General features: G+C 34.8%; 1 protein-coding gene and 1 long non-coding RNA gene across 2 annotated transcripts; both read right to left on the bottom strand.

Moving 5' to 3' along the window:
- Nucleotides 1–15,342: 15,342 nt before the first annotated feature.
- LOC107499727 (olfactory receptor 6P1) lies at nt 15,343–16,305 on the bottom strand. The gene has a single exon (XM_016124197.2). It carries the CDS (start codon nt 16,303–16,305, stop codon nt 15,343–15,345), a length of 963 nt encoding a protein of 320 aa, XP_015979683.1.
- A 495-nt stretch (nt 16,306–16,800) lies between these two features.
- Nucleotides 16,801–29,216, bottom strand: LOC118612960. Its single transcript, XR_004955313.1, has 5 exons — nt 29,053–29,216; nt 24,142–24,421; nt 21,755–21,948; nt 19,760–19,805; nt 16,801–17,536 (listed from the first exon to the last, which is right to left on the bottom strand). It is a non-coding gene; the product is annotated as an uncharacterized LOC118612960 (long non-coding RNA).
- Nucleotides 29,217–72,089: the final 42,873 nt, after the last annotated feature.

Here is a 72,089-nt window from a genome sequence, read left to right as displayed (position 1 = left end):
TTTAATACAATGTGACTTGGTGAAGGCATGTTTGCGATGGAGATAATTGGGTGTTCTGTTGACTTCTTGAATTCCAAGCTCCGGCTCATTGCTTACGTTTGGGAAATTCTTTTCAACTATTTGTCTAAAAATGCATTCTAATCCCTGCTCCTTTTCTTTGCCTTCAATAATGCCCATTAATCTTATGTTTTCTCTCTTGATGATGTCAGCTAGTTCTTGTATTTGTCTTTCATTATTTTTCATTCTTTGGTTTCTCTCTTCTTCCTTCTGATTTATTTCTAGCTTTCTGTCTTCGGTATCACTGATCCTTTCCCCCATTTGGTCGACTCTATTTCCCAAGCTTGCTATTTCATTTTTCAACTCTTGCAGTGTGTTTATAATCTCTATAAGTTTTATTCTGTTCTTTTTGAGGGTTTCAATCTCCTTGGCTAAACACCTCATTCTGCTCATCTTGTTTTTTCAATTCTTGAAATGGTTGATATGACTTGTTTTGGGTCTTACTGAGTTTTTTCAGAAGTGTCTCCTGAATTCCTTGTCATTTATATCACGTATTTCTGTCTGTCGCTTATTTTATGGAGATCTCTCTCTCTCTCTGTCTCTCTCTCTGTCTCTGTCTCTCTCTCCCTATCCCTCTGTCTTTGTCTCCTTTCTCTTTTAAGATGTTTTGTCACTCTGGTTTTCCATGGTGTTTAATGAACTGTTCCTCTGCTTGGGCATTAATGGAATTGTATTCTGCTTCCCCCCCCTCCCCCCAGGAAGATTTGTTATATAAAGGTCTTTCTTTAGCTTGTTGCAAAAAAGGTGTTTTTCTTTTGATTTCCAGTGGGTGGTGTCTAAGCCTCTTGTTTTCCTGCTTTATATAAGGCCTTAATAATTTCTTTATTTCCTTATAGATGTGTAAATCATGCTCACTACCCTCAATAACAGTCCCTGTCAGCATTACTGATAGTTTCAGTAGTGTTTGCTCAAATTCCCCTGGTGCTCTACAGTGTTTAGTCTTGGAGGATATGGGGAGAGTAGTCCACTGGGTTGCAGGATGGGAGCTGAGGCTCAGCCTCAGTTTTGCAACCATGGCTGGTAAAAATCAATTGTTGTTTCTCTGCCTTCCTGCTTCTCTGCTTTCTGTCCTTATGACTGGGCCCTGCCACCAGGCTATGGAGCTCACAACTCTCCCAGGCAGTGCTGTTCAGTGAACTCTCTGCACTCTCTCTCCTCCCCCTCCTCTTATAAAGAGCTACAGCTGTGAGAGGCAGCTTCTTTGTTTCCCCTAGTTCACTGCCTGATACCCAGGGTTCTAACCTGTGGTAGCACTTATGCACAGATATCATGCTTAGATGTACTGGTGGGCAGTTTAGTTGTTTTTTGTTGAGCTTTAGATGTTCAGCTTATTTTTCTTTCAAGGGGAGAGATCTGAGAACATCTCTCACTCTGCCATATTTCTCCCTTGTGTATTTTAATTAAAAAATTGATTTCCAGTTTCATATCATCGTGATCAGAGAAGATGCTTGATAAAAATTCAATCTTAAATTTGTTAAGATGTATTTTTTGTCCTGACATGTAGTTTATCTTGGGAAATATTCTATATTTGTACTGCAAAAAATGTACATTCTGTTGCTTTGAGGTGAAACACTCTAAAAATATTAACTAAATCCATGTGGTCTAATATGTCACATAAGGCTGCTGTTTCCTTGTTGATTTTCTGTCTGGAATATCTCTCCATTGGTGTCAATGAGGTGTCAAAATTTCCTACTATGAGTGTTTGCAGTTGATCTCTCCATTCACTTTATATATTTAGGTGTTTTTATGTTGGTCTGTAAATGTATACAATATAATGGAAGTGTATTCTGCTTTCGTTATGTCCTCTTGTTAGATTGATTTATCTTTTATTATGCAATGCTCTTTTTGTCCCTTATTATGTCTCTGCTTTAAAGTCTATTTTGTCTGATATAAGTATTGCTACTTTAGCAGTGCTTTTCATTCCTATTTGCATGAAATATGTTTTCCTATTCTTTTACTTTCTGTCAGAATTTGTCTTTTGATCAGAACTGAGTCTCTTGTAGACAGCATATAAATGGTTTTATTTTTTAATCCATTCAGCTACCCTATGTATTTTGAATAGAGCTTTTAGTTCATTGTTATATAAAGTGATTTTTGATAAATATACATTTATTGCCTTTTTATTATTCATATTTATGATTTTCCCTCTTTTTCTAAAGTCCCCTTAACATTTTTATAATAGTAGTTTGTTGGTGATGAATTCTTTTAGTTTTTTCTTGTCTGCGAAGTTCTTTATGTTACCTTCAATTTAAATTGATACCCTTGCTAGATAAAGTAGTATTGGTTGTATGTCTTTGCTTTTCACCATCAAATGCACTAACATCTATAACACAGAAGAACCAGAAGAAGAAAAGAAAGAGTAAGAGATTAAGAACCTATTTGGAGAAATAATGACTGAAAGCTTTCCTAATCTGGTGAAGGAAATAGACATAAAAGATCAGGAAGTATGGAGAGTCTCAAACAAGATAACTCAAAGAGGCCAACACCAAGATGCAAGACACAATATAATTAAAATGTCAAAAAAAAGACAAAGCAAGAATCTTAAAAGTAGCAAAAGAAAGGCAGCTAATTACTTACAAGGAATCTCTCATGAGACTGTCAGCTGATTTTTCAACAGAAAGATTGCAGCCTCCAGATCCAGCACAGGCAGCAACTATCCATGGATCACTTTGTATCTCCTACCAGGTAACCCTGAGCAATCAGAGGCAATGGCTGATGTTGTCCTACATGGGAACTCCTCCTAAGGGGCCACAAAACCAACACACTCAGAAGTTAGTGTAAGACCACAAGAGAAAATCACCTGACTAGACCCATAAGCAGCACACCCAAAGGGTGGTCTCAGAAGGTACATGAGCTTGCTGGAACAAATACCATTTTGAGGGGTCAGCTCCCATACAGCAGCTCATACATTGTGAATGTGAAAAGTCCTCCAAGTCAGTCAATCTGAGGGTCAATCCCACCTACTCACATGCTAACAGAAATTAGGGCTTAGCTACAACAGGAGTGGACACACATTTCATACAAGGAACACACCCAGAACCCCCAGCACAGGTGATAAGGGGAACTGCACAAGTGGTCAGTGGGACTGCACAGGGGATAAGGGGGACTGCACCACTGGGCCACACAAGATGTCTACTGTATAGAGCCACCTGGTCAAGGTTGAGAGATGTAACAAATCTTTCTAATACATAGAGAAATAAAACATAGAAAGGCAACTGAAATAAGAAAACAAGGAAGCATGCCACAATAAAACAACAGAAGAAACCTCTAGAAAAAAAAAACTAAACAAAACAGAGGAAAGCAACAAATTGGAGATAGAGGTCAAAACACTGGTTATAAAGATGCCCAATGAACTTGGGGAGAGAATATATAATCTCAGTGAAAACTTCAACAGGAAGATAGTAAGCATAAGAAAGAATCAGTCAGAAATAAAGCATATAATAACCGAAATAAATATTAATATAGTAGAGGGAATCAACAGTAAATTAGATGAAAGAGAGGATTGAACAAGTAATTTAGAATAAAGGTAGCAGAATATATCCAATCAGAACAGAAGAAAGAAAAAAAAAATAAGGATAGTTTAATGTGCTTCTGGAACATCATCAAATGTACCAAGATTTGCATAATAGAGATCCCAAAAGGAGAAGAGAGAAAGCAAGAAATTGAAAATTTATCTGAAGAAATAATGACAGAAAACTCCTCTAACTTGGCAAAGGAAATAGACATACAAGCCCGGGAAGCACAGAGAGTTTCAAACAAGATAAACCTTAAAAGACCCACACCTAGACATGTCCTACTTAAAATGCCAAAGGTTAAAGACAAAGAGAGAATCTTGAAAGCAGCAAGAATCAGTTACCTACAAGTGAACTTCCACTAGACTGTTAGCTGATTTTTCAACAGAAACTTTGCAGGCTAGAGGACTGGCATAAAATGTTCAAGCTGATGAAAAAAAAAGGCCTACAACCAAGATTACTCTACCCAGCAAGGTTATGAATTTGAATTGAAGGTGAGATAAAGAGCTTCTCACAGGAAAAAGCTAAAGAAGTTCATCATCAACAAGCCAGTATTACCAGAAATATTAAGGAAACTTCTGTAAAAAAAAGGAGGAGGGCCAACCCATAAATATGAATAATAAAATGGCAAAAGCTATACACCTATTGATAATCACTTTAACATAAATGGATTAAATGTTCCAGTCAAATAACATAAGGCAGTTAAATGGATAAGAAAACAAGACCAATTTATATGCTGTGTACATGAGACATACTTCAGATCAAATGACACACATGAACTGAAAGTTAAAAAATGGAAAAAAGATATTTCACACAAATGGAAATTTTTTTAAAAGCTTGGGTAGCAATATTTATATCAGACAAAATAGACTTTAAAAGAAAGGCTATAATAAAACACAAAGGAGGGTATTTTTAATGGCAGATGGATCAATCCAACAAGAGGACATAACCTTAGTAAGCATTGTCACATCCAACATAAGAGCACCTACCTATACGAAGCAAATATTGACTAACATAAAGAGAGAAAGCGACAGTAATACAGTTATAGTAGAGAACTTTAACATCCCATTGACACCAGTGGAATGGACCTTTCAGACAGAAAATCGAAAAGGAAACAGTGGCCTTAAAAAACACACCACACAACGTGGATTTAATTAATATTTTCAGAGTGTTTCACCTGGAAGCAATAGAATATATATTACTTTCAAGTGCACATGGAACATTTCTCAGGATAGACCTTATGTTAGGTCACAAAACAAATCTCAATAACCTTAAGAAGATTAAAATTATATCACGTGTCTCCTCTGACCACAAAGGTATGAAACTAGAAAGCAACTACAAAATGTAAACTGCAAAATCCACAAACACATGGAGGCTAAATAACATGCTACTAAATTATGAATGGGTTAACAATGAGATCAATGAAGAAATAAAAGATACCTAGAGATGAATAAAAATTAAAACACAATGGCTCAAAATCTATGGGACACAGTGAAAGCAGTCTTAAGGAGAAAAATCATACCATTACAGGCCTACCTCAAGAAACATGAAAGATATCAAATACATGATCTAAATTTATACTTTAAAAAACTAGAAAAAGAAGAGCAAGCAAAACCTAAAATGAGTATAGGCAAGGAAATAGTAAATATCAGAGTGGAAATAAAAAAAATAAAATCTAGAAATACAATACAAAAGATCAAGGAAACCAAGAGCTGTTTTTTAAAAGCTAAACAAAATTGATAAATCCTCAATTAGACTCATAAGGATAAAAAAAGATCGAACCCATATAAATAAAATCAGAAGTGAAATAGAAGTAACTACAGATACCACAGAAATACAATTGATTATTTAAAAAAAATACTATTAGCTATTATATGCCAATAAATTAGATATCTAGAGAAATGGATACATTTCTAGAAAAATACAATCTCCTTAGACTGAGTCAAGAAAACAGAAATCTGAACTGACCAATTACCACCAACTAAATGTACTCAGTAATCAAAAAACTTCCAAAAAACAAGAATTTAGACTGGATAGCATCATAAATGAATTTTATCAAACATTAAAAGAAAAATTAATACTTATATTTTTGAAACTATTTCAAAAAGTTCAAGAAAGGAAAGGCTCCCTACTTTTTTATGAGGCCACCACTACCCTGATTCCAAAAACAGAAATATATTACCAAAAAAAGAAAAATGTAGGCCAATATCCTTGATAAACGTTGATGTAGAGATCCTGAACATAGTATTAGCAAACCAAATCAGCAATACATTAAAAATATCTATACCATGATCAAGTTGGATATATTCCTGGGATGCAAAATTGGTTAATATTAGCAAATCAATTAGTGTGATATACCATATTGATAAGTTGAAAGATAAAAATCATGTGATCATATAAATAGATACAGAAAAAGCATCTGACAAAGTCCAGCACTGATTTATGATAAAAACTCTCAATAAAGTGGGAATACAGAGAACAAATCTTAACATAATAAAGGCCATATATGACTAGCCAACAGTGAACTCATACTCAATGGGAAAAAGCTAAATGCATTTTCCTTAAGATCAGGAACAAGATAAGGATGTGTACTTCTGCCACTTCTATAAAACATAGTATTGGAAATCCTAGCTACAGCAATAAGACAAGAAAGAGAAATAAAAGGCATCCAAATTGGAAAGGAAAAAGTAAAACTGTTATTATTTGCTGATGGCATAATACTATATACAGAGAACCCTAAAGATTCCACCAAAAAATATATATATATATATAACTGATCAATGAATTCAGTAAAGTATTAGGACACAAAGTTAGCATTTAGAAGTCAGTTGCATTTTTATACACCAATGATGAACTTTCAGAAAGAGAAATTAAGAAAATAATCTCATTTTCAATCGTATCAAAACAATAATATATCTAGGAATATAATTAAAAATAGAGGTAAAAGACTTATTTTCAGAAAATTATGTCATTGAAAAAAGACATTGAAGAAGATACAAATAAATGGAAGTATATACTGTGCTCATGGGTAGAAAAAAAATCAACATTGTTAAAACGACCATACTATCTAAAGCAATCTATAGATTCAATGTGATTCTTATCAAAATACCAATGGCATTTTTCAGAGAACTAGAACAAATAATCCTAAAATTTATATGGAACCATAAAAGCTACTACAATCCTAAGAAAGAACAAAGTTGAAGGTATCACACTGCTTGATATAAACTACACTACAAGGCTATAGAAATCAAAACAGCATGGCACTAGCATGAAAGCAGATACATTGATCAATGAAACAGAATGGAGAGTATAGAAATAAATCCACATACATGTAATCGTTTCATCTATGACAAAGGAGGCAAGAATATACAAAGGCGTAAAGACGATCTCTTCAACAAATGGTGTTGGGAAAACTGGATGGATACACGCAAAAAAAAAAAAATGAAACTGAACCACCTTCTTATATCTCATAAAAAAATAGATTCAAATTAATTAAAGACTTAAATGTAAAACCCCAAACCATAAAGCAAAGCAAACAAAGGCAATAAATTCTCTTATATTGCTATTAGTGTGTGTGTGTGTGTGTGTGTGTGTGTGTATAGAGAGAGAGAGAGAGAGAGAGAGTGTGTGTGTGTGTATATATATTAGAATAGTATATATATTAGTATAGTATATGTATATTAGTGTATATATATTAGTGTGTGTATATATATACACATATATATGTATATATATACGTGTGTGTGTGTGTGTGTGTGTGTGTGTGTGTATCCATCCTCAGGCAAGGGAAACAAGAGAATAAATAAAGAAACAAGACTACATCAAGCTAAAAAGTTTTTGCATGGCAAGGAAAACCAGCAACCAAATGAAAATACAACTTATTGCTTGGGAGAAGATATTTGCTTATCATGTATCTCATGATAGTTTAATATCCAAAATTATAAAGAACTTATACAACTCTACAACAAAGGCAAACTATTTAATTTAAAAATTGGTAGAAGACCTGAATAGATATTTCTCCAAAAAGGAGATAAAGGTGGCCAACAGACAAATGAAAAGACGCTCAAGATATCTAATCATCCAAGAAATGCAATTAAAATCACAGTGAGATATTACCTCATACCTGTCAGAATGGCCATCATCAGTACATCGAAAAACAGCAAGTGTTGGTGAGGATGTGGAAAAAAAGGAACCCTCATGCACTGTTAATGTGATTGCAAATTGATATAGCCATTATGGAAGAGAGTTTGGAGATTCATCAAAAAATTAAAAATAATACTACCTTTTGGCATAGTAATTCCACTTCTGAGTATTTACCCAAATAAACCCAAAACATTCATAAAAATATATGCACCCCTATGTTCAAAGCAATGCTATTCAAAATAACCAAGATATGAAAACAACTACATACTCATTACTAGATGATTAGATAAAGAATTTACAATACATATATAAAGTGGAATATTACTCAGCCTTAAAAAATGAAATCCTACCTTTTGCAACCACATGGGTGGACCTAAAGGGTTTTATGCTGAGTGAAATAAGTCGGACAGAGAAAGATATATACCATATTTCACTCATATGCAGAATCTAAGGATAAAAAGGAAGAAACTAATTGAAAAAAAGGGGTGAAGAAGTACAAATTAGTAGTTACAATACAGTCAAGGGGATATAAAGTATAGCATAGGGAATTTAGTCAATATTGTTGTAATGGCTATAAAAAGAGCCACATGGGTGTTAGAGCAATAGGGGGAAATCAATTTATAAATTATATAAATGTCTAAACATTTTAATGCATACCTAAAAGTAATATGAAATAAAACAAAACAAAGTAAAACAAAATAAAATAAAACAAAAAATTCAAATTTCCTTTCTTGTCCACAATCTAAATTTGCCAATTTAAAATGCATATTGTAGTTTCTTCTTTCACATTGGAACATTTGTGTTCATGATTTATATACTTTTGATTGTTATGAAAAATTGAAGATGCTTAATAAAATGTGTGACACCATAAAACCTTATTTTTAAACTTTAAACTAAAAACCTTGTGAAAAATTCTGAAGGAATATAAGGCAAAAATTAGATAAATACATTATATCAGGTATATTAGGCTAAAAAATGAAAGCACAAATTACAGTGACTTTTATAAATAAATGTTAATTTTTCTTATTTAAAAAAATGGATGTTGATATTTGCTATTGTTTCAACTTCTCAATCACACTATCACCAATTCATGCTTCTTATATTTTTGCATTTCAGTCTCAGTATGTACATCTTTCTTTTTTTATATTTGTCACTTCATAGATAGCTGTTGGAGCTCCAGGCATCTTATCCAAAAAACAAAAGGAAAGAAGAAGTACCAGTGTCAACTACATCTTTCTGTTAAATAAAACTTAAAATTCCCCTTACATTTATTAGGCAAAAATGAGATATATGACTACCCTTAGCTACCAAAAAAAAAATTGATAAATCAAATACATGACAAAAAAAATGCAGATACATTTCTTCGGCTGGGCTTGTTTTCAGCTTGAAATAAAATTGGGTTATCATAGCAAAGAAAAATGAGTTCACTATTGAGCAGGCCACTAGAAAAATGCCCATTCTTTTTCTTAATTGGGGCTGAGTGGCATATCAGAACCATTTTTAAAGCACATTTGATTTATAAAGCATTTTTGGTAAATGAAAATAAAATATATATATAAAAAAACATCAATTTTCTTTGGTCAAAATAGCAGAGTGTAAATGCTATGCTTACCTCCTATCATGACCACCTCAAAATTACAACTAAACTACAAAGCAACTATCATTGAAAATTGCATGAAGTCTAACTGAACGGAAGTCTCACAACTGAAGACACAGAAGAGGTCACCTCGAGACTGATAGGAAGGGTAGAGATGCAGAACAAGTTGGTCCCAAACCCACTTGTGGTTAAAAATTGGGAGAAGTATTTCAGCTGTAGATGTTCACCCTGAGAAGCAAGGGGTCCCGGCTTCACACTAGGTCCCAGTTCAGGGTTCCCGTGCGGGGAAGAAAGTCCCCACGAATTTTGGCTATGAGCCAGCAGAGATTGTGGCTGAATGAGACAAAGGGTGGCTGGAATTCCTTTAAAAGGGCCTGTACATAGATTAATTTTCTGAGGGACCCCAATTGCTCTGAGCTGAGGTGGCTGCTCAAAAAGCTCCAGGGATATACAGAGAGGAACTGAGTTGTCTGGCTTTAGGGAGAGGGCTGGAGAGGCAGCTTTATCCCAGACAGAAGTGCTGATAGAATCTATTGTTTGTTTTTTTTTTTTATTTAGTCCTCCCCCATTCCCAGGGTGCAGATGCAGGGCAGTCACCATATCTGAGTCTCCATCAACCTGGCTAACAATGATCACCAGTTAGCTCCTTGATGATACCTCAACTCACCCCATTCAACTTGCAGACCCATCCAAGCTGCATCGAGGGACTTTTCCATACAAATGACCTTTCTTGGCTTATACTGCAAAATTTCCTAAAATCTCTCAAAGGTTTGCAAAACCCAAACAAGCTATATCTGGCCTCAGCATGCCCCATACCTCCCACTGAGTAGCCCCAAGCCTGTCACCAGAAGCAGCCAGGCTTAGTTCATGCCTTGGCCTCCCTCTAAGTTCAGTGTGAGTGGTGATGGCCATCTGCATATTACTTGGTGAGTTATTTCACATGGCCCTAAGCAGGACACAGTTTGCAGCTAAACTTGGCCTGTGGTGGAGCTCCTCCCTAAAAGCCCCAAAGCCAGCATGTCTGGTGGTCAGCTTCAGACTCAGCTGGAGCACCATCTGTGGCTGCATATGAGGACAACACACATGAAGTACTGACTGGGCAGGCACCAGAGCCCTGGTAAAGTATATCCTGCTCCATAGGGCCAGCCCCTTTCTGGTCAGTTCTCATAATCAGTCAGCCTGAGGGGCAGTCCCTCCCACTGATATGCAAACAGCAATCAAGATTCAACTACAACAGAAGAGCATGTACAAACTATACAAAGAACATACTTAGAGCACCTAGCTCAGGTGACCAGTGATGACTATGCCACAGGGCCCCAAAACTACTACATAAGACCACTCTACTAAGACCAGGAGACATAACAGCTCTACCTAATACATAGAAACAAACACAAGGAGGCAGCCAAAATTGGAAGACAAAGAAAGATGCCCCAACTGAAAGAGCAGAACAAAGCTCCAGAAAAAGAAATGAACAAAATGGAGACAAGCAATCTACCAGATTCAGAGTTCAAAACACTGGTTATAAGAATGCTCACTGAACTAAGAGGTAGAGTAGATAAACTCATGAGAACTTTAACAAAGAGATAGAAAATATTAAAATAGAGATGGAAAATATAAAAAAGAACCAGTCAGAAATGAAAAATACAGTAACCGAAATGATGAATACCTTAGGAGAAATCAATAGTAGATTAGATGATGCAGAGGAGCAAAGCAGCAATTTAGAAGGTAACATAGCAGAAAATGCCCTATCATAACAGTAACAAGAAAAGAATAAAATATGTGATCATACTTTAGGGCACCTCTCAGACAACATCAAGCATACCAACATTTGCATCATAAGGGTACCAGAAGAAGTAGAGAAAGAGCAAGAAATTGCAAACTTATTTGAAGAAATAATAATAGAAAACTTTCCTGACCTGGCAAAGAAAATTGACATACAAGACTAGGTAGCTTAGAGTTCCAAACAAGATGAACCCAAACAGGCCCACGCCAGGACTCATCATAATTAAAATGCCAAAGAATAAAGACAAAGTGAGATTCTTAAAAGCAGTAAGAGCAAAGCAGTTAGTTACCTACAAAGGAACTACCATCAAATTATCAGCTGATTTCTCAACAGAAATTTTGCAGGCCAGAAGGGATTGTTCAAAAATATTCAAAGTGATGAAAAGCAAGGACCTACAATCAAGGCTACTCTACCCAGCAAAGCTATCATTTAAAATTGAAAGACAGATCAAGAACTTCCCAGACAAGAAAAATCTAAAGGAATTCATCAACACAAAACCAGGATTGCAAAAAATTTTTGAGGGACTTTTTTAAGAAGAAGAAAAAAAGATACAAAATATAACTGATAAAATGGCTATCACTGCATATCTAGCAACGATATATGAAATGTAAATGGATTAAATGCTCCAATCAAAAGAGATGGTGAAAAATGGATAAGAAAATAGGACCCTTACACATGTTACCTACAAGAGACTCACTTCAGATAAAAAGACATATGCAGACTTAAAATAAAGACATGGAAAAAATTTTCATAAAAATGGAAACAAACAAACAAACAATAAAAAAACTGGAATAGCAATATTAATATCAGATAAAATAGACTTTAAAACAAAGGCTATAACAGGAGGCAAAGAAGTACCCAGTAATTTCACTTCTGGGTTTTTATTTGAATAAACTCAAAACAGTACTTCCAAGGGACTTGTTTTCACATGTTCTTCACAACATTATTTACAATAGCCAAAATATGGAGGTAACTTGGATGTCCATTAATGAATGAATGGATAAAGAAAAGGTTGTACGTACAATAGACTATTACTCAGCCATATAAAGGAATAAAATCTTACCATCTGCAACAACATGAATGGACCTCTCGGGTATTGTGCTGAGTAGAGTAAGTCACACAGAGAAAGACAAATGCCATATGAGTTCACTTACATGTGGAATCTAAATAACAAAATAAATGAACAAACAACAGCAATAAATTTTAGATACAGAGAATGTTTTGATGGTTGCCAGATGGAAGGAGGGTTGGGGAAGGCTGGCAAAAAGAGTGAAGGAATTAAGAAATACAAATCGTTAGTTACAAAATAGTCATGGGAATGTAAAACATAACGAGGAATACAGACAATAATAGTGTAATAACTACGTATGGTGTCAGATGGGTACTAAGGGTGATCACTTTGTAAGTTAAATGTCCAATTACTATATTGTACACCTGAAACTAATGTAATATATTATGTCAACTGTATTTTAAAAATTAAGTTAAAAAATAAATATATCTAAGCAAATTAACATACTGTGGAGATCTTTCACCATAGAGGAAAAACAATTCAAGAAGGCTTTCATTTGTTGCTGGAAAAGAATATGATATGACAAGGGTCACACAAATAGAATTTATATCAGTTTACATTCTCAAGGTATTCCTTTGTAGACAAATGCGTAGAAGATGAGTATCAGGCACAAAATCTAAAGCCAAAATGTCTGAAGGGAGTAATATGTTCTATATTTAATATTCTAACAAAGGTATGTTCTGATATGTTCTGATCATTTTTAAAAGGAATGTGAACCTCACTGACTCAACTTGATGATACTTTGGTGGAATTTTAGATTAGGTAATTGGAAATGCTAAACTTTCAGGCCAATTCACTACTTTCTCCATATAATTACACAAGGATACCTGAAGCTTTGCTTTCCAAATATGTCCCAGAGAACTCAGCTTATCCTACAATCTCAGCTGAGTAAGAATGAGTTTGATGCATGGCTAATACAATAGGCGTATTTGTTTAAGAAAGCATATAATCATACTGATAATGACAATGTGATAATGATGATATGGTTTAGCAATTATTGAGTGCTTGCTGTGAGCTGACTGGCCGAACAATGAAGCTCGTACAGTTCCCAAGGGCATACTTAGTACTGAATTTTCTTAGAGAACTATAGGATAAACACAACATGCCTGCAGAGCATCAGGAATTTCTGAAAGATGTGCTGAAAACAGACAACCAGTATTCTTTAGGATTTAAAGTTATATCTCAGGAGTGAGGATATGATACGCATGCAAAGGGATGCATAATCTATCTTTATTTACAATTTCTTATAAAAATTTCATGGCTATCCATAGCTTCCAGAGTTTCCTGCAAAAAACACGCCAAGTTAGAAAATTAACCTAAGGCTATGACTTACAGCCAGATATTTATAATATATTATTATTCTCCCAGTCCAGGGGAATTTTACCAACCAAGGGTCATTTATACCACAGCTATGTTATTTAGTGACTTTTATCAGGATTTCTCAACATACCAGAACTAGTAAGTTAACCCATGGTGAAAGCTTTCAGAATGTATGTATATCAAGTTATCACATTGTACACTTTAAATATCTGACAATTTTACTTGTCAACTACACATTAAAGAAGATGAGGAAAAGGATTAATCTAAGATAAAATTTATCTACAAAGAGGAAAGATTTTGTTAAACCTTTACTTGCATAAACATTATCTATTTAATATTCACAACAAGCATATGAGGTAGGTAATATTATAAAAGGGGTTTATTAGTGGTGAAATCAGGATGAAACTGGAATTTCTTCGTTCTAGGAACAGAATTAACCACAAAACTTCATGTCTTCCTTAACTCTATGAAAGGAAAACAAAATGTAATAAACGAGGGTAAACTGAGCCAATCTCAGATGAATGTTTCTTTAAAAGACTATTTAGAAATTTCAAGACAAAAGATCAATTTAAACTTCTTTAAGTGTAAGATTTATTTTTTGCAGTTTTGTAATTTTATTTTAGATGCTGGAAAACCTAAAGTGATTATTGATGAAGTAGTTTTCCTTAATGCAAAATTACTTTTTTTCAAAGCCTAGTTTAGAAAACGCAAACATGTACTGATTGATAATTTGTGTTTATCAGCAAATATGTTCTACAGCATATTTTTAATTCTTTTGCACATTCTACATCTAAAAAAAAACCATTGAATTCATTTCTAATACACTAAAGTGTGGGTGAATTAGCCTGGAGTCATGGTGTGAAAATCTCTTTAAGCAATTTAAGCAAATTTCCAAAAATCAAAAAATACTTGGAAGAATGCCTATATTTCAGGCTTTCAACATGAGGCATTTAACTCACTGCAGAGATATCTGCATTCCATCTTTCATTCCTTCAGCTTGTGTCTTAGGAAGACATTTTCCATTCTTGTGGTCATTTGTCTCAAGGAAAAATTTTAAAATATTTGACATCTGGTATAACCTAGGCACCAACTGGTTGAAACAGATGCTGGCCATATGCTGGTTCTTAGTCCAATCTATATAAAAGTTTTTTTTAAAAATTATTTCACCTCTTCCCTGATTGGCAGTCATTAGATCAACCAGCTTTATCTTTCATTGAGAGTCCAAGAGAAAACTGCAAATTAATATTTAGCCATATGCATTGGTGCACACATGGCTCAATATCAGCACTATGTTATTTTTTCCTTTTTTGATTTGCAGTGGGTATGAGCCTTGTAGAGGTAAAGAGTATTGATTAGGCAACATGAGTTTTACTTTTGGAAGTATAATTGTAATTTTGTGGTTTTTCATGGAAATCTTTGAGAATTTGGAACTTTGGAAATGCCACAATATAACATACATAATTTTTTCTTGATATACCCATCAAAAAGTACATTTTATTATATTTTTTGCACTTATAAAATACTAGGTTTAGTCTAGAGAATTTCAAACTTCTATTAAACGGGATTTCCTAGGATGTTAAAAATTATGCATGACAGGGTTGCACCCTAGACATATTCTATCAGACTTTCCATAGATTTTTCTGGGGCTCTGTGTTTTAACAAACCTCCAGGTGATTCCTATGTAGGCAGCTCAACCTAGTTTCAACATCCTTATAGAAGATCAAGGATTCATTAACTTTTGTTTACATCGGAAGGTTTCCAGAAACAGTGTACTAATTGCTATCTATGTTCTCTTTATGTCTATTTTATGATTCCTGGAAATGTCACTGTTAAGACTCCGTTTCTTCTTTCCTGTCCTACTTCAATCTAGGACAGCCCTAGGATATTGGCATCTGCCTAGCACTGCTTTTCTGAGGGCATCCTTCACCTCCTTGTTCCTCAGGCAGTAAATAGCTGGATTGAGGAATGGCACAATGACAGTGTAGAGCACAGAGATAATCTTGTTGTGGTTGAAAGTATACATGGCCCGGGGCCTTGCATAGGTGAAGAGTGTGGAGGAGTAGTAGATGATGACCACTACCAGGTGAGAGGCACAAGTAGAGAATGCTTTGTGGCGTCCCTGGGCAGTAGGAATCCTCAGGATGGCTACAATTATGGCAGCATATGATAAAACCACAGCCAATAGAGGAAGGAGAATCATGACCAAGGCCAAGAGAAAGTCAACTAGTTCCGCTTGTTCCTTGTCAGAGCAGGTGAGGTTAAGCAGTGGGGAGATATCACAGAAAAAGTGGTTGATGATGTTGGGTCCACAGTAGGACAGTCGGGAAATAAAAAGAAGCTTCATCATGGAGCTGAAGAAGCCACCACCCCAAGATGAAGCTGCAAGACGAGTGGCCAGGCTGGAAGGCATAAGACTAGGATAACGGAGGGGTTCACAAATGGCCAGGTAGCGATCATAGGCCATGATTGCCAACAGGACACACTCAGTGCAGGCTAAGGCAATGAAGAAGTAAAGTTGAGTCATACAACCTATAAAGGAGACTCTACAGTCCTGGGTAAGAAATGCTCCCAAGAGTCGGGGAACAGTAACATTAACGTACCATAGCTCCAGGAAGGAGAGATGGCCGAGGAAAAAGTACATTGGGCGATGAAGTCTTGGTGTAAGCCAGATTGTGGAAACAATGAGTGCATTTTCCAACAATGTCAACAGATACATTGCAAGGAAGAGGGCAAAGAGGAGCAGCTGGAGTGGTGGAGAGGTAGGGAAACCCACCAAAACAAACTCTTCTATGTGGCCTCCACTCAAATTTCTCATGATCTCCATCCACTTGACTACCTGAAAAAGTAACAGGAAGAACAAGATGTTGAAAGATAGATGAATCAGACTTCCAATATCCCTTCATATTACAATCTGCTGAAGAATCCCAATGATATATTATCAATTATTATTAAATCTTTTTGCTCCTTTGATGTTTTATCTCCTACCTCAGGGGAAAAGTTATCAGACTTAAAGATTGTACTCAATAACTTAACAATCTTAACTACAGTGGGTTTTTGATAAATGATTGCTGAGTGACTTTAGAATAAGTTAAATATTTTAATTCTTGTTTTCTTACCCATGAAATGCTCTTCCTTCACTTTCCACAAACCTCTAAGCCACATGGCACCATCACTTAGTATTTGTTGTGTGAACAAATAAAGGAAAAAGTGACATCAGAGTGGAGCCTGAGGATTAATATCTCAAGATAAATTGGACTAAGAGTAGGTAGTAACCCAACTATATTACTTAAATTATAATGTAAATTAACACAAGAATAGGAAGGTTTAGGAAGTGTTTATTCACAGTTGGAAGAATAATTCAGTATAGAGATGATAAAAGGAGTTTTCCAGAAAGGAGCCATTTTTACATTCATTTTATTTGTATTTTTAGTCATTCCTAGGCTAGTGTGGTAAGTTGAAACATGAACCCCAATAAATAAGGTGTCTATGTCCTAATCCCTGGAACATGTAAATGTTACATTGTATGGAGAAGATTTTGCGGGTATAATTAAATTAAGGATACTGAGATGAGAGATTATCCTGCATTATCCAGGTGAACTTTAAATGCAGTTACAAGGGTCCTTATAAGAAAGAGGCAAAGGAAATTTAAAATAGACATAGAGAGGAAAAGGCACCCGTAGGATGGAGCATAGAGAGATTTAAAGATTGGCACTGAAGATTGGGGTGATGTGGCCAGAAGCCAAAAAAAAAAAAAAAAAAAAAGCCAGCAGCCACCAGAAGCTGAAAGAGGCAAGCAATGTGTGAAGGGAGCATGGCCTTGCCAACGCTTTGAATTTGGCCAAATGATATTGATTTCACACTTCTGGCATTCAGAACTTCAAGAGAATAAATCCCTGTTTTAAGCTATTAAATTTGTGGCAGTTATAACAATCACAGAAAAATGACATAGTGAGGCATCAAAGTGAAAGAGGCCGTCATATTCCTCCCAACCATCCTTCTGTGCCTTCCCGGTCTTCTATCAATATTTCCAGTGGTCTGCCGTCTACAGAGGGCATCTGGAAAAATTAAAAATCAAATTGAGATTGAATCACATGTTAGATATTATCAAGCATTTTCATTTTTGATGAGACTAAGTATTTGTCTTCACATTTTATTTTCCTTAAGCAACTTAAAAAACAATATACCAGACTGTGTAATTAAACTTGACATCTATTTTTATCATACATTTAAATAATTACAGAGAATCTAATTTCACTGTACTGTGAGTATTGAATAAAACTATTATATCAATTTTTAGGTGTTCAGTGAAATCTATATATTGATGCTATGGTACTACTAATCGTTTTAAAAATTACATGAATGCATGTGTCTTTAACAATGGAAATTTCACATTATTTTTCTAATTGAACTCATGATTCATAGTATTATAATATATTTCTATAACTTCAGGACTTTTATTGATTTCTCTGTCTGTATACCTACTTATAAATCTTTTGTGTCTTGTACTATTGAAGCTGTTTTTAAAACTATTTTCTTCCAGATATTATTATATAATTAGCATGCATTTTACCAAAGCAAGACAAATTTTAAAAATAAGCAACATATTAGAAATGTATTAAATACAATATACAGGTGATGTATTACTGAATTGTACACTTGAAACCTATATAATTTTATTAACCAATATCACCTCAGTAACAAATAAAATAAAAAATAAATGTATTAAAATATTTTTTAATAATGTGGATTGTACATTTTTTTCAGTTCTCATGTGCATACATGAAGATTACTTATTAACATAGTAATAAAGTTTTTGGCATCAATTCCATTCTTTTCATTTTGGAGATGCAAACACCAAGGAAACTAATTCCATAAATAAATGACATTGATATACCATGGCTCAAGGAATAAAAGTTGTTTTGTTATAGTAATAAGACTAAATTATTTGAACTTTCCATTAGTTATATGCTAGAAATTACACAGTGATCTATCATCAAAATGTTTTTACTGATCTATTAGCTGACAACTCAATTAGCTTTTAATTGTATTTAAAAATTCATATTGATGTGGGGAGGTTTTGGTTAAGATGGTGGAATAGGTAAATGCTGTGCTCCCCTCCTCCCAAGACCACATCAAAATTACAACTAAACTATGGAATAACTATCACTAAGAATTGCCTGAAGACTAGCTTAACAGAAGTCCTATAACTAAGGCCATATAGAAGAACCACCTCAAGTCTGATAGAAGGTGAGGAGATTTAGAACAGGCTGATTCCATATCTACATGTTGTGGTTAAAAATCAAAAGGAATATCTCAGCTGTGGAGGTCTTCTCTGAGGAGCAAGGGGTCCAAGACCCCACTAGGCTCTTCATCCCAGAGTTCCAGTGCTGGGAAGAGAAATCTCCACAATTTTGGCTGTGAAAATCAGAGGAGATTGTGATTAAGTAAGACAGATCTACTAGAGTTTCCAGCTTTACTCTTAAAGGTCCTGGGACTAGATTTACTCACTGATGAACTCACTTGCTCTGAGTTCCAGCACTGAGGTAGGAGCTTGAAGGGTGTTAAAAACATATGAGGAAGAACTAAATTGCCTGGCTTTAAGAAAGGGCTAGAGGGGCAGATTTTTCTCAGAAGTGCTGGCAGAAACCATTGTTTCTTTATTGAACCATTCTCTCGCAAACCTATACCCACAGGTGTGTGGTATATCTGAGTCTCCATCAACATAGCCAATATCATTCACCTGTCCCTGGTGATTTGCTGAGATCTTGCCCTACCCAACTTGTCGGTGTACTCAAACCACTTCCAGTGGTGTTTCCAAACAAATATCCTGTCTTGGATCATGCTGTGCACTTTACTAAAATCTCTCAAAGAATATGCTTACCAAGAGGTACAGGATATGTCTAATCTAGGCATATCCTGTACCTCTTGGTAAGTAGCCTCAAGCCAGAAGGGATTGGCATGGAGTATTAAAAATGATTAAAAGCAAGGACCTACAAACAAGATTACTCTTTCCAGCAAAGCCATCATCTAGAATTAAAGAACAGATTAAGAACTTCTGAGACAAGAAAAAGCTATAGGAGTTCACCACCAACAACCTAGTATTATAAGAAATGTTAAAGAAACTTATTTAAGAAGAAAAAAATATATATATATGTATGTAATGTGAATAATAAAATGACAATAATTACATATCTATCAGCAAATACTTCAAATGTAAATGGATTTTATGCTTCAATCAAAAGACATAGGGTGGCTGGATAAGAAAACAAGACCCTTACATATTCCGCCTGTAAGAGACTGACGTCATAACAAGACACACTTAGCCTGAAAGTAAAAAAAAAAAAATGTTAAAAGATATTTTATGAAAATGGAAATAAAGAACCAAAAACCTGGGGTAACAATACTTATACCAGACAAAATAGACTTTAAAACAAAGGCTATAACAAAGAAAAAGAAGGACACAGTAATTTCACTTCCGTGTATTTTATCTGAAGAAACCCAAAACACTGCTTTGAAGAGACATGTGAATCCAGTACTCATCGATAGACAATTGGATAAAGAAGTGCTACATATATGCAGTGGAATATTACTCATCCATAAAAAAGAATGATATTGTGCAATCTGCAACAACATGGATAGACCTGAAGGGTATTGTGCTAAGTGAAATAAGTCAGACAGAGAAAGAAAAAAAATGTGATTTTACTTATATGCAGAATTTAAAAAACAAAACAGATGAACAAACAAAACAGAAATAAACTTATAGATACAGAAAATATTTTGATGTTTGCCAGGTTGGAGGGAAGTTTGGGGGGATGGCTGAAAAATGGGAAGGAATTAAGAAGCAAAAATTGGTGGTTACAAAATGGACATAGGTATGTAAAGTATAGCATAGAGAATACAGTTGATAATACATATGGTGTCACTTCCTAAATTATATAAATGTCCAATTACTGTGTTGTATGCCTGAAAATAATATGATGTTATATGTCAACTGTAATTGAAAAATAAAAAAGTTATTAAAAAGAATCATATTGGAAACCACTGACTTGTTAAAGAATGTGTTATCCAGTTATTAGTCATTCACTTTCTTAGCATTGACATCAGCACTGTCACTAACCTACACTCTGGGGCTCTTCCACACAGTAAGATTCAGTTATGCTTCTTTGTACACAGAGAAAAAAAGTTTGAATAAAGAAAGTGGTAAAGTAGAAGACATTCTTTTTTAAGTAGACCAATTTTAAGAACTGTTAAGGGAGTTGAAGATCAGGAAATGATTCCTTTGGAATGATTCATACCTAGATCTCAGAAAGTCTTTTTGTACAACCCAGTGCACATAAACCCAGGTTTTGAAAACTGATTTAATGTGTCAGTTATTTTTCTTGAGAGAAAGTTTGAAGAGGATATATTGGAGGTAAGTGTGAGGACAGGATAGGAAGGAAGCACGGAACACTTTGGGGCTGGGTAATAATGAGGATGGGAAAAATTAAAATGATGGCTGGAAACACCCAAGAGCCAAAGCAAGTGATTTTTAGAAGCTGAAATACACTGGATGGAAAATCTGTAAAGGGACCAGTCTTCATTCTCTATTTTTAGTATACAGAGTCTAGAACATAATGGCACTCAAAAAACAGTGGAATGAGATTCAGTTTTGATTAGTATAATTTTGAATAATTTACTTCATTCCTAAGACATTTTGTCAATTATGCAAACCAAATAAAAACTAGAGTTATTTCCAATTGTAGCACTGCATAAAATTTGGTTGAAATTCCAAATTGGCCCAGAATCATCCCTGAGGGAGAGGAGAGAGTTGTTAGAAAATTAGGTGGAGAGTGGGAATTAGCCTGGGAAGCTCACTGTCTGGGTTACATAATTTTTTTAAGTCAGTCTTGTTCTGCAACCCTCTGTGCCTTCAATTTTCTGCTGATTCAAATGCAAGATTGCAAGTAGAGTCCTTTGGACCCAGAGGTACCCATGGGCCTAACTCCTGCCCACTCATTAAAATCACTTTACATCATCATCTTCATAGGTTTCCAATGTAGTTGTTGAAAACAGAATGTTGTTTGCTATTCAGACTAGCTTGTGATTTCCAGGGATTTTCTTTTCCAGCCAGAGAAACTTTGGCCTCTAACCCCTGCCAGTTACTGTCTCTCTACATTCTGCTACAAATCTGCCCTTCTTTTCTGAGAAGGCCCTATTGGATAGACTACATCTGATTCTTGACGCTCAGATCCCTCTGGTAGCTCTGAGTATATCAGTGTACTGTGTGTACTGACCTCTTGTGTTTGTTGTTATTGTTGTTCCTTTTTGTTTATTTATTTACTCTAACTTCTGGACTTTATCTTTCCTCTCTTGTCAGTCTTGGAACAACATTCTTCCTCTTGTCAGTCTTGGAACAACATTCCTCCTCTGCAGTTTTTATGATATCAGGACAGCATTCTACTATCAGACCAGTAAGGGAAAGACGAGCCTGAAATTTCAATATTCACACAGTGATAAACTCTTTAAATGTAGACTTCTTATTTGACAAGTTAATTTTTAAAAAATAATTAATGAGAAAAATCTCGAGGATTTCTTTCATTGAATTTCCCCATGGAACCAAGAGCAGCTCTTTACCCATAGTTCTTTTCAGGACTAAATGATATTAATGATATTGTACAATTTATCTTTTTCTTGATCTTGAATGTCACCTTTAATGATCACCCTCCATTCTTCATCTACCATCTGCCATTCTTATTTTCCTACAGTCATGTAAGAGTACTTTAAGACACCACTCTGTTTTCTACCCCTGGTCTTTTGCACTAATAAGCATCATAAACATCAGTTCTTCTGTGAAAACTTTGTTCAGTAGATCCCTCACATATGCTATTGGGACTATAACTCTATTAACAAATCTACAAGGTAATTAATATTGACCTAGATTTTTTTCTCCTCAAGAGAAGAAGCTCTTACTTTTTAAAATCACATTAAATTCAATGCTTTGCACATAATAGGTACTCAGTAAATCTTTATTGAATAGGTTTATAAATAAAAAATATAATAATTTAGGATTTGGGGAAAACAATATTCTTCTATTTCATAGGTAGAAGGCTGAACCTGTATTTTTATTAAATAAGGATGTTTCTGCTGGTGCTAATATCTGTCATTTCTACTTCATTAGACTACGTGGGTATTAGAGACAATTTAAGTGAGAATGATTGCTCACAATGTGAAACATACTTATTTTAAAACACATTGGTGATTTCATAGGTCTATGGGTTTGAAACCATGCAGATGTCACTAGATCACCCCAATTGACTATTTATAGTAACATAACTGCCTATATTCCTGCCTAACCTCTTAGATGTCACATAAATAAAGCCTGACCCCCAATGTCTCTTCTCAGGAAGCCATATAAACTCTGTCCAGATATATGACAGGGCCCTTTACACAGGTATATTTCATTTTCAGGGAAAAATTAAGTTTATTTTCCTTAAATTCTTCATTTGGTTATTATAAATTGAATGAACATAATTCTCTAAGCAAATAACTTGGTAAATCAACAACTGAGGGCTATGTCATTGTGATTACTGTCTTAGTCTGCATCCATATGGCATATAAAGAAGACATAATAAAATTTATTACTATGTACAAGGCATTAAATACTTTTCACATTGTAACTTAATCCTCATAATAGCCTAAAGAGTTTAAGCACCTTTATCTCTACTTATAAATGGCACAAAGAGAGGAGTAAATTTTTTAAGGTGATACATCTAGGAAAATGTGGAGCTGAGAATAAATCCAGATAATCTGGCTATGGAGGTATTGCAGTATGGCAGCAAACAGTCATTACTCTATAAATCTTCCATGGAAATAAATAGATATTCATAGGTATAGTCAGAAGGACTCGTTCATGTGAAAACAAAGGTGTTCCTTTCTTTTTCTTTCTTTCTTTCTTTCTTTCTTTCTTTCTTTCTTTCTTTCTTTCTTTCTTTCTTTCTCTTTCTTTTTCTTTCTCTTTCTTTTCTTCCTTTTCTCTTTTCTTTCTTTTGCTCATTTGTGCATGGAAGTCAAATTTAACCTATAATTTTTAAAAATACAAATTGAATTTGGACTGTGTAGATGTGGAATGAATATGACAGATATGGCTTTGTTCCTGGCCTTAGGGCGAGGAGGATGTTACACTCCAAACAAACCAAGATTGACCTCTACTTTTCTAAATTGGCACCTGCCTTTACTCTCTGGATTCTCCTTTTCATACACAATGTTCTGTCCAATTCAACATGTTCACAGATCTCCAGCACTTCACCTCAATGGGATTTAAAAATTCACCTCACACTTGTGAACATTTCAAATGATTTGCTCACAATGTGAATTTTTTAGGCATTAACTCTATAATAAATATTTTATTTAAATATGAATAAAATAGCAGGTTACTCAATGTGAGATGTTTGGATAACTAAGCTTTTCAGATTATAAGCCAATTGAATATCTGTAGAAAATTAAGAAATTTTCAGGATTTTGAAGGATCTGGAAAACTTAGAGAATAAATGATCATTTCGAGGGTATTTAACTTGAGTAAAACCAAATTTTTTTACAGAGGTTCAGTTAGTTCTTTGTTTATCTGTCCTCTGCATTCACTCACATACCATGTATTTGGATGTTTGTCAATAGACTAAGTTACCTGTTGCTTGTGGGTGATGTGTACAGTGGCAGATACTCTTCAATAAAGCTGATACTTCAGGCTGTTATCTGAGTTACTTGTGGCATAGTAGGATGGTGGCATGGCAGATGAAGCCCTGAAGCAAATAGGAGATGCAGTAGCTGGTCCTCATCACCTCATCATCAGTGATATAGCCCCTTAGGATTCATTGTCATGGTGATCTACCTTTCCCCAACAAGACAAGTCGCCTCAGGGGCCATACATGATACAGTGAAAAAGCAAGATCTGGAGGAAAATATACCTGGAAGAAAGTAGAATAAAGTCCTTGAGTTCATTGCCTGTCATCCATGTGGTGCTTCTGCAAACCTTATTTTCAGAAGTGCTGATAAGGCTATCTCTCAGTACCAGTAAATAGATACAATGATAATCCAAGTCTACAATTCTATTGAGGAAATAAAACAATAAAATGATAGACTTATGAATAAATTTATTCAGACTGGTTCTTTAGACTATTTGTGTTTTGAAAATATATTATTTGTCAAACTCTGTCTACCTTTGCATCTCTAACACTTGTCTGTGTTTATGTGTGAGAAATAAATGTTTTATCTCATGCCTATAACCTATAAGCTCCAATGCAGGAAGCATCTTTTCCTGCTTGACCCTTTTTATACCACTTTGTGAATAGAACTAGACTAGAATGGTGCACCAGGAAGACCTCAGGATAACTAAGGATAGTCAGAGGAATAATTTCAGATTCCTGATTTCTGATCCAAATCTGAATCCATTTCCAGAAATAATGAGACTTTTTTCACTCACAATTCTGGGATTCCTGACCACCATTCATGCACAGATTGCTCCTCTGCTTCTCAGTCCACTTAAGCTGTCATAAATGGATTAGGTTACCTCCTGGAGTGTGTGCTAATTTTTCTATAATGGGAAGTGTTCAATCAGAGGCTAAATGACCTCTTGTTTAGGGTGCAATATTGAGGAGGGAGCATACTGCAACAGAAGCATTTTACCACTTCTTTTCATACTAATAAAAGTTTGTTTTTACAGCAAAATAATATGGTTACAAACAATAGTGCTTTGCGAAAATTTAGATGATGCTATAAAGATAGGTGAATTATAGTTATCTCTGAATTGTCAGCTTGAAATGGTGAGAAGTTGATAACTCTTAGAAAACAGAGAAGTAGGAACAAAATGAGAAAATTAATGTTAGGTATAGTCTTGACATACTAAACTCAGAAAAAGCAGATACATGCAGCAATAAAATAAAAATTTTGATCTGGATTTTATGTCTGTCTTCAGATTATAAACTTGGAAGTAATATAAATTAATAAATATGACAAAAGCAAATTTGATATATCTAAGAAGAATAGTCTATAAAAAAGAGAGAAATATGATTAAGAAACCCTTCAGAAATTGTATTTGATAGACCAAAAAAAAAAAAAAAGGAAAAAAAGCAAATGTTGGCAAAGAAAGAAATCATAGAGTACACTATTTTGGAGGGTTAGGGACTAGGTCATTTCAGAAATAAGAGGATTATTAAAAACAAGAAGAAGTACTTTTAGTAGTGAAATTAAATAAAGGAGCTGCTTATATACTTTTTCCTATGGATACAGGAAAAAATAAACAATGACCATTTACTGAGCACTTACTGTATGCTGAACACTATGGTAAGAATTTTATAAACATCTCATTTAATTATCTTAACAGTACAATGTAGCTTCAGTCTCAACTACCAAGACCTCCAAAATTAAAGTGGCTTAAATTAGGTAGAATTTATTTCTCTCTTGTATAACAATGTAGTGATAAGCAGTCTATGATTGGCAGGGCTGGCAGGGCAGCTTGGCTTCCAAAATCTGTACAAGCCACAGGAAGGCAGACTGGTTCTGTCATCCTCAAAATAAGGCTCTATTGTTGAGCCAAAGCCACCTGTTTTTTATTTCCATCCATAAGGAAAGTAGAACGACATCATTCTTAAAGGTGAGACATAGATGTTTAACACATCATTTCCACCTACATCTTATTGATAAGAATTTAGTCACTTAACCAAAACTGGATGCAAAGGAGGCTAAGAAATATAGTAACTAATGGACCATTTGTGTATCATGCTAAAATTCCATAGGGTTCTATTATTAAATATATTGAATGAATGAGTATTCTAAATCACTTACTTATTATAGATCTATTGAGATTCACTATTTCTACATGAGCTGATTTTGATGGTTTTTGTCCTTTTAGAAATCTATCCTTATCATCTAAGTTACCTAATTTATTAGTAATACGATTGTTCATAGTACTCATTTATAATACTTTGTTTTCTGTAAGATCAGTAGTAATGTCATATCTTCTATTTTTCAGTCTCATAATTTGATTTTTTAAAAAGAGAAGTGAATATTTCCTTGTTTCACAAATAAAGCTGACTGTGCTTGTTTCTGAGTCAAATAATTTGAGTTTTCTTTCTTTTTGTTTTAGTTGATTGAGCTAAATATTTGTCAATTTTGCTGATCTTTTCAAAGAAGCAGCTTTTGGTTTCATTGATTTTATTTATTGTTTTTTTTTAAATATAATTATTCTACCTGATTAATTTCACCTTAATATTTTCTACCTTCTAATTACTTTAAATTTAGTTTGGTGTTTTTCTTTGCCCTGTTTTATTGTGGAAGGTTAGATTACTTATTTGAAATGTTTATTCTTTTTAAAAATTTAAAAAATTAATAACTGTTGACATATAATGTAATATTAGTTTCAGGTGTACAATATAGTGATTAGACATTTATATAACATACAAAGCGATCATCCCAATAAATCTACTACCTATCTGCCACCATATATAGCCATTATAATATTATTAATTAAATTTCTGTACTTTACATCCCCATGATTGTTTTTATAACTAGAAACCTACACAGCTTATTCCCTTTTCCCTTTTTTGTCCATTTCTTTAAAGCCCCTCCCATTTGTCGATCATCAAAAAATTCTCTGTATCTATGAGTTTGTTTTTGTTTTGTTTTGTTTTGTTTTGTTTTAGCTGCCACATACAAATGATATCATATGGTGTTTGTCTTTCTCTGTCTGACTTATATTACTTAGCATAATATCCTCTAGGTTCATTCCTATTGTTGCAACCGGTGCAGGAGCCAGCTGGCTGAGATCGAACAGCACCTAAAAGAGGGGGGCGAAGCCTAAGGGAAAAATTAGAAGATAGAAAAGGTCCTTTGGGAGAGCTAGCAGTAGGCACTGCAGCCCCAAGTTTATTTAGCACAGTATTTTTATACCCTACAAAAGGAGTGAGAAGCAAAGTATGTAACTAATTGGTGATATTTACGCAGGAAACTTTGTAGCTATCTTAACCTACTCTTTCCCAAGGTCAAAGGACATTCAGTTTCTCTCCCCCGGGCCAGGTGCACCTCCTCCTGAGCCAGCAGACTGCACAGCTTGCCAACTCTGAAAAACTCCCAGCTTTACTGGCAGTTTAATCCTGCCTCAAAACGGCTCCGGACAGGAGTCTGTACTGGCCAGACAGCCCTTGAGTTCCTACCCTAACCAATATACAACATGCCAGCTGCATGCTGATAGGCAGCTGCCCTTGCCCTGAAGTAGTATATTCAGGCCCAAAGTGGGCAGCATCTGACCTTTATATGAATGGAAACTTGCACAGGGTGCCACAGAAACTGCATTGGCAAATAAACTGACACTTCAGTGTTAAAGAGAAATTTACTCAATAGATTCAGGAGACTCTCAGGGGCGGTGAACCACCCAACATACAAATCACCCAGAAGCTCATCCAGCTTCAGAGACTTACAGACAACTGACAGGCAATGTCAGGCCTTGCAGAGCGCTGGTCCATCTGCTAAACTACCCTAGGTCGGGGACAAAGAATAACCAATCACTGCCTACAATGTTATCTCTTCCACTTACCTATAAGTCCAGCATAGGCAACAAACATCTGTGAATCACCTTGTAGTTCTCATTGGGTAACCCTGAGCAATCGAAAGCAGCAACTGACCTTGGCCTATTGGGGAGCCCCTCACTAGGGTCAACAAAACTAATGCATCCAGAGGCTGGCACCAGACCACAATGGAGCAATTACTGACTAGTCACATTAGTGGTACAGTCAAAGGGTGGTTGCAACAAGTACACAAGCCTGCTAGGGCAAATCCCACTAAGTGGGGTCAGCCCCCGCACAGCAACTCTTATCCTGTGGGTGCAGCCAATGCCTACAATTGGTTAGCCTGAACATTAATCCCACCAAATGATCTACTACTAATAATAAAATCTTGGGAACAACAGGAGATCACACAACCCACACAAAGATCATGTCCAGAGCCCCCGGCATAAGGAATCAGGAAGAGTGCACCACTGGGCCATATAGAACATCTTCCACATTAAGCCATCTTGCCAATACTGAGAGACAAAACAACAATAGAGAGATAGTAAGCATAAAAAAGGACACATAAACTATAAAAAGAACCATACAGAAATGAAGAATACAATAACTGCAATAAAGTATGCACTAGAAGGACTAAACAGTAGATTGGACAAAAGCAGAAGATCAAATCAGAGAATTGGAAGACAAAGTGTCAGAATACACCCAATAAGAATGACAAAAAGAATATTGAATTTAAAAATATGAGGATAGTTTATGAGACCTCTGGGACGACATGAAGTGTACAAATATCTGGATCATAGGAGTATCTGAAGGAGAAGAGAGAGAGCAAAGGAATGATAACCTATTTGAAGAAATAATGACATAAAATTTCCCTAACCTGCCAAAGTAATTAGATATACAAGTTCAGAAAGCACAAAGAGTTCAAACAAGAGGAATTCAAACAGACCTATACCAAGACACATCATAATAAAACTGCCAAAGGTCAAAGACAAGAGAGAATCTTAAAAGTAGCAAGAGAAAGGTAGCTAGTTACTTACAAGGGTTACTCCATAAAAATGTCTGCTGATTTTTTAATGGAAACTGCAGGCCACATGGCCTGGCAAGAAATAGTCAAAGTTATGAAAAACGAAAATTTACAACCACAAATACTATACCCAGCCAGGCTTTCAGTTAAAATGGAAGGGAAGTGTTCGGTTGCTCATGGGCGCCATTACGCCAGTGGGAAGGTGGCTCGATACCTAAGATGGCCGACGGCTCACGACCAAAGTTACAGCAGAGACTTCCCAGGCGGCGAGGTCAGCCAAACAGAGAAGTCCCCGCCCTGTAACCCCACAGACATCCTGAGATCAGCCAAACGGAAAAGTCCCCGCCCTGTAACCCCACCGACAGCCTGGGCCAAAACCTTTAAAAACCGCACCTATACCCCAGACACATGTGACTTCTCTGGCCCCTTTCCTTGGGACCAGAGTACCTCGCCTACAGACCCTAATAAAGCCTGTTTTATACTTTGCTTTGGCTCAATCTCACCCTCATTTTCGTCTCGTCCGGCCGATCAGTAAGATAAAGAGCTTCCTAGATAGGAAAAAGCATAAGGAATTCATCATCAACAAGCCAGCTTTACAAGAAATGTTAAAGGAATTTCTGTAAAAAGAGAAGGGGTAAAAAACAAAATAGAAATAACAAGTATAAATAATAAAATGTAGTAACAATGTATCTACCAGTAATCACTTTTAGTGTAAACAGATTAAAAGCTCCAATTAAAAGACATAAGGTAACCAAATGTATAAGAAAACAAGATCATACATATGCTGTCTGCAAGAGACCGGCTTCAGATAAATTACACTCACAGACTGAAAGCAAATGGATGGAAAAAGATATTTCATGTGTTGCGGAGACAGTTAGAAAGAAGAGTCGGAGTCTGGAAATGCTTTTACTAACATGGATAAGGGAGAGGGGATGAATGGCAATGCTAACTCTCCCCACCCTTTCTCCATGGCTTTTTATTCTCTCTTACAAATCTGGCTTTGTTATTATTATTAGTTACTATCAGGTTAGTAATTACAAACAACAGCCAACTTCCAGATTCGGCCTCAAGGCCACTACTGTGTTATCAGCTATTTCTTCTCCTTTTCTTATCCTCATCCGTAGAGCAAGAAGTCCCAGAATAGGTCAGGCGTGTGCGCCCTCCCAGCAATGTGTCCTTGTGTGCAAGTCCACATCTGCTTCTGATGACCTTGTTGCTCCAAGCACCAGGCATCCTGCCAGGACTGCAGGCATTTCTCACAACATCGTGCAAACAGAATTTTAAAAAAGAAGTCGGGCTTGCAATACTTATATCAGATGAAGTACACTTTAAAACAAAGACTATAATAAAAGAAAAAAGGCATTACATAATGATAAAGGAATCGATAACTCAAGAGAACATAACCCTAGTAAACATATATGCACCCAACATAGGAGCACCAATATACATAAATTAATAATTGAGTGGTATAAAAAGAGAGATTTACAATAATACATTTATAGTAGGAGACATTAACACCCCGTCAACAGCAGTGGACAGATCTTCCAGGCAAAGAATCAATAAGGAAACAATGGGCCTAAAAGACACACTAAAACAGATGGATTTAATAGATATTTTCAGAGCATTGACCTCAAAGCAAAATATACATTCTTCTCAAGTGCACATGGAACATTTTCCATGATAGACCACATGTTAGGACACAAATCAAGTCTCAATAAATTTAAGAAGATTGAAATTATATTAACCATCTTCTCTTATCACAATGGTATGAAACTAAAAATCTGCTACAAGAAAAAAGCAAAAATACACAAACACAGAGAGGCTAAATAACATGTTACCAAATAATCAATGGATTATTAATGAGATCAAGGAAAAGAGACAAATAAAAATGAAAACACAATGACTCAAAATCTATGAGACACAAAGCAGTCCTAAGAGGGAGATTCATAGCAAAACAGGCCTACATCAAGAAACAAGAAAAAGCTCAAATAAACAATCCAAGCTTACACTTAAAAGAATGAAAAAAAAATGAACAGCAAACAAAACCCAAAGAGAATAGAAGGAAGGAAATTATAAAGATCAGAGTGGAAATAAATGAAATAGAGTCTAGAAAAACAATACAAAAGAGTAATGAAACCAAGAGATAGTTCTTGGAAAGGATTATCAAAATTGTCAGACTGTCATCCAGACTTATCAAGGAAAAAAGAGAGAGGACTGAAATAAATAAAATCAGATATGAAAGTCGAGAAATAACCACAGACTTCACAGAAATACAAAGGATCACAAGAAAATACAATGAGCAATTAAATGCAAACAAATGGGACAATCTGGAAGAAATGGACACATCATAGTAGAAATATACAATCTCCCAACTGAGTGAAGAAGAAACGGAAAATCTGAACCAACCAATTACCACCAAAGAAATAGAATCAGTAATCAAAAACCTCCCAAATAACAAAAGTCCTGGACCAGATGGCTTTGCAGATGAATTTTACATTCAAAAACAAATTATCATCTATTCTCAAACTATTCCAAAAAATTTAAAAATAGGAAAGGCTCCCTAACTTCTTTTATGAGGTCACCATTACTTGATTCCAAAAGCAGACAAAGACATTACAAAAATAGGAAACTATAGGCTGTTATCTCTTATGACATTGATGCAAAAATCCTCAACAAAATATTAGCAAACTGGATTCAGCAATACATTAAAAATATCATACAACATGATGAAATCGGATTTATTCCTGAGATGCAAGGTTGGTACAATATTTGCAAACCAATTCATGATATACCATATTAACAAATTTAAAGATAAAAATCATGGGGATGTGATCATCAATAGATGCATAAAAAGCATTTGACATAATCCAACATCCACGTATGATAAAAACTCTTAGCAAAGTGGTAATAGAGGAAACATACACAACATAATGAAGGCCATATATGACAAACCTACAGTTAACATCATACTCAATGGAGGAAAGCTAATAGAATTTTCCTTATACTCATGACAAGGATGCCCATTTTCACCACTCCTCTTCAACATTGTATTGGAAGTTGTAGCCATAAACAGGGGGACAAGAAAGAGAGATAAAAGGTATCTAAATTGGAAAGTAAGAAGCAAAATTCTCATTATTTGCCAATGACATGATACTATATAAAGAGAACCCTAAAGATTCCACCTAAAATTGTGAACACCGATAAGTAAATTCAGTAAAGTAACAGGTTACAAAATAAATATTCATAAGTCAGTGGCATTTTTATACACCAATGATGAACTTTCAGAAAGAGAAATTAAAAAACAATCCCATTTACAATTGCATTGAAAACTATAAAATACCTGGGAACCAGATTAACCAAAGAAATAAAAGACTTGTTCTCAGAAAATTATGTCACTGAAAAAAAATTGAAGAAAACATAAATAAAAGGAAGCATATACTGTGCTCATGGATAGGAAGAATCAACATCATTCAAATGACCATACTACCCAAAGCAATCTATAATTTCGATACATCCCTATCAAAATGCCAATGGCATTTTTCAGAGATAGAGGAAATTATCCTAAAATATATATGGAACTATAAAAGACCATGAATAGCCAGCATAATCCTGAGAAAGTAGAACAGAATTGGAGGTAGCATAATACCTGATATCAAACTATACTACAAGGCTACAATAATCAAAACAACATGGTGCTGGCATAAAAACAGATAAATTGATCAATGGAACAGAATAGAGGGCCCAGAAATAAATCCATGTCTATATGTTCACTTAATATATGGCAAAGGAGGTAAGAATGTAAAATGGAGTAAAGAAAATCTCTTCAATAAATGATGTTGGGAACATTCAACGGATACATGCAAAAAAAAAAAATAAAAATGAAGCTGGACCACCTTCTTACACCATATACCAGAATAGACTCAAAATGAACTAAAGACTTAAATTTAAGACCCAAAACTATAAAACTTCCAGAAGAAAACAGAGGAAGTAAACTTTCATTACTAACAGTAATTTCTTTTTAGATGTATCTCCCTGGGCAAGGGAAACAAAATAAACAAATGGGATTCCATCAAACTAAAAAGTTTTTGTACAGAAACAAACCATCAACAAAACAAAAAGACAACTGGCTTATTGGGAGAAGATATTTGCTAATGATACATCCGATAAGGGATTAATAACCAAAATACATAAAGAACTCAACAACAACAAAAAACAAATAATCCAATTAAAAAATGAGCAGAAGACCTGAACAGATACTTCTCCAAAGAGGAAATACAGATGGCTAAAGACATATGAAAAGATGCTCAAAGTCACTAACCAACAGAGAAATGCAGATTAAAACCACAATGAAATATCACCTCACACCTTTCAGAATGGCTATAATCAATAGCCATATAAATCAAAGAATAATAAGTGTTGGTGAGGATGCAGAGAAAAGGGAACCCTCATACATTTTTGTTGAGATTGCAAATTGGTAGTCACTATGGAAAACAGTATGGAGTTTTCTCAAAAAATTAAAAATGGATATACCTTTTGACCTAGCAATTGCATTTCTGGATATTTATACAAAGAAAACCAAAACAATAATTCGTAAAGATCTATGCACCCCTATGTTCATGGCAGCACAATTTACAATAGCCGAGATATGAAGGCAACCTAAAGGCCATCAACGGATGATCGTATATAGAAATTATGGTTCATATATACAATGAAATATTTCTCAGCCATTAAAGAAGATGAAATCCTACCGTTTGCAATGACATGGATGGACCTAGGAGTTATGCTGAGTGAAATAAGTCAGAGAAAGATAAATATCATTCGATTTCACTTATATAGAGAATCTAAGGAACAAAAAGAGCAAACTAATCAAAAATAGACTCACAAATATAGTGGACAATTTAGTGACAGACAGAGGGAAGGAGGATTTGGTGGGGGTAGGGGTACTGGGAGAATGGGGTAAAGGGTTAAAGAAGTACAAATTAATAGTTGATAAGATGGTCATGGGGATGGGGAGCATGGCATAGTGAATAGAGTTGGCATTAATATGTTGACTAGGTGGAGGGCCAGGGAGGGAGGGAGCAATTGGGGGGATCGTTTTATAAACTATATATATATATATAGTACTGTATTCTTGAAACTAATTAAAATAAATTAATTATTTAAAAAAAATGATCTTTGTACTCTTTTTTTCCGACTCTTTCATTTATTTCTACTCTGATTTCAGTATTTCCTTCTTTCTATTCACTTTGTGCTTTGTTTTTTTGTTCTCTTTCTAGTTCTAAGTGTAAGGTTAACTGTTCATTTTAATTTTTTTTTGAGATAGGCCACTATTGCTATAAATTTTTTCTTATTCTTTTATTTTTGGACAACTTTTACTATGTCTCACAGATTTGGCATCATCATGTTTCCATTTTTATTTGTCTCAAGAAATCTTTTGATTTCTTTCTTGATCTCATTGTTAACCTATTTATTGCTTAGTAGCATGTTGTTCAGCCTCCATGTGTTTGTGTTTTTTAGGTTTTTCCCCCCCTGTAATTGATTTCTAGTTTTATATTATTATATTTGGAAAAGACATTTGATGTGATTTTAATATCCTTAAGTTTACTGAAACTTGCTTTGTAGCCTAATATTTCCCCTATCTTTGAAAATTTTCAATGTGCACTTGAAAAAAAATGTTTGTTCTGCTGCTTTAGGGTAAAATTCTCCAATATATCAATTAAATCTTTCTGGGATAGTGTGTCATTTAAGGCCACTGTTTGCCTGTTGATTTTCTGTCTGAAAGATCTGTCCATTGATGACAATGAAGTTCCTACTATAGTCATAGTACTATTGATTTCTCCTTTTATGTCAGTCAATATTTGCTTTTTATATTTAGGTGCCCCTATGTTGATTGCATGAATGTTCACAAAGGATATATTGTCTTGTTGAATTGATTCTTTTATCACAATGTAATGTCCTCCTTTGTCTCTTATTATACTCTGTGTTTTAAAGTCTATTTTTTATATAATTATTGCTATCCACAGCTTTTTTGTTTGTTTTCATTCACATAAAATATGTTTTTTTCTCCTCCTTACTTTCAGTCTGTGGGTGTTTTTCAATCTGAAGTGAATCTCTTATAGGGTCTTGTTTTCTTATCCATTCAGTTATACTATGCTTTTATTAAATTTTATTTTATTATTGGTTTCAAGTGTACAGCACATTGGTTAGACATTTATGTAGTTTGATTGGAGCATTTATCCCACTTACATTTAAATAATTATCAATAGGTACTAGTTATTGCCATTGTATTCTTTATATTTATGGTCTTTTTTTAAATCTTCTTTTTAAAAAAGGCTTATGAACATTTCCTGTAATACTAGCTTGGTGATGATGAACTCCTTTAGCTTTTTCCAGTCTGAGATGCTCTTTATCTCCTCTGTAATTTAATTTAATTTAATTTATATATTTTTAATTAATTTATTTTTATTATTTTATTTTTATAGTGACACTGGTTAACAAAATTCAATAAGATTCATCCGTACATTTTAATAGTAAGATATATATATATGTACACACGGACACATACATATACATACACACACACACACACACACACACATATATATACAGTGTATATATACACATATATACATATATACACATACATATATACATATACATATATATACATATACATATATACATATAAACAGTGTGCATATATACACACCCATGTATATACACATATATATGCAGTGTGTGTGCATATATATATATGAGTTCACCTCCCATAATGAGATTTCTTTCTGTCACCATATATTTGATACCCTTTACCCTGTCTACCTACATCCTCCCCGCCACACACACTTTCTGGTAACTACTAGTCTATAGTCCAAGTCCATGAGTCTCTGTTTGTCCTGTTCATTTGTTGCTTTTAGGTTTACATCCCACATATATGTGATATCATGTGGTTCTCAACTTTTTCTGTCTGGGTTATTTTGCTTAGCATGATTATCTTGAGATCCATCTATGTTGTTGCAAATGACAGTATTTCATCTCATGGCTGAGTAATATTCCCTTGTACATATGTACCACAGCTTCTTTATCTAATCATCTATCATAGGACACTGAGGTTGCTTCCATGTCCTGGCCACTGTGAATGATGCTGCTATGGACATTGGTGTGCAAATATCTTTATGTATATGAGTTTTCAAGGCTTCGAGGTAAATACTCAGTAGAAGGATTGCTGGATAATATGGTAGATCAATTCTTAGTTTTTTGAGGAATCTATATACTGTTTTTCATTATGACTGTACCAATTTGCAGTCCCACCAGGAGTGTACTAGGGTTCCTTTTTCTCTGCATCCTCTCCAACATTTGTTATTAATTCTCTTGCTGATTATAGTTATTCTAACAGGTGTGGGATGGGATCTCATTGTGGTTTTGATTTGCAATTCCATAATAACTACCAATGTTGAGCATATTTTCAAATATTTCTCAGCCATTTGTATATCCTCTAGGAAGAAGTGTTTGTTCAGGTCCTCTGCCTATTTTTATATTGGATCATTTGGGATTTTGTTATTGAGTTGTATGAGTTCTTTGTATATTTTGGATATTAGACCCTTATCAGAGGCATTGCTTACAAATACATTTTCCATTCAGATGGTTATCTCTTTATCTTGTTCACAATTTCTTTTGCTGAGCAGAAGTCTTTTAGTTTGATGTAGTCCCATTCGTTTATTTTAGATTTTACTTCCCTTGCTTTTCAGGTCAAATTCATAAAATCTTCTTTAAGTCCAAGGTCCTTGAGTTTCATTCCTATGTTTTCTTCTATGCGTTTTATTGTTTCAGGACTTATATTCAGGTCCTTAATCCATTCTGAGTTAATTTTGCTGTGCAGTGATAGACAACAGTCTAGTTTCATTCTCGTGCAGGTAGCTTTCCAGTTTTCCCAGCACCATTTATTGAAAAGGTTTTCTTTTCTCCACTGTATGTTTTTGGCTTATCTGTTGCAAATCATTTGCCAATAAGAATATCGACTTACTTTAGGACTCTCAATTCTGTTCCACTACTCTGTGTGTCTGTTTTTCTGCCAATCCCATGCTGTTTTGATTACTGTTGCTTTGTAGTATAATTCAAAGTTGGGCAGAGTAATGTGTCCAGCCTCATTCTTTTTTCTCAGGATGGCTTTGGCAATTTGGGGTATTTTCTGCTTCCATACAGATCTGATGATTTTTTGTTTTATTTCTTTAAAAAATGTTGATGGGATTTTGATGGGGATTGCATTGAATTGGTATAATGCTGTAGGCAATAAGGTCATTTTAACTAGGTTTGTTCTTCCAATCCAAGAAAATGGGATATCTCTCTCTCTCTCTCTCTCTCTCTCGTATTTTCTGTGATTTCTTTTAATAAGATCTTGGAGTTTTCATTATATAAGTCCTTCACATGTTTCCTTAGATTTATTCCTAGGTGTTCTATTCTTTTTCTTGCAACTGCAAAAGGAATTATTTGTTCCACTTCTTTTTCTGACACTTCATTATTAAAGCATAGAAAAGCTACAGATTTTTGAATGTTGATTTTTCATCCAGAAATTATACTGTATTTCCTTATTGTTTCTGATAGTGTTTTTATGGAGTATTTAGGGTTTTCTTTATATAGAATCATGTCATCCACAAATAGTGACAGTGTGACCTCTTCATTCCCTATTTGGATGTCTTTTATATCTTTTTCTTACCTGATCACCGTATTCTTAGTAAGGGTTACACTTCTCTGCTTCTATTTGCTAATAGCCACCTCAATCTTAATGTTAAATTGAATAAAAGTGGCAATAGTGGACAGCTTTGCCTTGTTCCTGATCTTAGAGGGAAGGTTTTTATTTTTTCACCATTAAGTGTAATGTTGGCTAAGGGTTTGTCATATATGGCCTTTATTATGATAAGATACTTTCTTTCTATACCGATTTTATGAAGTGTTTTAATCATAAATGGATGCTGTACCTTGTTGAAGGCTTTTTCTGTCTCTATTGATATGATCATTTGATTCTTATTTTTAAATTTGTTTATGTGGTGTATCACATTAATCAATTTGCATATGTTGAACCATCCCTTTGCCTCTGGGATGAAGCCAACTTGATTGTGGTGTATAATCTTTTTAATATGTTGCTGTATTCAGTTCACTAGTATCTTATTTAAGATTTTTGCATCTCTGTTCATGATATTGGTCTGTTGTTTTCTCTTTTTGTGTTATCTTTACCAGGGTTTGGTATCAGGGTGATATTGGCCTCATAAAATGAGTTGACAAGTATTGCCTCCTCTTTGATTTTTTGGAAGAGTTTGAGGAGAATAGGTGTTAAATCTTCATTGAATGCTTGGTAGAATTTACTGGAGAAGCCATCTGTTTCAATTTCCATACTATAGATTGGTCTATTTAGATGTTCTGGTTCTTCTTGATTCAGTCTAGAAGATTGTATTTTTCTAAGTACTGGTCTATTTCTTCTAGGTTATTAAATTAGGTGTTATTCAATTTTTCATACTATTCTTGTATGATCCTTTGTATTTCTGCAGTGTCAGTCATAATTTCCCCTGTTTCACCCTCAATTTTGTATATTTGTGTCCTTTCTCTTTTTTCTTTAGTAAGTCTAGCCAGGCTTCTGTCAATTTTATTAAACTTCTCAAAGAACCAGCTCTTGAACCAGTCGAGATGATTGGCCTTTTTAGGTTGAGATAAGTTTATAATGCCCTAGTCTTAGTAAGGGTTGCACTCTTCTACTTCTATTTGCCTGATAGTCACCACATTTCTAATTATGTATTATTATTTTGTCATTTTGTTATAGATGATTTGACCTTTTTTTCTTCTTTCTTTTTTGTTTTCAATTTCATTTATTTCTGTTCTAATTTTGATGATTTCTTTCCTTCTGCCAACATTAAGCTTCATTTCTTTTTCCTTTTCTAGTTTCTTAAGATTTTTTTGTTAAGTGGTTTCTCTGGGCTCTTTCTTGTTTTTGGAGATAGGCCTGTAATGATATGGACTTTCCTCTTATTACCGCTTTTGCCATGTCCCAAAAGTTCTGATATGTTGTACTATCATTATCATTTGTTTATATGTTTCTCTTGATCTCTCTTTTTTATTTCTTCTTTGACCCAGTTACTCTTCAGTAGCATGTTGTTTTATTTCCATGTATATGTGGTTCTTCCTGATTTCTTTTTGCATTTGATCTCTTATTTCAAAGCATTATGATCAGAGAATATGGTTGATGTGGTTTCAACCCTCTTATATTTGTTGAGGCTACCTCTGTGTTTCAGTATGTGGTCAATCCTTGAGAATGTTCCATGTGCACTAGAATGTAAAAGCAGCTGTTTGGGGATGAAAGGCTCTGTAAATGTCAGTTATGTCCAGTTGATCTAATGTGTCACTTAAGGATGTTATTTCCTTATGGATTTTCCTTTTGGATTATCTATCCATATCCAATAGTGGGATAGTAAGGTCTCCTACTATGATAGTGTCTTGATGTGTTTCTCCCTTTAGTTCTGTTAATAATTGCTTTACATATTTCTGAGGTCCCTGATTGGGAGCATAGATATTAAGTGTTATGTTTCCTTGACTCATCATTCTCTTTATCAATATGAAGTGTCCTCAGTATCTTTCATTACCCTTTTTATTTGCAATCTATATTGTGATAGATTTTTTTATGTCCTACTTTTCTCCCAATGCCATTTGTTTAAAATATCATTTTCCACCCTTTCACTTTGAGTCTATATTTTTCTTTGGAGCTGCAATGTGTCTCCTGGAGGCAGCATATAGTTTGGTTTTGTTTTTTGATCCATTCTGCAACTTGATGCCTTTTTATTGATGAGTTCAGTCCGTTTACATTTAGGGTGATAATTGAAATATGAGGTCTTTATAGAGCCATTTTATCTTTTGCTTTCTGGTAGCTCAGTGTTTCCATTGCTTCTTTATCCTTGTGTTTGTTTTCTTTATTTTGGTTGGGTTGTGTGGGTTTTTCCTCTGGTTCTTCTTGTTTTATGTTATATACTTCAGTTCTAAATCTTTGGTGTGTGTTTACCATTATGCACATATAAAGGATAGTTATTCACACACACACACACACACACACACACACACACACATTTTTTTCTGGGCATTCCTTAGCTACGTTTTCCTTTGTAAATTTGGATCTTTGAATCTTCTCTTTTTCAGTCATTGTCATCTCAATTTTCCCTATATATGCTAAATGTTCATTACTGTCGTGCTATAGAAATTCTCTTCTCATTTTTTAAGTTTATAATGCCCTAGTCTTAGTCAGGGTTGCACTCTTCTGCTTCTATTTGCCTGATAGTCACCACACTCCTAATTATGTATTATTATTTTGTCATTTTGTTATAGGTGATTTGACCTTTTTCAGTATTTCTTGTAGTGCATTCCTTGTAGAGGAGAATTCTCTCAATTTTTGCATGTCTAGAAAGGTCTTTATTTCTCCTTCATCTCTAAAGGAGAGCATAGCTGGATACATTATTCTAGGCTGGTAGTTCCTTTCACTTAACAGTTTGAATATTTGATTCCACTTCTTTCTGGCTTGTAAGGTGTGTGCTGAGAAGTCCAACAATCTAATGGTTTTTCTTTTATAAGTTACTGTTTTCTTTTCTCTGACTGCCCTGAGAATTCTATTTTTGTCATTGTTTTTTGATACTCTTAATACAATGTGTATAGGTGAAGCCCTTTTTAGGTTGAGATAATTGGGTGTTCTGTTGATTTCTTGAATTCCAAGCTCCAGTTCATTCCTTAGATTTGGGAAATTCTCATTAACTATTTGTCTGAAAATGCTTTCTAGTCCCTGATCCTTTCCCTCACCTTCGAGAATTACCATTAGTCTTATGTTTCCTCTCCTGATGGTATCACCTAGTTCTTGTATTTCTCTTTCATTATTTTTAATTCTTCAGTTTCTTCTTTCTTCTGATTTATTTCTAGATTTCTGTCTTCGATATCACTGATTCTTTTTTCCATTTGGTAGAATCTATTTCCCAAGCTTGCTATTTTATTTTTCAACTCTTGCAGTGTGTTCTTAATCTCCAGAAGATCTATTCTGTTCTTTTTGAGTGTTTCAATCTCCTTGCTAAAAACCTCATTCTACTTATCTAGTTGTTTTTTCAGTTCCTGAAATTGTTCATATGACTCGTTTGGAATTCACTGAGTTTTTTCAAAAGTACCATCCTGAAATCTCTTCCATTTAAGTCGCATATTTCTGTCTGTAAGTTTATTTTCTGGAGATTTTTCTCTTTCTTTCTAAGATGCCTTGTCACCTTGGTTGTTCATGGTGTTTATTGAACTATTTCTTCATCTGAACATTAATGGAAGTGTATTTAGCTTTCTTCTAGAAAGATTTATTATATAAAGGTCTCTCTCTAGCCTGTTGCAAAGACAGAAATTTTCTTTTGGTTTCTGGTAGGTGGCTTCTAAGACTCTTAGATCCTTGCTTCATATAAAGCCTTAATAGTGTCTTTTTATTTTCTTGTAGATATTTAATCATACTTGCTACCCTAAGTCTCAGTCCCTGTCAGTGTTAGTGAAAGTTTCAGTAATGTTTGCTCAGATTCCCCTGGGCTCCACGTTGTTCATTCTCAGAGGGTATGAAAAGAGGGGCCCTCTGAGTTGGAGGTTGGGGCCTGTGGCTCTGCCTCAGTTTTGCAACAGTGGCTGGTAAAAATCAACTGTTGTTTTTCTGCTGTCCCTCATTTCTGCCTTCTGCTCTTATAACTGGCCCCATTGCCAGCCTCAAGGAGCTCGCAGCTTTCTCAGGCAAGGCTTCCCGGGGAACTCACCTCTCATTCTCCTCTTCCCTTCCTCCTAGAGGGAGCTCTGGTAGCTGTGAGAGTCAACTTCTTTATTTCTCCCAGTCCACTGCCTGACGTCCAATATTCTGACCTGTTATAGCTCTTATGCGTAGATGTCATGCTCAGATGTCCTGGTTTGCAGTTTGGGTGTTTTTGTTTAGTTTTAGATGTTCAGCTAATTGTTTTTCAAGGGGGGAGATCTAGGGATGTCTCTCACTCTGCTATGTTTTCCAAACTCTTGGTACAGTCTCTTCTTTAATTTTAAATAGTAGCTTTGTTATGTATAGTGGTCTTAGTAGTGCCTTTTTTAAATTTTATTTTATTATCAGTCTCAAATTTATGGTACATTGGTTAGACATTTATACAGTTTATAAAATGATCCCTCTAATTGTTCTTTCCTCTGGCTCTCCATATACCAATTGCATGAATGCTAACTACATTCCCTATGACATGCTTCCCATCCCTATGACCATCTATATACTGCTAATTTGTAATTCTTTAACTCTTCGTCCCATTCTCTCAGCTCCCCACCACCACCATGCACCTTCCCTCTTGTCACCACCAGATTGTCCTCTATATCACTCTGAATATTTCATGAGAATCCCTTCTGGCTTGCAAAATTTCTGCCAAGAAGTCACTTGAAATTCTTCTGAAAACTCGTTTGTATCAAGCTGCCTTTCTCTTGCTACCTTTAGGATTCTCTCTTTGTCTTTAATCTTTGCTATTTTAATTATAATTAGTCTTGGTGTGAGCTTTCCATTTTTCATTCAATTTGTTTATAACTCTCTAACCTTCCTAGATACATGTCTATTTCCTCCTCTAAGTTAGAAAAGTTTTCAATCATTATTTTTTCAAGTAGGTTCTCACTCTCTTGCTCTCTTTCTTCTGATATTTATATGAAGCAAATGTCATTATGCTTGATGTTGTCTCAGAATTCCCTTTAGCGATCCTCAATTTTTTAATTCTTTTTTCTTTTTTTCCTTCTGATTGGGTCTTTTCTATTACCTGTCCTCCAAATCACTGATTCAATCCTCTACTTCATCTAATATACTGTTGAATCTTTCTAGTGTATTTTTCATTTGAGTTATTGTATTTTATCTTTCTGATTGGTTCTTTTATATGCTTTCTATGTCTTTTCTTATGCTTACTCTTTCTTTTAAAGTTATCACTAAGTTTCTTGAGCAGCCTTATGCCAGCGTTTTGAATTTGGTCTCTCGTAGGTTGATTGCCTCTATTTTATTTAGTTTTTTGGGGGGCATGGGAAGGAAGTGTGTTCTTGTTTTTTCATATAAAATATGTTTCTCTTTTTCCTCATTTTGACTGCCTCTCTGTGTTTGTGTCTATGTATTATGTGAATATCCTATGTCTGTCAGCCTTCACTGCCTTTTGGAGTAGGTGCCCTGTATGGCCCAGTGGCACAGCCTCCCTGATTACCTGCTTTGGGTGCTCCAGTAGTATTTCTTGCGTGGGTTGTGTGTACACTCCTGTTGTAGTTTAGCCTTGATTGTTGTTGGCACATCAATGGGTGAAATTGACTTTTGAGCTTATTGGCTGTGAGAATTGGCCAGGGATGAGCTGCTTTGTGGGGGCTGACCACCAGAGGCTTGTGTGGCAGTTGAGACCACCCTTTGGATGTGTCAGTAGTAGGACTAATTGATAGTTTTCAGTTTCTTCATGTATTGATTTTGGGGCCTCTTGGGAGAAGCTCCCATTCAGGACAATGGCAGCCATTGCCTTTGACAGGCCTGGGGCTACCTGGTAAAAACTAAAAAGCTATCTGCAGTATGTCCTTGCCTATGCTGGACCTGGAGGCATGTGGGAAAGGCCACATTGAGAACTGATTTTGGCTGCCATCAGTACTAGGCCTGGGACACTTAGAAAGAGGCTTATGGCACTTCAAGGTCTGAAGCCACCTGACAGCTGCTCACAAGGTTCATCCACCGAAAGAGCCTCTGGTAGTATATATGTTGGGTGAGGCCAGGAACCAGGAAGTCATCAGGGTGAAGTGAGTTGTGTTCATCAGGTTAGAGTCAGCTCTGGCACCAGCACTGAGTCTGGAGACACTCCACCAAATTCCCAGAGGACATTGAGGTCAGCCACTCCCTATCTGGGGCCCACAGATACCTGAGAGTTGTCCAGGAAAGCCTGCAGCATGGGTTGGGGCTGGTTTCCTATTACTGAAAGTTTCTCTGACATACACAAGTTGTGGCCAGCTATTTGCTGTTGAGAGAGGTTCCTGCAATGTATGCAGCAAGGCTGATTTCCCAAGTTCCAAAATTGCCTTGGGCAGTATGTGAGTTCACCTGGGTCCAGTGAACTACCAGAGGGAGGAAGCAAAGTTTGCCCAGTCAGTACAGTTTCAGATTTAGCTGTGTAGGAAAGAGCTCAACACAGAAAAGATGGCACTGGTCTATAGACTACACTGAAAGAGGGCTCAACACAGGGATAATGGTGGCTGTTCCTTCAGCCCTCACCCTGAAGCCACACAACTCACACCTCTGGTGCCTATTGAGATGCCATCTCTCCACTAAAGGCCAGGGTAAGTGCCTGTGAGTGAGTGAGTATGTTTGTGGGCCATTAAAGAGAATGTCCAGGTTTTTAGCAGCCTTGTATCTCTCCAGGATGGGAAGAATTCCTGGTGATTTTCACATTCAGATGTTGTGGAGACTCCTCTTGCCAGCACTAGAATCATGGCTAGGGACCCTGGTATGGGGCTGGGACCTCTCATTTCCCAGGGTAGATATCTGCTGCAGAAAGATCCCCCCAAATGCTTAACCATCACACATTGGTGCAGCGCCAGCCCATTTCACATCTTGACCCAGTCTCAATTTGGTCTCTTCTTTATATCCTTATATATAAAGAATTCTGTTAAGAGTTCTGTTTGGATTGTCTTCAGGTGGTTCTCCAGGTTAGTTGTTCTATAATATAGTTGTAATTTTAAAGTGATTATGGCAGACAGCAAGCACAATAGTTACCAACTCTAGCATCTTGCCCAGAAATATCTCTCTTTCATTTGAATTAGTGTCATTCTGTGACTGTGTGTGTGTGTGTGTGTGTGTGTGCGTGCGCACGCGCATGCTAAATTCTTTTTTCTTTAAGTTGACTTTATTCAAATAACAGGAAAAATTGAAGGTGAAAATCTTAAACCTCCATTTTTAGTGACGCAATTCAAAAGGCTGACTCACATTTTTACACACCTATATATGGAATTTAATCAAGATATTTTTCTATATAGAATAGAGGGTGGACCAATGCATGATTGATTTCACAGGATTTTTTACCCAATTCTATCACAAGTGATGATGAAGGTAAAGTTTTTGTCCCTCTACTAAAACAGTTGAAATGGTTCCTGGGTAAATTGTCTTATTGTACTATATAACAGTTGAAAAATCCAACTCAAATTTAAATCAGTAAATAAAATGGAAAAGAAATCCATCGCCCCTATATCTGAACATATATCCAAACATCAAATGACTAGATGAAGGCAAATTGTCAATCGTAGATTATGATATCACCGGAAGTTCAATTTATCTGTCTTTTAAGCCCTTTCTCCTGTATTCTAGATTCATCCCATGCTTGGGCTTGCTCATGGTAGTATAAATGGAAGACAAAATTGGGGTGATCTTGCTTACATAGAGAAGCAAAATAATAAGAATCTGAGTGCTTAGAGTTTATTCAATTCAGTTTCTGTTCCCAGCTTTTGTGAGTATTGAGAAAAATCTGTAAAAATTGTGATGCCAACAGTTTCATTAACCTATAAAATCCAGCTACTGCCATGTGTTCTTGAAGTCAATAATTTTAGTGACAGACTCTTGACTCTTTCAAACTTTCCAATAATTTGTAGGCACATAATTTCTTCGATTAAATTTTCTTCTTAAAATACATATAAATTTTTACAATCCCTGCATTAACCTCCAACTAATCAATGATTAAGTAATCATTGGGAAAAATTTTAATTGCATAAAATATTTTATTAAAATAATAGAGTTAAACTTTACTTTTATAAAAGTAAAGGCAAGTAGAACTTCTGTTTTTGATCTCACAGAGTAAGTACTTAGTGAATTGACCCTCCGAAAGATAACTGCAAACTCTGAAAAAGAACACGCACAAAAGGTAACTGTCTGAAAACACTAGAGATAAGATAAAAGCAGGCAGATATGAAATGTTGTTAACACTAGGGAAAAGGTAAGCACACAGAATGAGCTTCTCTTTGATCCAGCTTTAGTTTGAATGAAGGCCACTGTTTATGAAGAGGCTAATACTCAAAAATGTAACAAACATATACTCTGGTATGATAGCCAAAGAATAGTGTATATAACCAGAGATGCCAGAAGGTAAGGAGAAAATTCTAGAAGTAAAAGAGCGAGCAAGTGATCGAGAGAGAGTGTTTCAAATTTTATTTATAAGTTCTGTTCAAATTTCTGGCTAAAACATGAAATGCATGTGTGGAAGAGACTCAAACAACCCAGAAGTAAAAAAAATAAAAATATTTGAACTACCACCCAAGAAAACAAGTTTTCAATTTTAATTCAACCAAATTACTTGTTTGCTAAAACTTAAAGAAAAAAAAAATTGTCAAATAATATTATACAGTTTCTACAGCAGAATATTCACTGGATCATAGTTTAAACCAAAAATTATTTCACACAAAAAAGAACAGGAAAATATGTCTATTCTCAAGAAAAAAAAAGCAGCTAATGTACATCTAATAGACAAAGATTTTAAAACGGATATGATGAATATATCCAATGATGTTAAAGAAAAAGGAGGGGAGGTATTTTCAATGGATAAGAATGTAAGAAATCTTAGAAGGAAAATAGAAACTACAAAAAAAGAATGAAACGAATTTAGAAAATTCAAAATTGTATTATCTGAAAAGAAAAAAATACAGTGGTGGAGGTAAGCAACAGAATGGAATTAACAAAAGTAAAAAACAGTAATGGAAAGATAAATCAATAGAAATAATCTAATGTGAAGAAAATGGAAAACAATGAAAAAAACTAATAAACAGAACATCAAGAACTTGTGAATGATATGAATGGTCTAACACATGTGTAACTGTAATGCAGAGAGAAATGAGCTGGAGAACAAGGCTGAATAAAATTTGAGAAAATACCGCAGAAATACAAGGAATCATACAAGAATACTATGAAAGATTTTATGCTACCAAATTCAAAAACCTAGAAAAAATGGACAATTCTTAAAAATGTATAAACTTCCTAGACTGATTCAGGAAGAACCGGAAGACCTTAATAGACACATAAGCAGTAAGGAAATAGAAACAATAATTAAAAGATTACCAAAATATAAAACTCCAGGACCAGATGGCTCCACCAGTTAATTTACCAAACAAAGAAGATTTAATACTTATTCTCAAACTTTTCAAAAAAATTCAAGAAAAGGCAACACTTACTAACTTATTTTATGAGGCCAACATTAACCTAGTACCAAAACCTGGTAAACAAAACACATGAAAAGAAAACTATAGACCAATGTCTCTCAAGAACACAAATGCAAAGATCTTAAATAAAATACAATAACACATTCAAAAGATTATACACTATGATCGAGTAGGCTTCAATCCAGGAGCACAGGAATGGTTTAACTTAGGCAAATTGATTGATGTGATACAACACAAAAACAAAATAAAGAATAAAAATCATATATAAATTGATGCAGAAAAGGTATTTGATAAGATATGCATCCATTTCTAATTAAAACTATAAAAAATGAGTATAGAAAGAAAGAAAAATTAAAAATCTTTTCTCTAAGATGAGAAACATGACCAGGCTATTTGCTACCACCTCAATTATTCTATATGGTATTGGAAGTCCTATCAAGAGCAATCAGGCAGGAGAAAGAAATCAAAGGCATGCAAATAGTGAATGAAGAAGTCAAATAGTTACTTTTTGCAGATGACATGATTCTCTCTATAAAAAAAACTTTAAAACTCTAATAAAAACAATTAGAAATAATAAACAAATAAAGCTTCAGGATACAAAATCAATGTAAAAATTCTATAGTGTTAATATGCACTAAGAATGAAATTTCAGAAAAAAATTTTAAAAATTTTTTGCAATTGCAACAAAAGAATAAAATACCTAGGAATAATTCTAACTAAAATAGTGAAGGACCAATATGCTGAAAACTATAAGATATTATTAAAAGAAATTTAAGAAAACACAAAAATAGAAAAATAGTTTGTGTTCTTGGATTAGAAGAATCAACATAGTTAAAATTACTTTTATATCAATACCATTATGTAGATTAATATAATCCCCATCAAAACCCCAATGGCATTTTTAAAAGAAATAGAACAAAAAATTATCAGATTTATGTGGAAGCACAAAAGACTTTGAATTCCAAAGCAATCCTGAGGGGTGAGGGGAACAAGGCTGGAAGTATCACTCAGACTGACTTCAAATTATATTACAAAGGAACAATAATTAAAACAGTATGGAATTGGCAGAAAAACAAACACACAGACCATGGAATAGAATTGAGAGTTCATCAGTAAACCCTCACATATATGGGCACATAATTTTTTTAAAAAAGTGCCAAACTTATACACTGTAGAAAGAAAATCCTCTTTAATAAATGGTGCTAGGAAAATCGGAATGCCATATACTAAAGGAAAAAAAATAGAGTGTTGTCTATCATCACCCACCAAAATTAACTCTAAATGGATTAAGAACCCGAATATAAAACCTGATACAATAAACTGCATTGGAAAAATATGTATTAAATTCATGGACCTTGGTTTTACAGAGAATTTATGAATTTGACCTCAGAAGCAAGAGAAGTAAAAGGGAAAACAAATAAATGGGATTACATCAAATTAAAAAGCTTCTGCACAGGAAAAGAAATCTTCAACAAGGCGAAGACAGAACCACCCAAATGGGAGAATATATTGGCAAACAGCACCTCTGATAATGGCTTAATATTCAAATATACAAAGAACTCATATAACTCAACAATAAAAAAAAATCCAATTAAAAAATAGGCAGAGGACCTGATCGACACTTCTTCCAAAAGCACATACAAATGGCCAATAGATATGAAAAATTAGTCAATTTCACTAGCTATTAGTGAAATTGCAAATCAAAATGCAAATCAAAACCACAATGAGATACTACCTCACACCTGTTAGAATGGCCATCATTAACAAAACAAGTAATAACAAACAGATGTTGGAGAAGTTGTAGGGAAAAAGGAACCCTCATGCACTGCTACTGGGACTGAAAATTGGTACAACCACTGTGGAAAAGAGTATAGAGGTTCCTCAAAAAACTCAGAACTGAACTACCATACAATCCATAATCTATCTCCAGGGTATTTATCCCCCCAAAAGACCCTGAAAATATTTATCCACAAAGGTACATGCACCCTGATGTTTATTCATTCAGCATTATTCATGGTGGGCAAGACAGGGAAGCAACCAAAGTATCCTATGGTAGATGATTAGATAAAGAAGATGTGGTACATATATACAATGGAATATTACTCAGTCATAAGAAGAGATGAAATACTGCCAGTTGTAACAACATGGATGGGTGTTAAGCAAGATAAGTCAAACAGTAAATGTTGAAAACCATATGATTCCACTTATATGTAGGATATAAAATTGAATATAACAAACCAACATGACAAACAGAGACTTATAGATACAGACTGTGGATTACTGGTTACCAGAGGGAAGTGGGTAAGAAAGAGGTAGATAGGGGCAAAAGGGGTCAAATATTTGGTGATAGAAGGAAATCTAACTTTGAGAGGTGAACACACAATGCAAGATATATATGATATACTATTGAATTGTACACTTGAAACTTATTTGATTTTACTAATCAATGTCACCCAATAATTTTTAATAAAAAATTAAATAAAAATACAAAATAAAAATGAGCATAAAAGGAACAAGTCATCTTTGTCATGGAAAAAAGTCCATTGCATTCCTATATACTAACAATGAAATTTCAGAAAAAGAAATGAAATAAAAAACAATTCCCTTTGCAGTTGCAACAAAAAGAATAAAATACATATGAATAAGCTTAACAAGCCTGTGGAGGACCTATACACTGAAAACTACATGATACTATTAAAAGAAATTGAAGAAGACACAAAGAAATGGAAAGATATTCTGCATTCACGGACTGTAAAAATCAACAAAATTTAAAACATTTATTTATTTATTTATTCATTCATTCATTCATTTATTCAGTCGTTCTTTTTCCTTTTTTTCTTTTTATCTTTTAATTTTTATTATGGTGAAATTGGTTAACAAAATACCATAAGTTTCAGATGTATATTTAACAGTAAGGCCTATGTATATATAGTAATGTGTGTTCACCACCCATAGTTAGATCTTTCTGTCACCATATATTTGACCCCTTACATCCCATCTACCTCCCCAATCCTCATTACTCCCCTATCCTCTGGTAACCACTAATCTATTGTCCATGTACATATATCTCTGTTTGTTTGTCCTGTTTATTTGATGCTTTTAGGTTTATATCCTACATATAAGTGATATCATGTGGTTTTTAACTTTTTTCTGTCTGATTTATTTTGCTTAACACGATTATCTCAAGGTCCATCCATGTCATCACAAATAGCAGTATTTCATCTTTTCTTGTGGCTGATTAATATTCCATTGCAAATATATACCACAGTTTCTTTATCTATGTCCTGGCCACCGTTCATTGTTATGAACGTCGGTGTGTAAATACCATTTCGAATATATGTTTTCAACTCTTTGGGGTAAATACCCAGAGGAGGGATTGCTGGATCATATGATAGATCAGTGCTTAGTTATTTGAAAAATCTCCATACTGTTTTCTACAGTGTCTATACCAATTTGCAGTCCCACCAGCAGTGTATGAGGGATAAATTCTCCACATCGACTCCAAAACTTATTATTACCTGTCTTGTTAATAACAGCTATTCTAAAAGGTGTGAGATGGTATCTCATTGTGGTTTTGATTTGCATTTCCCTAATAGCTAGCAGTGGTCAGCATTGTTTCATGTTTATCAGCCATTTTTATGTCTTGTAGGGGGAGAAGTGTCTGTTCCAATTCTCGGCCCATTTTCTATTTGGATTTTTGTTTTTTTTGTTGTTGTTGTTGAGTTGTATAAGTTCTTTCTATATTTTGAATATTAGGCTAAGCCCTTATTGGAGGCATTGCTTGCAAATATGTTTTCATATTCTAATGGTTGTCTCTTTATCTTGTTGATGTTTTCTTTTGATGAACAGGGCTTTTTAGTTTGATATAGTCTCATTCATTTATTTTTACAGTACAATCCCCCCAGGGATTTCCCCGGAAATTTTTATACTGAGACATTTTCTCATGGATAACTTCTTTCAATATCCCAGAGGGTGGCTTCCCAACAAGTTTTGAGACATAGAACCTCCTTATAGATAGCTTTCCTCAGGAACAAAGAAGGTGCAATATAGAGGGAATTTCATTGTTTTCAAGACTATTTTATAAAGCTGCATTTTAAAAAGACTGTTTAGTTTAGGTTAGTATAAATGTATACAAATAAAATAAAGTAGGGTGTCCAGAAATAAATCCACATAGGTATAGTCAATTAATTTTCTGCAAGGCTGTCAAGGCAACTCAATGGTGAAAGACTAATATTTTCAACAATGTTGCATTTGGACAGAAGAAAGAAAGCTTGCCTTTTTCTTACATTTAATACAAAAATGAACTTGAAATAAATTGTGTCTTGTCTGTAAGAGTTGATATTATAAAACTTCTAAAAAATAACACTCAATAAAATCTTAGCATGCAAAATTTTCTTAAATATGACACAAAATACATAAATTCTAAAAGTCAAAATCAATAAATTGGACTTTATCAAAACTAAAGAAAATTGTTTCTCAAAAGACACTGGTAGTTTGAGATAAGGTAGCAAAATAGGAGAACCATCCTAACACTAGATAAACAAAAGTGTTATAATAACTAATAATATAAAGAAGAAGCCATCTCAAGACTAGAAGTGGAGACATGAAACATACTGTTGGCACCCACTGTGCCAACTGTGGCACATACTGTTGGTAGTCAAGAATTGGAAGAAATATTTTTGCTGCAAAGGTCCCCCATAAACAATAAGTGGCCCAAGCCCCACACCGAGCTTCCCAGTTTAGAGCACAAGTGCCAGGAATAGCAGCCCCCACAACATATGGCAATGAAAATCAGCCAGATTCTGTCCCTTAGGTGAGATTGAAATGGCTGAAAACAAAGGAATTCTCTTAAAACTGAACACGCACAGATTCTTTCACTCTCAGGCATTCACCCTGGGTTTTGGCAAAGGAACAACAGCTGATGAGGTGTCAGAGACAAACAAGGAAAGACAGAGATCTCTGTCTTCAAAGCAAGGGCTGGAAAGAAACCTTCCATTGTCCTTATGTTAAAACATTCTCCCATGTGGATGAAAGGTGGATGCCATCTTTCCTGGGTTGAGCCCTCCCCCTACAAAGCCAAATCTGAATTTTCACTGGCCTGGTGAGCCTCTTTCACACCACCCTGGTGAATCCCTGGGATTTCACCCCACCCAAATTTTACAACACCACAGGCTTTTTCACAGCTAGCACTGCATTTTTTTTGACAGCTGTCAGTGGTCCCTGAGCACCACGTTGGTGGAAGTTGGCCCCTATTGGCTCTGAGACTTTTGTGGTGTGATTTCATGCTCAGCACTGATGACAAATCTGAATCTGCATTAACTTGTTGAGCACCACTTATGTCATGCTATCAACTCTCTAAGATGCTGCCCCATCGATATCCTGTACTACTCGTACAACCCAAGGTTCAGTGGCTAATCCTTATGGACAGCTGGCATACAGTGGTAAGCTTTGGGAAACTCTGGGATTTTGCTTAGCTGCCCGAGTACTGGTGACAACCACCCTTGATTCATAGTGTGGCCTCTCCTATACACCTCCAGGTCTAGCACAGGCTGTGACCAACTGTGGAGCACTTTGTGGCTTCTACCTGGTAGCCCCAAACTAGTCACAAACAGTTGTTGACATTGCCTCCACAGGAGTCCTCCCAGGACACCCCAAAAACAGCATATTCATATCAGAACACCAACCTGATGAGCCTCACAAGGAGCACACTGAAAGGGTGGTCTCAGCAGGCACCAGGTCACACTGGGGTGAATCCCATAAGATCAGGCCCTGTACAGCAGTTCACATGCTATGGTCATGGCCAATCATCACAGCCAGCCAGCACGAGTCAAATGCACACATTGACATGCCAACAACAATCAAGGTTCGACTACAACAGGTGGACACACATGGCCCACTCAAGAGACACTCCTAGAGCATCCAGCTCAGGTAACCAGAGAAACTGTGCCACTGAGCCCCACAGAATATGTACTACATAAGGCTACTTTGTTGAAACTGAAAGATCTAGCAGGTCTACATAACAAGTAGAGAGGCAGCCAAAATAAAGAAACCAAAAAATGTCCCAAATGAAAGAACAAAAGAAAACTCCCAAAATAGAACTAAATAAAATAGAAGCAAGCAACCTACCAGAAACAGAGTTCAAAACACTGGTTATAAGAATCTTCAGTGAACATAGTGAGAACTTCAACAAACAGATAGCAACATAAAAAAAGGACATAGAAACCATAAAAAAATAACTATTCCAAAATAAATAATACAATAACTGAGCTAAAATATTCATTAGAAGAAAACAAAAGTAGATTAGATGAAACAGAATACTAAATCAGTAATTTATAAGACAAGGGAGTAGAAAATGGCCGATAAGAACAGCAAAATTAATTAATTAATTAATCAGTTAGTTAATTAATTAAAAGAAATGAAGATAGTTTAAAGTAACTCAGAAACAACATAAAGCATAACGACATTTGCATGATAAGGTACCAGGAAAAGAAGAGAGATCTGAGGAAGATGGCCAACTAGATAAAAGCAGAGGTCACCTCCTCCCAGGTCCACATTGAAATTACAATCAAATTATAAAATAATCAATGTGGAAAATTACCTGAAGTCCAGCTGATTATAACACATATATCTGATTATATAAAGAAGGAATCTCATCAAAGCTGGTAGGAGGGGCAAAATCATGGATCGGACTGGACCCACAGAAGCAGGTGTTGGAAGAACACCAGGAGGAAGGAGGAGGCTGCAGAATCCTAAAAGAGGGGCTTCCTGGCCTCATTTGGGGCTCCCCAGCCAAGGAAGTTGAGTTTCTAATAACTCTGACTGTAAAAACCAGAGAGGATTACGGCTGTCTGGGTGAGATAGAAGGAGACTGAAACCCTAGATGCCCCTTTGAAGGGCCCATGTACAGGTTTCCTGACCTGTGAACACTCACTGGGGACAACAGTAATAGATCAAAGTTTTGCACACAATTCATACTGAGAAAATCTGCATTATGAAGCACCAGAATGAAGGCTGGAAAGGCAGCCAACATTGTGCCATAGTCTGGCTGGCCCTACTACAGAGCAATCTACAAACTGCATCAGCTTGACTGAGCAGACCCCTCCCATAGGGCCATTAGGAAACACCGGCCTGAGGAGATCAACTGCCCCCACCCACCTACAGATTGCCTGGGACTTTTGTCACTGGATGGCTGCCATGCCCTATACTTCTTTGGCACCAAACATTCACATCTGGCAGACAGCACTGTGAGTGTGCATTTCTGAGACAGTTTCAGACAGATCACTGCTGCCAAAACATACTTGTGGGAATGAGCGAATGTTTACTGAAGTTGCAGCAAGACTGAGGTTGTATTGATCTGATGGCCATTATCTCCCTGAGATCCCACCCCACCCAACCCATAAATTTCCCTAGGCAACCCATTGACAGTGAACCTCATGGCCTTGCCCATCCTCCCCTTCTCCTTCCATCTCTCAATCCACATAGGTAACAAACTTTGGCTAGCACAGGGCAGGCACTGCAGGGAAATCAGTGGCAGGCAGACCTTTGCTGCCTGCAAGAGTTGCTAGTTAGTGGATTTCAGGGGTCAATGAGACTGCCCCAGATGGCAGCTGGTCTTACTGTGAACTGTGACTACAACAGGAAAGCATGGGACAGAAATTGAAGCAAAACTGAGGCTGTATTGGTCTGACAGCCTTTGTCTCCCTGAGATCCCATTTCACTCAAATCACAAAGTGCCTGCAGCCCATTGACAAGCAGCCTCCTCTGCCCTGTTTTTCTCTGGAGATGCACATTCTGTGCAGGCAACAGACATTGGCTGGGGCAGTGGGCATATTTCAAGGAAAACAGTTGTGGGAAGACTACTGCTGCCTGTACAAGCTGCAATATCTTTTGAGGGGATCACAGGGATATGTAGGACCACCCCAGACAGCAGCTTGTCTCTATGTGATCTGTGACTACTGCAGGAATGTGCAGACACAGAAATTGCAGAAAACTGAAGCTATTGGCCTGACGGCCCTTGAATCCCCAAGCTCCTGCTCCATCCAATACACAAAGTGCCCGCCACATATTGATAGGCAACTGCCCCTGCCCTGGAGTGGCACATTCTGCACAGTCAATAGATCCGTTCTAATGGAAGTGATGTCAGAAGCATTGCACCTCCCTGGATATCTCCCCTTGAAATAACAATAAGCTAAACATCTAAAATTCAACAAATAACACCCAACCTGCACACAAGCAGGTCTGCATGAGTGATCTATACATAGACCTTCTGAAGGTCAAAACTTCATGAGTCTGTGGGGGTAAATTGGAAAGAATGAAGAAGCTGCCACATGCAGTTGGAGCTCCCTGAAGTAAGAAGAAGAGGACAGAAGTTGCGGCTGATTCCTAAGTACTATCTAAGGGATCAGTGAGTTTCACACAGCAGAGCCCAGAAATCAGGGCAGAAAGCAGAGCTAAAACTAAGTGTAGAGGGGGAATAGCCACTGTTGAGTAGGAAGAGGTGGCTGAGATAGGAAGCCTAGCAGAAACCCTGCCCACTAACCCAGAGCACATGGTCTCTCCAAGCCACATCCTCCCAGACCTAGCACCACAGAACCTCAGGGGGATTTGCACAATTGACACCAAAACAAAAACCATGGTCAGTACCAAAACAAAAACCATGGTCAGTACCATATGGGACCAAGGGTAGCTGATTGTGATATGAATATTCAGTATATCAGAAAGAGAGAAAGAAAAAAAAGTATTATTTATCTCAAAGTAGAGATCCAAGAGGCTTGGGTGCCACCTACTAGAAATCAAAAGAAAAATACCTTCTTATCAACAAGCTAAAGAGAGACCTTTATATAATAAATCTTATTCCTGGAAAAAGGCAGAATACACTCCCATTAATGTCCAGGCAGAAAAATAGTCTATCGGATGCCATGAATAACCAAGGTAATAAGGCATCTCAGAAAGAAAGAGAAAAATCTCCAGAAAGTAAACTTAAAGACATAGATATATGTGCTTAAATGACAGAGAACTCAAGATTGCATTCCTGAGAAAACTCAGTGAGAGGTAAAAAATCCGATGGACAATTTCAAGAACTTCGAATCAAAATAGACCAACAAAATTAGTCTTTTAACAAAGAGATTAAAACCTCAAAAAGAACCAAATAGAACTTCTGGAGAAGAAGAACATATTAAAATAAATGAAGAGTGAACTAGCAAGCTTAAGAAATAGAGGTGACTAGATGAAGAAAGAAATCAGTAATATCAAAGACAGAAATCTAGAAATGTCTCAGAAGGAAGAGTGAGAACTGAGAATGAAAAAAAAAATGGAAGAGCTATACAAAAACTATTTGACATCATCAAGAAAAGCAACATAAGAATAATGGGTATACCAGAAAGAGAAGAGAAGAATAAGGGAACAGATTGCATATCAAACAAATAGTTGATGAAAATCTCCCAAATGCAAGGAATAAGCTGAATCCTCAAATATAAGAAGCTAACAGAATATCCAATTATCTCAAAAAGACTCTCCAAGACACATTATATTAAATATTTCAAAAATTAATGACAAAGAAAAGAAAAAAGTGTTGGAAAAAATGTGGAGAAGTGAAAACTTTTGTACACTGTTGGGGGGATTATAATTGGTGAAGCTGCTCAGGAAAAGAGTGTAGAGGTTTCTCAAAAGATTAAGGATAAAATTACCATATGGTAGAGCAAAACAAAAATAAAAAAGAAAATATTTTCAAGGCAGCCACGGAAAGAACAGTAACCTATAAAGAAACACTCATTAGACTATTTTTGTACTTCCCAGCACAAACCTTACAAGCAAAATAATAATAATAATAATAATAATAATAATAATAATAATAATAAATTTAAAAATAAAAAGACTGAAATCAAATATTTAAACTATTAAGTAAAAGGAATTACCAGCCAAGAATAATACATCCAGCAAAACTCCCCTTTAGAAATGAAGGAGAATGAAGATCTTTACAGACATACAAAGTAGAGGGAATTCTCCACTATGGGGCCTGCATTACAGGAAATACAGAAAAGGGTCAGCCAACCCAAAATAAAATGACAAAAAAAATACAAAACTATTGTACTTTTGTAAAACTATTGTATATTGTAAGGCAACTAGCAGGCAAACAGAAACAAGACAGTGCAACCCTTATTAAGAACTGGGTATTATAATTTTAAATGTTAAGAAGATAATTGCTATTGCAAGTTAGAAATGAACATTCAATATACACAGGAACAAATTGAGACAACAATAACAGAAAGACAGAGGTACGAAAGATCTAAATTCACAAAGGAGAATGGAAATAAGTCACATGAAGGAGAAAATGGACTGCTGTATATATACTGGCTACCTTGAGAATACACACACACACACACACACACACACACATACACACACAAAACTATTCTTTACATGATCTTAATGATAACCACACACCAAAGTTCCAGAACTGAGATATATAACATAAAGAAAGAGGAACATAGGAAAAATCCACAAAACTCCACTCAATTAATGATTGTAGGAAAACCTCATATTTCAATAATCACCTTGTGGTAAATAGACTTAACTCACCAATAAAAAGCCATCAAGTTTTAGAATGGATCAGAAAACAAAACCCAACCGTATGCTGCCTTCAGAAGATATGTCTCAGTTCCAGAGACAAATATTGAGTTAGAGTGAAAGGGTGGAAAATGATATTTCAAGCAAATGGCATTCAGAGAAAAATGGGAATAGCGGTACTAATATCGAACAAAATAAACTTCATAATAAAAAAGGTAAAGAAAGATACTGAGGAACACTTCATAATGATAAGGGAATCATAAACCAAAAAGATATAATATTTATTAATATCTATGCTTCCAATTAGAAAGCCCGAAATATATAAAGCAATTATTAACAGAACTAAAGGGAGAACAGACAAAACATTATCTTACTAGGGGACCTAAATACCCCACTGTTGGATATGGACAGATCATGCAAACAGAAAATCAGTAAAAAAAAAAAAAATCCTTAAATGACACATTAGAATTGGACACAATTGACATTTACGGAGCCTTTCATCCCAAAACAGTGGCTTATATATTATTCTCTAGTGAAGTGCACATGGAACATTCTCAAGGATTGACCACATATTGAGACAAATATAAGAGGATTGAAATCATACCAAACATATTCTCGAATCATAATGCTTTGAATCCGGAGATCAACTATAAAAAGAAAGCGGGAAGAAACACAAACACATGGAGATTAAACAAGATGATACTGAAAAATGACTGGATCAGAGAAGAAATAAAAAGAGAGATTAAGAACTACATAGAAATGAATACTAATGATAGTAAAACATACTAAAAATTTTTAGACATGACAAAAGTGGTAATAATAGGAAAGTTCATATCATTACAGGCCTATCTCAAAAAACAAGAAGGAGCACAAGTAAGCAACCTAATGCTTCGTTTGATAAAACTAGAAAAGGAAGAACAAATGAAGCCTAAAATCAGCAGAAGGGAATAATCAAAATTAGAACAGAATTAAATGAAATTGAAAACAAAACAAAACAAATGATAGAAAAAATAAATGCAACAAAGAGCTAGTTCTTTAAGAAGTTTAATGAAATATGACAAACACCTAGCTAGACTCACTAAAGAAGAAAAAGAAAGGACACAAATAAACAAAATCAGGGATGAAAGAGGGGAAATTTCGACAGACAATGCAGAAATACAAAGGATCATACAAGAATACTATCAAAAAGTATATAATACCAAATTTGATAACCTAGAAGAAATGGACAAGTACTTAGAAAGATACAACCTTCCTAGAATGAATCAAGATCTGGAAAATCTAAACAGATAGATCAGCAATATGGAAATTGAAACAATCATCAAAAACCTACAAAAAGTAAAAGTCCAGGACCAGATGCCTTCACCAATGAATTCTATCGAACATCCAAAGAAGATTTAATACATATGCTCTTCAAACTCTTCCAAAATATCAAAGAGGAGGCAATATTTCCCAACTCATTTTATGAGGTCAATATTACCTTGATACCAAAGTTAGCACACACAGAAAAGAAAACTACAGATAAATATCTCTCATGAACAAAGATGCAAAAATCCTAAATAAGATACTAGTGAACTGAATACAGTAACATATTAAAAAGATTATACACCATGACCAAGTGGGCTTCATCCCAGAGGCACAGGGATTGTTCAACATATGCAAATTGATTAATGTGATACACCATATAAACAAATTAAAAAATAAGAAACATATGATCATATTATAGATGCAGAAAATGCTTTCAACAAGATAGAGCATCTATTTATGTTCAGAATAAAATCGGTATAGAAGGAAATACCTTAACATAATAAAGCCCATAGAGGACAAACCTTCAGCCAATATTATACCTAATGGTGAAAAACAAAAAATCTTCCCTCTAAAATCAGGAACAAGAAAAAGAGGTCCACTATCGCCACTGTTATTCAATATAACATTGGAGTTCCTGGCGAGTACAATCAGGCAAGAGAAAGATATAAAAGGCATTCGAATAGAAAACGAAGAAGTCAAACTGTCATTCTTTGCAGATGACACGATTCTCTATCACAAGAACACTACTAGAAACAATAAGAAAATACAGTAAAGTTTCTGGATACAAAATCGATGTTCAAAAATCCATAGCACCCCTATACTTTAACAAGGAATTGTAAGAAAAAGAAGTGAAAAAAAAATGATTCCTTTTACAATTGCAACAAAAAGAATAAAATGTCTAGGAATAAGCCTAACAAAACATTTGAAGGACTTATATAATGAAAATTATAAGACCATGTTAAAAGAAATCGAAGAAGATACAAAGAAATGGAAATATATTCTGTGTTCCCTGATTGGAAGAATCAATCTAATTAAAATGACCTTATTACCTAAAGCATTGTACAGATTTAATGTGAACCCCATAAAATTTCCTTTGGCAATTTTTATAGAAAAAGAACAAAAAATCTTCAGATTTGTGTGGAAGCACAAAAGACCCTGAATCTCCAAAGCTATCCTGAGAAGAAAGGACAATGCTGGAGGCATCACTCTGCCCCACTTCAAATTATACTGTAAAGTGACAGTAATCAAAATGACATGGTATTAGCAGAAAAATGGATGCATAGACCAGTGGAACAGAATCAAGAGTCCAGAAGTGAACCCGTATTAATATGGGCAAATAATTTTGACAAAAGAGCTAACAATATACAGTTGAGTAAGGAAGGCCTCTTCAATAAATGGTGTTAGGAAAACTGGAAAGCCACCTGCAAAACAATGAATTTAGACTGCTTTCTATTAGCACACACCAAAAGTAATTCCAAATGGATTAAGAATCTGAATATAATACTTGGAACAATAAAGTGCATAGAAGAAAACTCATGGACCTTGGACATAAAGAGGATTTTATAAATTTGACCTCAAGGGCAAAGAAAGTAAAAGCAAAAATGAATGAATGGGACTACATCAAACTAAAAAACTTCTGCACAGCAAATGAAACTGTCAACAAGGTAAGGATACAACCATCCAAATGGAAAAATATATTCGCAAGCAACACCTCAGGGAAGGACCTAATATCCAAAATATACAAAGAAATTATACAACTAAATAACTAAAAAAAAAATCAATTCAATTAAAAATGGGTCAAGGACCTGAACAGACACTTCTCCCAAGAAGATATACAAAAGGCTAACAAACGATGAAAGGATGTTCAATATAGCTAATTATTAGGGAAATGCAAATTAAAACCACAATGAGACACCATCTCACACATTTTAGAATGGCTATTATCAATAGGACAAGTATTAACAAATGTTGGAGAGGATGTGGAGAAAAAGGCCCCCTCATACACTACTGGTGATACTAAAAATTGGTACAGCCACAGATATCCCTCAAAAAACTAAGAATTGATCTACCATATGGTCTAGCAATCTCTCTACTGGATATTTACCCCAAAGACTTGAAAACATATATTCAAAAAGATATTCGTACACTGATGTTCATAACAGCATTATTCACAGTGGCCAGGACTTGGGGAAAACCAAAGTGTTCTACAATAGATGATTGGATAAAGAAGTTGTGATACATATATATAATGGAATATTATTCAGCTCTAAGAACTATAAGAGATGAAATACTGCGATTTGTGACAACCCTGGATGGACCTTGAGATAATCATGCTAAGCATTAAAAGCTAGACAGAAAAATTTGAAAACTATATGACATCACTTATATGTGGTATATAAATCTAAAAGCAATAAACAAACATGAAAATCAAACAGAAACTCATGGATATGAACACTAGATTAGTGGTTACTAAAGGGTGAGGGGCAAGGTGAGAGGTAGATGAGGTAAAAGGGGTCAAATATGTGGTGACAGAAAGAAATCTAACTATGGGCAGAGAACACATAATGCTATATTTATAAATATATATACGCCTTTATATTGAATTACATTCTTAAAATTTACTGGATTTCATTAACCAATGTCACCATAAAATAATAATGATGATAATATAAATAATAAAATAATAATAATAATAATAAATTTTTAAAAATTGAGATTCAGAGAACAATCATAGCTTTCTTAAAGTCATGTCCTAACCAGTGGCAAACATAAATCTAATTACCAGTACAGTAACTATTTTTTTTTATCATGTCATACTGCTAGATCTAAGCCACCTTCAGAACTGAGCACCTCATTTTAAGCTGGACATAACCTTAGACAAAGAGATTTTGGATAATTGAGCCAAACATAGGGCAAGAAATACTGATTGTTAAGATCCTGTTGAGAAGAAGAGGACATCTATCCTTTATTTATGAAGAGTTGGTATTTCCCTTAGTCTTTACAACTTTGAGATGGGCTAATCACTGTACCTGTTTTATATAAGAGAACATTAAGTCACCACAAAGTCAAGCAACTCATTCAAGGGCACACAATTATACATGTAAATAAACTAGACACTCTTTTGACTTAAATAATTAATGGCACATTTGGCCCAAATGTGTGCATACTTGAAAACTGTTCTAATTATAAACTCTTCAGAGAAAATCCAATCTTCCTAACTATTTTCCAAATGGTCAGCTATACATCTTTATTTCTGAGGCTGTACACCATGGAGTTCAACAACGGGATAATGATTTTATTGGTCATTGCTACCAGCATGTCCATGTCTTTGCCTGATGTATATTTAAATGAGGGTTGCTGGTAGACAAAGGAAGCACAACCATACTAGACAATGACTCAATGGAATCATCAGGATAAGATGGATGATAAAGCCATGAGAATGCAGATAAAGATAAAGGTCAAAACAAACAAAGGTCCCACAGATAAAGATGATCACTTTCAGAACAGTGATATGGATAATAAGTGAAATATCACAAAAATAGTGGTTGACCTTGTTGGAACCACAGAAAGGAAGGCTAAAAACCAATGCTGTTCCCACTAGAATTATTAGAAAGTTGCTGCCAGTTGTCCACATACCCTCCAGTAAAAAGGCTGGCAGATGGCATCATATAGGTCATAACCATTACTCCTTAATGCATGTAATTGCTGACAGCAAAACCAAGGAAGAAGCACATTTGGGCAGCACAGCTCATAAAGAAGAGTGTCCTGAGTACAGAAAGCAGAATGATAAACATCTTGAGCAGAATGACAGTTGTGTAGATTGAGATGGTCTCAGAGGTAGAAAGAACGCACACAATGAAATAATTGGGTGTATGGAGGCTGTGATCCAAGTGAATAACTGACACGCTAATGTATCCACTCAGGATGACCAAACAGAGGCAGAGAAAGGTCACAAAAAAGACACACTGCAATTCCCCAAAGCTGGAGAAATCCAGCAGTAGTAACTCAGTACACAGTAGGAATTGGCCATGGAGAGTAATCCCACAGAATAGAGCCAATGTGATAAGATCTAAAGACCTTAAGAATGAGAAATGCACCACAATGCTATTTTTCTGACAATAATTTTAGCTTTGAAATTAATGACAAGTGTTCACATGAAGTATACAAACACTGGGTCAAGTAAAGCTTACGCTTCATGCTCTATATTCTATAAGCAATAGCACCATCTGCTTTTAGTGCCTTTCTCATCTAGGGTAATATCTACTGATCTTTGTGTTGTCTTCTTCACAAACAGTTGCCTTTCATTACTAATTGTATACCTTATTGCTATGCAGTCATCCACTGAAGTTTATTTGGTTTAGAACTATTGTACTGTCTTGGAACTAGCTGTGTAATTCCTCTACAAAATCTTGTAGAACTCTAGAACTAATTTCTCTTGCAGAAAATGCATAACTTATTTTTGCTTCAAGATTCATTGGTTGTTCATTTCATTTTGTGTCTAACCTTAATATACCTGTCTTGGAGATTCATCACAATGTTGTTCCCAGGGTCAGTCTCTGATTTCTTAAGTAGGACAGTTCAAAGACTTTCCCTAAGAACTCTTACAGTTATTATTGCTGTTACTAGATTATATAATTTTGTTTTATTATTTTTTAAATATGGGATATTTTAATATTATTTATACATTTAATTTTTTTCAGCTACATCTGCAATGTTTAATTTCTATCTTTTTGCTGTATATTTTTCAATTTCAATTACAGTGAACATTCAATACTATATTAGTTTCAAGTGTACAACATAGTGTTAGATATTTATATAATTTATTAGATGATACCACTGATAAATCTAGTGCCAACCTAACACCAAACATAGTTACTATTTATTGACTATATTCTGTATTCCATACTTTATATCCTGTGACTGTTTTTTAATTGTCAATTTGTACTTCTTAGTTCCTTCATCTTTTCCATCCAGGCCCCCAAATATACTCCTATCTGGTTACTATCTGTTTATCTAGGTATGTTGGTTCCTTTATTTGGTTTTTTAAATTCTACATATGCATGAAATCATATGTTATTTGTTTTCTCTAACTTATTTCACTTAGCATAATACCCTCTAGATATGTCCATGGTTTTGCAAATAGCAAGATTTCATTCTTTTCATGGCTATAATGCAAGAACTCCAGGCCAGGAATCTGCACTTAGGATATTCCAGAAAAAACAACCAGGGAGGACCAGAGGGGTGTGACATGCCATTTATTATTCACAGGGCAGGGAAGCTTCAGCAGTGGCTGGTCTGAGCTGCAGAAAAAGTCACCCAGTCAAAGGTAGGCAAAATTTTATGCACACAAGCAGAAGGAGGGGTTATCTCATTGAGGAAGCAGCTACCTTCTCAGATGAATGAGATCAAGTTGCGCTGCTTGGTTATACGAGCAAATAATGTCTTCAGTAGCAGCGGAAAAATGATCTGTGGAGCAGGCACTGCCAAGAGTTCTGTGTGTACTACTTTCCTTGGCTATTGTCCAGACAGCCAGCAGTCTCTGAGTATGTGGAGGGGCTATGTTCTGAATTAACTTCACAATGGATGAACAATAATCCATTATTTACATTACCATTTATTCTTTTTCCGATTATCTATCAGCCCTAAACTTAGGTTGTTTCTGTATCATGGCTATTGTAAATAATGCTGCAATAAACATAAGGATGCATGTATCTTTTTGAATTAGTGTTTTCAATTTCTTCAGACAAATACCCAGAAGCGGAATTTCTGGGCCATATGATAGTTCTATTTTTAATTTTTTGAGATATCTTCATACTGTTTTCCATAGTAGATGCACCAATTTGCAATCCCATCAACAGTGCACAGAGGTGCCCTTTTCTTCACACCTGGCCAGGACTTGTTTTTGTTGATTTGTTGATGATAGCCATTCTGACAGGTGTGAAGTGATACCTTATTTTAGCTTTATTTTGCATTTCTCTGATGATTAGTGACCTTGAGGATCTTTTCAAATATATGTTGGTCATCTGTATACCCTCTTTGGAGAAATGTCTATTAAAATCTTCTGACCATGTTAAATCAGATGGTTTTGTGTATGTTATGTCATATAAGTTCTTTATATATTTTGGGTATTAACCCCTTATCACATGTATCAGTGAATATCTTCTTCCATTCAGTAGGTTGTCTGCACCTTGGTAATGATTTTATTTGCCATGCAAAAAATTTTTAGTTTGATATGGAATCATTCTTTTTCTTTTATTTACCTTATCCAAGGAGACATATCCACAAATATATTACTAAGAGTGATATCAAATAATTTACTGCCTAAGTTTTATTCTAAGAGTTTTAAGATTTGGATTTTACATTGGTCTTTAATCCATTTTTAGTTTACTCTTGTTTGTGGTATAAGAAACCAGTCTAGTTTTATTTTTTGCATGTATCTGTCCAGTGTTTCCAATATCTTTTATTGAAGAAACTATCTTTACTCCATTGTATATTCTTGATTCTTTTGTCATTTATTAATAGACCGTATAAGTGTGGATTTATTTCTGGACACTATTCTATTCCACTGATCTATGTGTTTGTTCTTATGTCAGTACCATGCTTGTTTGATTACTATAGGCTTATAGTACAGTTTAACATCAGGTAGTGTGATGCCTCCAACTTTGTTTTTATTTTTCAAGATTGCTTTAGCTATTGAGGGTCTTTTGCAGTTCCATATAAATTTTAAGATTATTTGTTCTCATTCTAAAATAAAATGCTATTTTGGTATTTTGATAAGAATTGCGTTGAATCTGTAGATTTCTTTGAGTAGTATGGACATTTTAACAATCTTGATTCTACCTATTCAATTGCACAGTATATGCTTTCTTTTATTTGAATCTTCAATTTCTTATTTGGTGTCTTATAGTTGTGTGACTAGAGGTCTTTTACCTCCTAGTTTAAATTTATTCCTCATTATTTTTTGATGTAATTGAAATTAGATTGTTTCTTAATTTCTCTTTCTTATAGTATGTTATTGGTGTATATACAACTCACTTTTGAATATTAATTTTATATCTTGATACTTTATTGAATTAATTTATCATATCTAAGACTCTTTTGGATTCCCTCTATACAGTATCATGTCATCAGCAAATAATAACAGTTTTACTTCTTCCTTTCCAATTTGAATGCCATTTATTTCTTTTTCTTGTCTAATTGCTGTGGCTAAGCATTTCAATTTTAATAAAAGCAGTGAATGGAGACATCCTTGTCTCGTTTCTGATATTAAGAAAAGTGCTTTTAGCTTTTCACCATTGAGTTAGATGTTAATTGTGAGTGTGTCGTGTATGGCCTTTATTATGCTGAGTATGTTTTCTCTATTCCCACTTTAATGAGTTTTTTTTTAATCATAAAAAGATGTCGAACTTAATCATGCTTTTTCTGCAATTATAGATATAACCACATAATTCGTATGCTTCATTTTGTTTATATGATGTTAATTTATTTGCACATATTGAACCAACCTTGCATTCCAGGAATAAATCTCACCTGATCGTGGCATATGATCTTTTTAATGTGTTACTGAATTCTGTATCCTAATATTTTGTTGAGAATTTTTGCATCTATGTTCATAATAGAAATTTACATAATCTTTTTTTGTATGTTTTTATCTAGTTTTGTTATCAAGAAAATGCTGTCTTCATAAAATACGCTTGAGAGTCTTTCCTCCCCTTCAATATTTTGGAATACTTTAAGAAGAATAGGTAACAATTCTTCCTTGAACATTTGGTAAAATTTACCTATGGAGCCATCTGGTCCAGGATTTTTGTTTGTTGGGAGGTTTTTCATTATTGTTTCAATTTTGTTGGTAGTTATCAGTCTGTTCAGATTTTTGATTCGGTTTTGGAAGATCGTCTGTTTCAAGAAATTTATCTATTTCTTTCCAACTGTTCTATTTATTGCTATATAATTGTTCATAGTATTTTCTTATAATCCTTTGCATTTATATGGTGTCAGCTGTTCTCTTTTTTTTCTGATTTTATTTATTGGGTTCTCTTTCTTTTTTCCTTCATGAATCTGGTTATAGGTTTATCAATTTTGTTCATTTTTCAAAGAACCAACTCCTGATTTTATTGATATTTTGTATTTTTAAAGTCTGTTTTATTTATTTCTGCTCTGATCTTTATTATTTCCTATTTCTATCCACCTTGGGCCTTGTTTGTTCTTAATTTTTTAGTTCCTTTAGGTATCAAGTTAGATAGTTTATTTGAGATTTTTCTTGTTTCTTCAGTTAGGCCTATATTGCTATAAATTTTCCTCTTAGGAGTGCTCTGTGGATATGGTTTTATAGTGTAGTGGTTGGCACATCTGCTTTACATGCAGAAGGTCCTGGGTTCATGCCCCACAGGAGCCATGATCCATGGTCTACGACCATGTCACCCTGAACAAGCCTGCTATCTGATCTTGGAAGCTAAGCAGGGTCAGCCCTGGTTAGTACTTGAATGGGAGACCACCTAGGAAGACCACGTACTGTAGGCATAAATAATAGTGAAAGAAAAAAAAAGTGCTTTGACTGTGTTCCAATTATTTGGGGTCATCATGTTTTCACTTACATTTGTCTCAAGAAATCTTTAGATATCTTTCTTGATCTTATTGTTAGTCCATTTGTTGTTTAGTAGCATGTTATTAAGCCTCCTTAATTATGTGTATTTTTCAATTTATTCTTGTTTATAATTCTACTTTTATACAATTGTAAGCAGAGAAATGCAAAATATAATTGCAGTCTTCTTAAATTTATTGAGACTTGTTTGGTGGCCTACTATGTGGTCTATTTTCAAAATGTTCCATGTGAAATTGAAAAGAATGTAGACTCTGCCACTTTTAAATACAATGTTCTAAAAATATAAATTAAATCCATTTGGTTTAATGTGTCAATTAAGGCTGCTGTTTCCTTGTTGATTTTCTGACTTGATGACCTACCTTTGGTGTCAATGGGCTGTTAAAGTCCTTTATAATTACTGTATTACTGACAATTTCTCTCTTTACTCTAGTCAATATTTACTTTATATTTTTGGTGTTTCTATGTTAGGTGCATAAATTTTTACAAGGGTTATATTTCCTTTTTGGATTATCACTTTTTCATTATAAAATGTCCTTCTTTGTTTCTTATTCATAGGGAACTTAGATATCTTATTGACTATTATGGATACATCATCTGAACAGAAATTCAATAATAAATATCACCCTTCAATAAGATATTAGGCCAATTGGATATAATCAACATTTACAGAGCCTTTCATCCAAAAAAAAACAAGGATATACATTTTTTTCCTCTAGTAAACATGAAATATTCTCAAAAATTATTATTTTTAGGCAAGGCAACCCTTGGTTGACCTCACATATTGCAAGCACCTTGTCAGTTTACAATCCCTTATTTTTTTATGCCTACAGCACCTGGTCTTCCTAGGTGGTCTCCCATCTAAGTATTAACTAGGATTGATCCTGCTTACCTTCCGAGATCAGACAAGATCGAGCTTCTTCCAGGTAGCATGGCTGTAGACATATTCTCAAAAATTAGACCATATGTTGGGACATAAACTAGCCTCAACAAATTAAGAATATTGAAATCATACCAAGTATATTCTCCAATCATAATGCGTTGAAACAGGAGAGCAATTGCAAAAAGAAAGTGGGATAACCACAAATATGTGGAAATTAAGCAGCATGCTACTAAAAAATGACTAGGTCAAAGAAGAAATAAAAGTAAAGATCAAGAGATATATAGAAACAAATAAAAATTAAAATACAACATATCAAAACTTTTTGGATATAGCAAAAGTGGTAATAAGAGAAAAGTTTATATCACTTCAGACCCATCTCAAGAAATAAAACAAATTCCAAATAAATAATCTAACATTATATCTTAAAGAACTAGAACAATAAGAATAAATGAAACACAAGTGAACAGGAAAATAAAGATATAAAAATTAGAGCGGATGTGAATGAAATTAAGAACAAAAGACAATAAAAAAATAATGCAACAAAAAGTTTATTCTTAGAAAAGATGAGTAAAATAACAAACTTCTGGTTAGAATAATAAGAAAAGAGAAAATACACAAGTAAACAAAATCACAAGTGAAAGAAAAGAAGTGATGACAGATACCATTGAAATACAAAATATCATACAAGAATACTATGAAAAAGTATATAACACCAAATTTAATAACCTAGAAGAAATAGAAAAGTTCTTAGAATTATACAACCATCCTAGATTGAATAAAGAAAAACTAGAAAATTTAAATAGATCGATCAATAGAAACAAAATTAAAAGTCATCAAAAAGCTTCCAAAATGTAAAAGCCCAGGACCAGATGCCTTCACTAGTGAATTTTACTAAATATTTAAAGATTTAATACCTATCATTTTTAAACTATTCTGACACATTTAAGAAGAGGAAATACTACTTAACTCATTTTATTAGGCCAACATTACCCTGACACCAAAATTTTGTAAAGAAAACACAAGAAAAGAAAACAAAGACCAATATTTCTGATAAACAAAAGCAAAAATCCCAAACAAAATACAAGCAAATTGAATATAACAATAAGTTAAAAAGATTATGCATCACAATCACATAAGATTTAATCCAGGGGCACAAGGATGGCTCAATATATGCAAATTGAGCAATGTGATACACCACATATACAAAATAAAAGATGAAAATCATGTGATTATATCACTGAATACAGAAAAAGCATTTGTCAAAATACAGCATCTACTTACAATTAAAACACTTGAGTATAGAAAGAAACGAAACATGAATGCCCATTCTCACCACTCTTATTCAATATAGTAATGGAAGTCCTAGTTAGAACAATCAGGCAAGAGAAAGAAATAAAAGGCATCCAGAAGAAAGAAACTTGGGATTGTGGTAGAACTCTGCCTATACATGTAAGTGTTTTCTTTGTTTTATAGTTGTAAGACCACTCTTTCTCTTAGCAATATTATCTGTCAATCCACTCTACAAATGTTTTGGGTACCGAAGAAATATTCAGATGAAGAACTGGTGAACACTATGCACAGGAGATGGGGATCATAGCATCAGGATCCAGGCAGAAACACAGCAGTAGAGACCACAAAGTAATGGCAGGGATCTAGCAGGACAAATCCCTATCATCTGAATATGGAGAGTAAAGTTAGAAAAGTATTAAGAGAGTGTAAAACAATAAGTGTTTCTAAAATATACAACCTAAAAAATAGGAAGAAACTGCCTGAGTAGCAGGGCAAATATGTAATTTAGCAAAAGGAAAAATGTATGTTATGCATTGAAGGTGAAAGAATAAGAAAAAGGATAGATGGAAGGATGGAGCAGATTTCCTGTATGAGGATCATACAGAAGATTGATCTATTTTCTAAGCTACTGGCACATAAACACACAGTGCAAAAAAATACATATTAAAAATAGGGTGCAGGTTAATAAAAGACACAGACCTGGATGGGGCAGTTTAGGATATTTAGGATCCGGTCTCCCCTCTGCTATTAAATAGCTATGCAACCTAGATCTTTATATTTTACTTTACTAGACCTCAGCTTCTTCATTTGTAACATGATAGAGTTGGGCTGGATACTAAAAGCTAACACTATTCAATACTTACAGTGAGTCGGGAACTTAACTGTGGACATTTATACTCGCACACAAAAAAAAACTGTTTTATTTCTATCATTTTTGCCATTTCAAATAAATACCTGAGGCACAAAGAAGTGATTTCCACAAATTCATAAAGCTGGTCAGTGGCAGAGCCATAATCACACTCTAGGTAGTCAAGATCTTACATCCTTCCCAGTCTCGCTATGCTCCCATTCCAAAAAATGACCCCAGAACAAATTACAGAGAAGTGAATGCACACTGTAATCAAGGTCTTAGGGATACTCAGGGATAAAGAATAGTAAGAAAGGAAATATAATGTTATTTGTAAAGACAGAGACAGAGATTAGTGATGAGCAATTGTAGCAAACCATATGGCTTACAGCTGAGGGTCAGAGGTACGATCTACTCTGGACTAAAATACCTGAGATGATGATTAGGACAGAGAATTCTAGAAATGTCATGAGAAGTAATGGAAAGAACTAAGACTATTAGTTAGAAGGAAAATAAGACCTGTAAAGGAATATGATCACTTTATTCCAATAACTGAAGGTCTGTCATTTAAAAAAATAAATAAATAAATAACTTCTTGTGAGGGCAAATAAAAAAGTGATAATTTCTTCAGTAGGCATAGTTTATCTCAAATAAGGACATTTTAGCCAATTAAGTCTTCTAGCAAGAGAACAGCCTGCTTTCTGAAGCTTCTTATAATTTGACCTTGACTATGGAGATCGGATAATACTTCCCAGATTAATATAAAAAGGTCTACAGAATTGGGTTCAGATTGAATGAGTAGATTCTTGAGCTTTTTTCTGATATACACATTGTCTGATTGTCTAAGGCTAGTATGAAGGTTTAGCATAATGTATTCTTTGAATCAAACTGTTGATCTTTCCACAGATAATGGTGAGAGTTGTTCCGAAAATATTATAGAGATAACAGGTCTTGAGGCAGAGGCCTAACATGTAGAGGTTTCAGCCTGAGCCTCATCACATTGTGAGCATAAATTAAGTTTTGGTTAGATTCTTAACTTGAAATTCCCATACACTCACGACAAGTGAAACCTCAATATATCAGATCATTCTGAGCCCGTCCAAAAGACCTCACAAATTTTCATGAATAAATAAATCTCAATACTTTTAAATAAAAAATAGTATATTATATCTAAACAAGCAATATTTGAGTCAGTATATAAGGGACTAGATAGATCAGTTTTCTTTTCTTGTTGTTTTTTTTCCTGAATCATATTTTCATAATAAGTGAAGATAAGTGATTTCTAAGGACTATTGCTCTTATGTGGGTTAATCTTTTAAAGTCTTAATTTCTTCTTCCATAAAATGATAGAAT

Source organism: Rousettus aegyptiacus, unplaced genomic scaffold, assembly GCF_014176215.1.
Source record: "Rousettus aegyptiacus isolate mRouAeg1 unplaced genomic scaffold, mRouAeg1.p scaffold_m13_p_17, whole genome shotgun sequence".
Lineage (NCBI taxonomy): Eukaryota > Metazoa > Chordata > Mammalia > Chiroptera > Pteropodidae > Rousettus > Rousettus aegyptiacus.
The sequence above is the reverse complement of the archived record's forward strand: the minus strand, read 5'-3'. Positions and strand labels throughout refer to the sequence as shown.

Coding starts and splice junctions, on each gene's coding strand:
- LOC107499727 (XM_016124197.2), bottom strand. CDS start 16,305: ATGGAGATCATGAGAAATTTGAGTGGAGGCCACATAGAAGAGTTTGTT.